This window comes from Sabethes cyaneus, chromosome 2 (genome assembly GCF_943734655.1).
Source record: "Sabethes cyaneus chromosome 2, idSabCyanKW18_F2, whole genome shotgun sequence".
Classification (NCBI taxonomy): domain Eukaryota; kingdom Metazoa; phylum Arthropoda; class Insecta; order Diptera; family Culicidae; genus Sabethes; species Sabethes cyaneus.
Genome location: NC_071354.1, coordinates 88,728,097 through 88,800,185, shown reverse-complemented (window position 1 = coordinate 88,800,185; position 72,089 = coordinate 88,728,097). Strand labels below are relative to the sequence as shown.

Sequence of the window (72,089 nt, the reverse complement as noted above, 5' to 3'; positions counted from 1 at the left end):
AAAGCATACGAACAACGGTTTATGTAGTAGAATCGATCTATGAAAAAGTCTATTGCTATGTCTATGATTGTTATACAATTTATTATTAGGCGACTGTCTTCCAGTTATCAGCTACTGCTTCTCAAATAGAATATTGTTTAACCTCACTTAGATTTCCAAAGGCATAAGTAGATAGAATGCTTGTAGATATGCAAAATACAAAATAAGAGTTATTCTTAAAATTATTGTCAATACTGGCGACACACAGTAAAACTCCGTATCTAAATTTTGCAAAAGGAAATTTGAAAATTGGCCTTTGATTTTTTCATTATTATTGAATGATAAACGATTTGTTACGCGAATGTTTCTGGCGCATTTTTTGTAAATTTTACTATTAATCTCAATTTCTTCTAACTGTTCATTATTCAATCGTCATGCCAACATCATGCCGTCGGACTGACGGAAGTCTTGAAGATGTTGCCTTTACTGCGAGGTTCTAGTTGTGTAGAAATTATTTTCTTAATTCTATTCTATTTTCACGATTTGTCTTCGTTTCATGGGGCTTAATGCTCGTGCCATTTGTTGTACGGTAACGTGAACGACTGAAACTGCACAGTTTCTGCGCTGGCGCTATTGGCAACGCGTATAGCTGATGAGAACGATTGTGACCACCTGGGCCCGGCAGGATTTTACACGCTCAATGTAGGACAAGCAAGAGTGTAAATGCGGAACGAAGCGTTCGGCGCTGTGGGATGACACTTATTTTCTACTTTGTTCTTCTGAAACAGAACGTGGAAAGATTACTACATGTATCAATATTCCGATACTAATATGCGGAAGATACAAATTCACGCACAAAATTAAATGGCCGATTTTTACCTTTATTTTGGCGATGAAAATGTGTGGCAGAAAGAATTCTGTACCGGCTTTTCTGTTCGTAAAGACAACAATACTTGCATTCAGAGACATCCTATTTAAAACGGACTGGTGGTTTCGCTGCTGAGCAAAATGGCCCCAACTTCATACCAGTGAAATGTGCGAACGATTTTGACTGACGGTTGCATTGTAGTGGATTTGACCGGGATCTTTATTGCCTTTCTTCCCGGAAATGAGTCACCGAATCTAATGAATTGTCTACTTCTACTATATTACTGACACAGTTCCATTGTCTGGTCAAATGCTTCTATTCGTTGGCAGTTGTATACATCAATGTTCTTCTTACAGTTGAAGCTTATGGATGGATCTAATCCTAGGTTGGGTTTCAGAAATGACAGTAATTAAATCAGATTTCCGTCATAGTCTGTACAATCTTCACTTAGAGATAGCAGTAATAGAGTGCTAAATAAACTCAAACGGAGGGTGAAATTGGAGACTGCTAGACGCAGCGATGTCAGCTTACATGGCACAGACGAATCACTCAAATGGATGTGTCACACCCGGGAATAACTAATAGTCAGTACCATTTGTTTCAACACTACTATTAGTTTTTAGTGTAGACTCACAATAGTGAGTCGAAGATAATATTCTAGCCATGCCTTTTAGAAGTTCAGTTGATTTTAGTTGTCTTAAACAGGTTGCAAATCCAACAGAAACAAGTATTTGGAAAGCTAGAATAACCATGACCCAGTTCTTTGTTGTGAAATCGCATTTAGCAACAGTGTTTCATCAATTCAAATGAATCGTCTGTTTCACCGAGGAACATTTGCATGGAACACTAATGCATAAACATAACGAGTTGAAATTTTGACCCGACACTGCAATCGATCGGGATTTTTCCACCTCATTTGACAGCTAACCTGCAAGCGAAGCCGTTCGCCAGTTAAACGATAACGATACTGTGATTGTGAACTATTCGACAAACTACACACCATCCAAATCCCCGCAGACAAACCAAAACAATTTCCAATTATAAATGCATTTATTCCTAGCGGGAAACAGCGTAAACCCGATCGGATTCTCTGGATTTTCCCCATTTTCCCAGCCTCCTTCCGGGCCGAGGTACCGTCGTCAGTCGATTTGAAATCTGTCTCATAGCTGTTTTGAATATTTAAATTCTGTCTCCGCTGTACAAGTTGCACTGGTTGTTGTTGTTGTCGTTGTTGTTGTTGGTTTTCGCACCTCGTCCCTCCTGGCTCAAACACCTATCCTTTTCGTCAGTGTCACTGTTGATGCGGCAGCATCCAACCAGCACTCGCCAGTGGAATATAATCTTCTCGTTTAGCATGGTTCCGTTCCGCAAGACGGGAAACCGAAGAAACGACCGCAGCACGTACAATCTGGCCATCTTAGGCCAAAGGAAAACAATGTCAAGAAATGGCGTTAAGTGATTTTTGTTTCCATTTCGTCAAGGTTGTTTATTTTGCCGCGTTTGGATGGGAAAACAATAAGATACTCAGAATGCAGAGATTCCAACGGGAAGTGAAGCAGATTGCTTTTCCCTCCGACGGGTTTGCTGTCGATGAAAAGGGTCTCGCTATAAAAAAAATATTCCCTTGATTGATGTTAGATTCTTGCTGAAAAATGCGAGAATTTGATTGACCCATATCATCATAATATTTCAATCTACATCGAAGAATTGACAAATTTGATTCGCTTTTCCATCGTATTTTCCGCCGGTTTCTCGGTCGCCTCAGACACTGAGTTCACCAACGTACTACCATACCAGTAGTAGACAATGTTTCTGTTCAGTTTACTCACGTTCTTGGCATACTCACGTTTTTGCAGCTTAGCGCATAAAATTGGAAAAGCGCTGATAATCCGAAAGCACATCGTTGCAGAGTGAAAGGAAGTGATAAAATTTAATAGTTTGCTTTTTTGCCCGTGAAACGAACTTTTCCTCCAAGTTGCAAACTTTTCCCATCGCATGCACTCCAGCAGCCGTCGATCCATCCACACCGCAACCCTCGTTGTGTCGCAAGGTCGAACACTAAGCCGGGAGCTATTCGCGAGTCACTTTACTTTTCTATGCGATGATATTGCACAATTTTATGTTTTATTTATTTCTTCCCTGAGTGGTGTGCCGTCTTCCGCCGGTGATACCCGATAAGGGAGAGAGGAACGGAGGAGTTAAAAATTACTTTTCGAGTGTTCTGTTCACTTCCGGTACGATATGACATTTGTACAGAAACCGGGAAAATGCAACGGAACGTGCAGTTTTCGTTTTTTATGATGCCATTTCCATTTGGTAATAAATGGTACTGGTTAACTTATGCCATCACTGATGGAGATGTATTCCACGTAAGAAGCATACTATGAAGATGGAAACTATTCATGCTTTGCTCTCACGGTGTTTCAAACATTAAATTATTTCCAATTTTATTTGTTTTTTATTTAAACAGCGACGCTATAGATTATACTTTCTTATGCAATACATAGCAATGAACGGCATAACTTGAAGGTTTTGCGTCCCGCTCTTATCTTTATTATCGTCGTGGTTGTCGTCACCATGAAGCCGGGATATGCCGGGATATGCGGGGTGCTGTTTCAAGCAGTCGTCTCTGTGCAGAGCCTAAATTACAGCCACAAAGAATTACCCAAGTCCTGCTTGTTAACCAACTGCAGACGACCGACTGTGCTCAGCAGTCAGGTCGTTGAACACAGTCGGAATCTAGACGATATTGATGATTGTCAATACCATGAAACACCGAATTGTTTATGCGTTTTCTCGCGGTGGTAGCGCAACGTAACTGTACCAAGATGGTGTTTTGAGCGAGACAGGTTCTGATGCTGGGATAAGCGATATTCTGTATCAGGTATTCAACCCTCACAAGTCAAAACATGATTACAAACAAAATACTATAGAAGCATATAAAGGATGTATAACTTACACGCTTCAAAACAATTTTTATTGGCGAATTTGCCATTTATTATATTTACTAGCTGATCCGGAAAACTTCGTGCTGCCACAAATTGAGCTAAATGACGTAAATTATAAATTTCGTATGTACTGAAAGTATAAGTTAAGTTTTACACTTTTTTGAGCAGTTTACACTTTGATGAAATCATTAGCTGACCACCGGATTTTCACAGAACATTTGTTACTTACAACTGTGCTGAACCGTTTGCTTAAAATTCTTTACCAATTAACCGAAGGGGAATCAAAAATCACGAACGCACAAGAGACAAAGAGCAGGTCCCTACTTAAAAATGTTGCGACAATGTATGATGAATGTTTGTCTCTATCAGTGTTGAAAAATTCATAGCAGCAAAAAACTCAATGAGATTTCAAGGACAAGAAATTTCAACCTTGATCAGAAGCGCCGAACTCACATATGAATTTCTCTGCTTCCACCTATCGGTCACCTCACGATCGTCCGTCAGAATACTGCCAGTCTTATCCCGACACATTTCGGCTCGCGGCACAAAGTCTTTGCGGAATCCGTTCAGTTTCTGGTAGAACTTTCGCGTTTCCTGAGAACGATGCAGCCGCTCCAACACTGCATATTCCTGCTCTTTCAGGAAGCGCTTTTTCTCTCCCGAAAGATTTGGTTTCGCTGCATCTTCTTCTGTTTGTGTCTTTCCACGTGTCGTGTGGCACTGCGCATCTTGGCCGCCCGCGCAGCGTTCTCCTCATCCGTCACACTCCTACATTCATCGTCAAACCAATCGTTCCGCTGATTCCGGGCCATATGCCCGATGGAGCTCTCCGCTACACTGCTGATAGCTGTTTTGATAGTGTCCCAACAGTCCTCGAGAGGGGCTTCGTCGAGCTCGTCCTCTTCCGGCAGTGCAGCTTCGAGTGAATACGCGTAATTTGCGGCGACGTCTGGCTGCTTCAGCCGCGCGAGATCTAACCGAGGCTGGCGTCGGTACCGAATGTTGTTCACAATGGAGAGTTTTGGGCGCATCTTAACTATCACTAGGTAGTGGTCCGAGTCAACGTTAGCGCTTCGATAGGATCTGGCGTCGATAATGTCTGAGAAGTGCCGACTGTCAATCACAACGTGGATCTGTGATTCTGTCTGATTTGGTGACCTCCAGGTGTACTTATGATGGATTCTGTGCTAGAAAAAAGTACTACGTACGGCCATATTCTTGGAGGCGGCAAAGTCGATAAGCCTTAGGCCCATCTCATTGGTCCGTTGGTGTGCACTGAACCTTCCAATCACCGGTTTGCATTCCTCCTCCTGGCCGACCTGAGCATTGAAATCCTCGATGACGATCTTGATATCATGTTTTGGGCAGCGGTCGTATTCACTCTCCAACTGCGCGTAGAACTCAGCCTTGTCGTCATCGGTACTTCTGAGGTGAGGGCTGTGCACGTTGATGATGCTTATATTGAAGAATCGGCCTTTGATTCTCAACCTGCACAGTCGAGGATTGATTGGTCACCACCCAATCACCCGTTTCCGCATCTCGCCCATCACTATGAAAGCTGTACCCAGCTCGTGTGTGTTGCCGCAGCTCTGGTAAATGGTATGTCCATCTCTAAACGTACGTACCGTTGAGCTCTTCCAGCACACCTCCTGCAGCGCTACGACGTCGAACTTGCGGCTCTTCAATACATCCGAGAGCACTCGAATGCTCCCTTGGAAGTTGAGAGATCGGCAGTTTCACGTCCCGAGTTTCCAATCCATAGTCCTTTTTCGTCGCGTGAGTCTATTCCGATTGTTCCAGTAAGAATTTATTTATTCTTCGTTCCGTGCTTTAGTATTTTTCGTGGTGACGGCTTGCAAAGCCTGCTACACCAACCCCCTGTTTCGCCGGAGGGCCAACGAAACTCGAAAGAGCCTTCCTTTCCTGTCAGCATACGACCTTGGCTTCCACCGAGGTTGGTTACCCGATCTCCACCAAAGTTGCTCGTATCCCGGCTGGTACCACGAGGAGGTAGGAATAGGAGTTGCTGAATAAGAGGCTATGAACCACTGTAGGGTCTATTTATGCCTGCACGTGCACAAGGCACCGACGGTACGCATTATTCAGCCGTTTACCAGCCACCGTACATCGCAACGGATACCATCAATAAGCAATTCTATCCGGACGTGCCCTTTCTGCGATCTTACGGAGGCGAAAGACTGTTTTGGCCGGATTATTAAGACTGTTACAGTGGCCTTTTAACCCAAAGCCCTTCTGACATACAAAAAATTCCATTACCTAGTAAAAGCAACTCCTACTCCACAATATCACTACAAAAACTATTTTTATGCCAACGTAAGAACCGATAACTCAATATTTAGTGAACGGGACATAACACTAATAGTTCTTACAAACGGATAGTTTACCTTTTAAACCGACCGGTTTCGGGAAATATGTTTCCCATCAACGGGGTGATGTCCAACTGATTATCTTGAAGAGATGGAGCATTTACATCCTTAACTTAGTCAAACTGAAGAGCGGCGATATTATTGGAGCATCGTCCTCGTTCATTAGCGGTTGCTCAGCTGTAGATATTTGCATAGACTCCCAGGCATTTAAGTGTGACGATTTTCTCACATTTTTTAACATTTTTGCACTGTCCCAGTGTTATGTCCCGTTCACTAAATATTGAGTACTCCACAATACTTATTAAATTTCCTTACTTGCTTAAAAAACATTTGATAAAATGTGTGCACCCAATAAATAAGCCCTTGAAATGCTTCAAAAGTCCACGGTAAACTGTTGAATTTGACCCTTTTTTCGAAATAACTTTATTAAAATTAAATGCCTTGATTTAATATGCATACATATAATTGGACATTCTAAAGGTAAAACGATAAACGTCACCAGCGGCAGTGGCAGTGGAGGGGCTAAAAGCAGCTATTAAAGCTCCTAAATAAGTGCCTTGTTCAGTGTAATATCTCTAGTGCACTTCCTCGTTCCGTGGGATGAAACCTCTTTCAAGCCGTCGTCCAAAATATCCTGTTGCAGTCGGACGGCGGCCATCAACGACCGCCAGTTAGTACAGGTAAAACGATACGATAAAAACTTATCAAAAATTCATCATTACGTAATTTACGTGACGCTCTTTCATCGGAACATCCACCTACAGCCCGACGAATGATAGCTTACACTCACTGGAAGGCCTCATAATGGCTTTATCGTTGGAAACGGTTCGCCTTTCGCAACTGCCTTTGAGAATGTTTCAGGAACTAGTCGGTTCATACATATATAATGGGAGCTATTCACGAAAGGCTTTACTTTATGAACAGCCCTTTATTGGTCTGGCATTCTATGTAATTCTACCCAAGCGGTCAAACGCAGGATGTTTCCAGATGCTCAGCTGTACGGTTACCTGTTTATCACTGTTGATGTTAATGTCGGACTCGAAGCACGATCCCATCGTTTACACAGCGTCTATTGACATGCTACCACTAGGCTTCCAACCGCTTGTCGTACTTGTTAGAAGTGCTTTTCAAACTGTAGAGAAACACCAATTAACCGTTTCCTCTTGAGCTCGACTTTTTAAATTAATCCTCTTGATCCGGATTTTTTACTTGTTCTAGTTGCTTGTACTTGTGCCTTTTTTACATCGGCTCCAATCAAACACTTAATCACGTTCGACAGATAGAGCACACACGCGACACGCTTCTAGTCGCGGTCCGGATCACATAGCAAGTCAATAAGCACTCACAGGAGATAGGCACACGCCGATAAACGGCGACCGACGACCCGTCGGTTCTGCTATCTTCCGCAGGTGTAGAAAGGAAAATCAGCACAACGTTAGAGACAGTGCCGCAGCGGATTGAAAGGAAACGATGGTCATCATCATTTTTGAACAAAACTTGGGACAATTTACATAATTTAACATGTAAAATTCTACATTTTCATAAAAAAGAAACCGTTTCGAAAAATTGCATTAAAAAACAAACTTTGAAAAACGTTTTGTCCAATGTTCATCCTCCATTTTCACAGTAGGTATATCGCCTGCACTTCATGTGTATGAATGAAGAGTACACTAGAGTGCTCCTCTCTGGCCGGTTTTGCGCAAAAAATAAGTGAAACGAAATTGCCCAACAATGAACAAGAGGCGGTAAAAAATTCTATTATGACACCCATAAATTGACACGGTATCGAGCAAAGGGCGAATCATCCGCGCTCTGGCTGCCGAGTATGTATGAATTTATGTGTAGGATGTGAGCGAGAGTGGATGCCGCGCACACACACCCTCGCACAGCACACCCAGCGGAAAAGGATTCATGGCAAGACAGGCACCACTGCTGTCGGTTTGGCACCGCACCATGTAGGCGGAGAGGAAAAGAAAGAGTGTAAGTCAGGGGAAATAATAACACCTATTATTAAACCACAATCACGGTGGCTTTTGTGGGTTTCCCACTGCCAGTCAGCAGACCGGGGTGGGTGGTATCGGTGTGAAGAAAAAATAGGTTGTATACCTAGGTACCTATGTTTGTCGGGAAAAATCGGAAACGATGCTGTTCTTGAGGCTTCCTCACTGGTTTTGAAGGATAGGGATTCTAACCAGTAAATGACTGAATTGGCTGCCATTACCAGGATAAATCTGGATGAAAATCCGCTTTTGCTTTGTAGGTACGTGAATGCAATCTAATTTGTGGGTAACGGGAATTGCATTAGGAACTGATTGCTTGTAATAACTACTTTAAAAACAAAGTCGCAACCGCTTTAAAATATTATAGCGGTGACAAATTCTCGGGTTATTTTTCAAATACACCTATGTGACAATAAGTGATCCTCTTCGTGTCTCCTCTGTTCCGCTTTTTATGGCGATACTAATGCATTTTAACACATCAGCTTTGCATGTTTCGGTTGCCGGAATCACCAGTTAGCTAACTTTTATTTATTTATTTACTATTTGATGGGGCTTTCAACCGTTGGTTTGTTCGCCCCAAAGTTAGCTAAATGTTTTGAAAATTATCTATTTTATGCATTTATGTAGCCGTGAAAAGCGGAAGAGAGGAGACGCGAAAAGAATCTCTCATTGTCACATAGGTCTTTTTTAAAAATTACCCGAGAATTGCGTTCTAAAATATGCACCTTCCAAGATGCATAATGTGTAAGTTTTTATTTGAAAGAAATCGATAACATTATTGTGTACGATAAAAGTGCTTGTAAGATGGAGCAAATAATAAAATATATTACATAAGACATTTTTTGCAATGTGTCCATCACAAAACAAATCGTTATAACAACGGTATACGACCGGTCGATAGTATGTCAGTCATCTTGGGAACGAAACAAATCTTATTGTATACCTATTTATCACTAAACGATTAGGAATTGATAACCAAAAAACTTTTATAAGCATTTCATGACGCAGAACATAGTTATTTGGAGTTTTTCCCCACCGCGGCTAATTTTGTGAAACACTTTTCAGATAATGTTTTTCTAGGATTGCCTAGAATTTTTACGATACTTGGTTCAAGAGTTCTGGTTTTTTCAATTTCAGCAGTGTTATATGCCCGAATACCGACCGGGAGATTTAGTTCTGAAGTGGTTCTGAAATTAATTTTTACTGCTCCTCCTATCTTCTCGCTACTCATTCTTCATTTCTCACTTCATAATATTAACTTTTGACTTCTCACTCGTCAGTTCTAACTTTCACTTTTCACTTCTCACCTACCATTTGTCACTTTTCACTCCTCACTATTCACTTCTCGTTGCTCGCTTGATAAGTCTTACTTCTTACTTCATACGTCTAACTTCTTACTTCTTACTTCTTACTTCTTACTTCTTACTTCTTACTTCTTACTTCTTACTTCTTACTTCTTACTTCTTACTTCTTACTTCTTACTTCTTACTTGTTACTTCTTACTTCTTACTTCTTACTTCTTACTTCTTACTTCTTACTTCTTACTTCTTACTTCTTACTTCTTACTTCTTACTTCTTACTTCTTACTTCTTACTTCTTACTTCTTACTTCTTACTTCTTACTTCTTACTTCTTACTTCTTACTTCTTACTTCTTACTTCTTACTTCTTACTTCTTACTTCTTACTTCTTACTTCTTACTTCTTACTTCTTACTTCTTACTTCTTACTTCTTACTTCTTACTTCTTACTTCTTACTTCTTACTTCTTACTTCTTACTTCTTACTTCTTACTTCTTACTTCTTACTTCTTACTTCTTACTTCTTACTTCTTACTTCTTACTTCTTACTTCTTACTTCTTACTTCTTACTTCTTATTTCTCACTTCTTATTTCTCACTTCTCATATCTCACATTACACTTCTTATTTCTTACTTTTCACTTCTTATTTCTTACTTTTCACTTCTTATTTCTTACTTTTCACTTATTTCTTACTTTTCACTTCTTATTTCTTACTTTTCACTTCTTATTTCTTACTTTTCACTTCTTATTTCTTACTTTTCACTTCTTATTTCTTACTTTTCACTTCTTATTTCTTACTTTTCACTTCTTATTTCTTACTTTTCACTTCTTATTTCTTACTTTTCACTTCTTATTTCTTACTTTTCACTTCTTATTTCTTACTTTTCACTTCTTATTTCTTACTTTTCACTTCTTATTTCTTACTTTTCACTTCTTATTTCTTACTTTTCACTTCTTATTTCTTACTTTTCACTTCTTATTTCTTACTTTTCACTTCTTATTTCTTACTTTTCACTTCTTATTTCTTACTTTTCACTTCTTATTTCTTACTTTTCACTTCTTATTTCTTACTTTTCACTTCTTATTTCTTACTTTTCACTTCTTATTTCTTACTTTTCACTTCTTATTTCTTACTTTTCACTTCTTATTTCTTACTTTTCACTTCTTATTTCTTACTTTTCACTTCTTATTTCTTACTTTTCACTTCTTATTTCTTACTTTTCACTTCTTATTTCTTACTTTTCACTTCTTATTTCTTACTTTTCACTTCTTATTTCTTACTTTTCACTTCTTATTTCTTACATTACACTTTTTATTCTCACTTGTCGCTTTTCACGTCTTACCCTTCACTTCTTACCTCTTCTCTTTCACTTCACACTACTCACAACCCACTACTCGTTATTCACTTTTGACGTAGGACTACGTCTCTTAGATAGGTAGCTGGTACAGGGGTAATTCCAAAAAATCAAAAAAATGCGAGCGTTATGAAAAAATAAAAAAATTTGAACGCTGATAGCTCTGCCAATTATGATTGGGTTTTGATGGTTTGAAAACTAGAATGTAGCAAATATGTTGTTCTCATCACAATTTTTAATTTTTATTCACAAAATAGTGAAAATTAACGAAAAAATTCAACGCCAGATTTCCCCATACATTTTCTTCGTGATTACCTCACAGGCAGGGACAACAGTTAAACACACCATCTGTTTAGTGTGGTTTCCTTTTACAAAAAAAAGTAACAAAACTCCCCCCTCCCACAGGTCGAAGATTCTTTACAACGTTTAAACCTATACCAGTTTGAAATCTGTGCTTGGGAAGAACACCAGAGTGCAAATCCACCCCTTTTCTTCAACTGATATTATCGTTTGAACATTTAACCTAATCCAGCTTGATGTCCTGACAATTTTGTTAAAATGTAAAACCACCCCTCTTCTGCAACTCTTTTTCTCTTCTTTGATATCCTGAAAGTAATACAACATCCTTTTCTTTTGCCAGATTGCATCCATATACTGCACGAATTTGTTCGGAACTGTTGTCTTGCACGGAAACAGGGTTGAAGGGTTATTTGTGCACGTGACGTGACGCAGCAATTCCCAAGCAATACTTGCTTGCAATTCCTTACAGAGTTTAAATTCTATTTCTCTCAAGTATGCAAATGGCTGTAAAGTGTCGAAAGAAACTAGTAAGATGCTGAGGACGTTACTGAAGCTTTTGGAGTGTCTTAGTAGAATAAGAAACCTGGAATTAAATAAAAAGAAAACTTATTCAATTTAATTCTACTATGTATATTTATTCTTGACAGATACGTATTTCGCCTTTCGAATTATCGAGTTCGAAAACAGACACTGAGGAAGCCTGTAAGTCGTAGGCGAAATACGTATCTGTCAAGAATAAATTGAACAGTTTGTTTGAGAAACCCCACAAACGCCATTTTTATGAAAATTCACTTTTTAGCAGTTTTTGAATCCTTGAGGATATATGCACCTTCCCTCAAAATTCCAGACAAAGTTAGTTCCACGAACCCGTTTAAATTGGGGTTGCAAATATCCGTTTGTTTGAGAAACCCCAAGTATCCACGCTTCCGATAATCACCTAGAGAGGTGCTGCGATAGGTACAAAATTATCATTCGTTGTTGTAAGCAGTGTTCGCGTCATAATTCGTGCGTGCAAAAATGTCTTCGGATTTAGAAAATTTCGATTTGGACACAGTCAAAATGCGGAAACGTGGTATTCGGCGGACAGCGGAATACAAGGCGGAAGTAATTAAAATGGCAAGAATAAAAGGAACGGCGTATAAAAATTGAAAAGGAAAGGACGTTTCAGCTGTAAAAGAAAGAGCTGATTGTACATGCAGGTAAGTTTAATAGGTTGGCCGGCAAGGATAAAACTGTTGCAATCTCATTCCGAAGACCGACAAAGAGCGGATTTTTCGAGAATTTCGGGCCTTACAGAGTAAAAACGAACAAGATTGTTACTTGCAAAACTTGAGCAACATCAAACCGGTGCAACGTCGTCGGAAGAGAGTCCTGTCGGATAATTCTGGTAAATTTTCTAAAGCAAACACTTATGAATACAATGTTTCCACATCACTCAAAAAAGTCAGTGTGTGTCGAACTGCTTTTGAAATCCTTCATGGTATTACAACTGAACGGGTTCGAAGACTGCGCTTGCTTCTAGCAAAAGGCAAACCTCCAAACGATTTGCGTGGTAAATCATGTCCTGGAAACGCCAAATCGGGGATTATAATTGACCTTGTTAAACAGCATATTTCATCATTTCCTGTAAAAATTTCTCATCACGCAACTGTCGAAAAGCGTTATTTGAGTGAGCAGCTAGACCTGATCATTATGTGCAATATGTTCCGAGAAAAATAGCCGAACATAAAAGTGAGCTACTGTTTTTTCAGAAAAATTTTCCGCGAACAATTTGATTTGTCGTTCGGACGTCCACAAGTAGATACTTGTTGCACATGTGAGATACTATCTGTTGAAATGAAGAATTCTTCGCTAAATGAAATTTCCAAACGAGCAGATAAAAGATAAAGCAGATTAAATAAAAAAAGCTGTGCATTTACGTAAAACCAAGGTATTTTCATCCCGTATGAAGGAACTTAGCGAGCAATCCGATGACGATGACAATGTTGCAGTTATTGCCATGGATTACAAGCAAAACTTGCAAGTGCCCAATATTTAGGGATGGGAAAACTATCATTAATTACTGATAGTTATCAGTAAGCAATAATATCACTAAGTATCAGTAAGGTTTCGCAGTTATTGATGCTTACTGATACAGTTACGCCGTCCCGTTAGAAAAATCAGTTAAGTTAATGATATGCAGGTAAGATATCGTCGTTGTCGTCAGCAGCCTAGAGCCGGGGTGGCTCGTGCTGTTTCAAGCAGTCGTCTCTATTTAACTCGACCTTGGGCCATTCGTCGCAAGTTTCCCAGTCGTCTCAAAAGTCACAAATCACTTTCGACTTGGTCAAGCCGTCTTGCATGTTGAGTCTTCGTGTTTCCGGTGCTGGTGGGGTTGTTGAAAAGAACTGTTGTCGTTGCTCTGTCGTTCGGCATCCTTACGACGTGCCCGGCCCACCGTAGCCTACCGACTTTCGTCAGATGTAGATGGGAGTCTCTGGGATTCTCAAGCAGTGAAAGTATATCGTGATTCATATACTTCTACCCTTGATGAAAATCGTGCCTCTCGTTTCGATACTCGCTGATCGGAACACCGCCTCAAGAGTAATGTTGAACAGCATACTGGATAACCTGTCACCTTGTCCCAACCCTCGACGAGTCTCGAAGGGACTCGAGTGTGTCCCGCGGACGTGCGAAGCACATCACTCGTTCCAATATAGCTCTGATTAGTCGGGTCAGTTTATCCGGCAAACCGGGTTCGTGCATTATGTACCATAGCTGGTCGCGACGGACTGTACCGTACGTTGCTTTGAAATCAATAAAGTTGTATTATCCCATATCAATTTTTTTTATAGAATACGTTCAGTTTCTTCAGTTCAGTTCAGTTACAATACAGTAAAATATAAGTTTGCGCAGTTTGTTAGCTGAACATTTTCAAATTATCAAGCATTGTCGAATTGTACCCGCATTCGTAGTCCTACGTATACTCCTCGTTCGTCCCCCTAGGTGCAGACCTCCATATATTTTTTGAGCTTTAGAGGCTTGGGCTAACACTTGGACTTGGACTTCGGCTTGGGTGTGGGCTTGGCCTTGAGCGTGAGCTTGAGCTTGGGCTTGGGCTTGGGCTTGGGCTTGGGCTTGGGCTTGGGCTTGGGCTTGGGCTTGGGCTTGGGCTTGGGCTTGGGCTTGGGCTTGGGCTTGGGCTTGGGCTTGGGCTTGGGCTTGGGCTTGGGCTTAGGCTTGGGCTTGGGCTTGGGCTTGGGCTTGGGCTTGGGCTTGGGCTTGGGCTTGGGCTAATTGCCGGATGTCATATTCGGCCGAAAATATCCACGGGCTGCAACCTGCACAAATGTTGCGTATATGCCGTCCTTACTCAAGGCATGGGTTCGGGCTCAAATAAGAGATAATCCCTACCAGTGAATCAGTGAACCTAGGAAAATGCATGCACCTAAATAGAAGTAGTTTTTGAATGGGGGTTTTACGATAGATAACTAGTAGACGTGAACCGAAACTTAAGTGTTCATAGTTTCCCTGAAGACTATTTATCGCTTGATGTATACTTAATGAATAAAGAAATGAAAAATACACACAATTAAACTACCGTGCCGTATCGAAATCCGTACACCTAAGAACTAGACAACTTTAAATGGTCAATATAAAATTATGATATTGTAATAAGCAATTCGTCATATTTTCTTCTGACAGTATAATGCTTATTTTAACATTATTTGGAATAACAAGAAGCTAAAATTAATCCTAGTTATAAAAAATCGAGATCAAAATGTGCAGCTCTTGATTCAAAATCCGTACATTTTTTATGCCTGAATCAAAATCCATACACCTGTGACTCAAAATCCGTACACCATGTTACAAATCAATTAAAGTCCGCATAATTTTGAATCTAAATCCATGTAAGCTTGATCGAAATGTGTTTAAAGTTTATGGCTAAGTAGCAAGGATACAGCACAGGTGTACCGATTTAGATTCAACTAGTAAAACTGAATCAAAATCCGTACTGTACTTATTATAATGAATAAATATTACTTCAATGACATAATAAATAAAATTAAGCTGTAGAACTATAAACACCTATATTTCAAATCGATTTTCGGGATTTCAAATAGGAAAATCACATCAAGTACGCTTTACACTTTATTTTATTCGAAGTTATTTTCTTAGCAAATTGCTAACAGCACAGCCAACTTAGAAGGAAATCTGATACGCATTAACGTTTTAATTTTTATTAGTTGTATTTCGTGGCCTGCTACCTATGTTTTGACATTGACGTGATGCTAATAAAGAACGGGTGTAGGCCTATTATTAATATTTTGCATTTAGACTGTTTAATACATATAATCAAACAAATTGTATTAGGTGTACGGATTTCGAAGCTGTACGGATTTCGATACCGCATGGTACATAGAAAGGAAACACGATGGTTGAAATAGACAACTTTTTTGAATCTACAATTGACCCTCCCGAAATTGCTACAAAATCCGTCCTATCTATGTGACAACATTTTAACACTCAACCAAGGATGAATAAGCACCATTAACTATCAGAGTAAACTTTCCACACATCTTTTTTTACATTACTGATTTTATCCTGTCCTGCAGCACAGATTCTTACTGCTGCAAAGGGATTGCCACAAGTTGATACTCGCTTTATTACTAAATTAACTCATATTCTGTGATTATACTGCAATCAGAAAATGACCCTCAGGATTACTCCTTAATGCTCTCCGTCGCTGAAAGTGCACCAAGAACATTACAATTGCTGAACTTTGAAAGCACCACCTTTGAAATGTATGTTCTATCATATTAAATCTGAATCTAAAATCTGAAACTAACCCAGACAGCATAGTTTCGTCCTTTCTCCAACCTATATTAAGCCTGGTACCGTTAACAAAGAACAACCTGCAGTCGCCAGTTTCAAAGCAGCACATCTCTCTTGGGGCTTTCCAGTTCCACAGATATTTCATCACTTCAATAAAGAGCAAAGAAAGCTCAGCGAAAATGAAAGCATCATCTAAATCTTTCGGCTGCAGCTTAGAATGGTCCCTACGTTCGGCTGTGATGTCGCTTGGCAAATGCAGAAAGATGTGCCGGATCCTTTGGTGGGTAGGTACATAGCTCCAGTTTGCCAACTGGATGTTGCAACTTTACCTCAGTCCAAAGATGCTACTCCTGTTACATGGTCGCAATGCTACTACCTGTTTTGTTACATTATTCATAAGTCATTGTTTATTTGGATTTTTACACAAGAATGACGTGTCTTCTAGTTTGTCCATCCAACTGCTACCGTCGTCGTTGTCGTCGTTTCTGGGGCAACTGCTGCTGCCATGTTCAAGCCATCATACCGTTATCCTTAGCTACAGTCAGTTTCTTGTCCTTAGAAGCCCATTTTACACCGAGTATCACTTGATATGGAGCGCATTTTTCATGGCAGTTTATGGGCACTTTCGGAGCGACACTGGAATGAAACACTCTCATCTGCTATTTATTCTGTTTCATTCAATATTTACAGGTGTACAAGTTGTCGAGCGCATTGTTTACACTAGGAATGGTATGCATTCCGAGAGCGTCTAACCGTTAAAACATGACATTCGTGAAAAGATAGGAAAAACAGCAGATAGCAGAAAGCAAGATTCAGAAATGTTTGTTTCAGCTAACTGAAAAGATAAATAAAATTTTCGTTTCAGGTAGGACGATTCCGAATGGTAGTGGAGCTCGTGGTTGACACAGGAAAATTGTGCCACGTTTCCACAAGAGCTCATTAGTGGGAAGAAATTTTAATTGCCGCCTAATTGTTAATTTAATTGCGAAACAATGCCAACTGCCTTCATGCAAATTATATAATTCAAGTTCCTTAAGTTAACCAATTATTTCAGTCACCATATCTAATTATGTTTTTTTGTAATGCATTTAGATACAATATAACAGTTTATACTCATCTCGTTCATCATATGAAAAATTATCATAAGTAATTACGATTCCACTAAAAGCACCCACGAGAAGTCTCTGGGCAACCAACCGCCGTAAAACAACCTCATTATAACATAAGATAGCCTACCACGAACTTACTATGCTAAAATTTAATTTCCAGCCCATAATACTACAAATCAAACAATTTAAAACATAGCTGAAATCAATTCGTTCAGTCGTGATTTTTCTTTCAATATCGCGATTTACGATAAACACGAAAAAAGAGGGAAACAATATTTACACCCTGCGGGCAAACAATTTGACATCAATTTTCTTCACTGACACTTTTCAACGACCGGAACAGGCGTGCACTGTTGACATATTATTATCACCGCTAGACGAAGTTCAACGCGGAGATGGACGTAAACTACCATCACCAGACAGACGACAGGGCAGATTACCAGCGAACATTTTCCGGCATCGCTTTTTTCTCATCTTTGCCGCTCGTTTGGCCCTTTTTGTCGCCGTGCCACCAGAAGCACATCCAACTCCAGCTCCGAGATTTTTGAACGATTTTGAGCTGTTTGCTAAAGATACCGCATATTAACTTTAATATTGCGCTGTGCCCAACTCGCGGGACAAAAAAGAAACAAGTGGCAGCGTTCTGTGCTGGCGAGTGGAAAAATCGAAGCGAGAAAACGATAAGGCGTGTTTCGCAATTTATAGTAATAGTTATACCATCGGAGCGCGGTGATCGGATTCTTCGAGCTGCTGTACAAGAGGTTGCTGTCAATTTAAGATGTTACTGCGGTGCCAGCAGTGTTATTCTTTTCTTTTTCCCGAAAGGAATCGATTTTTTTTTCGTTCGTTCGAAGATGGTATTGAAATTGAGGGAAAGCTGGATTATAATTTTTATTGAGGAAGTCCTGTGGGAAGATGTCCCTTCTGCTATATGGGTGAACAAGGGTAGCGCTGGAGAATGGGAATAAATATTAGGATATTGGAAACGTTCGACTTAAAGGAGGAAACAGTTTTGGGGAAAAGTCACGAAGCAGATGAGTTATAGCTTAGAGATTCGGCAGGACCTAAGCAAATAGAACTGCTCTGCGTTTCGTTATAAAACATAATGATGAATAGAGGCTTTAGTTTGATAAATAAGGATTCATTTCCATAAATTTAAAAATTATTGAGAACCTTCGCGAAGAAACTGATTAGTTTTCTTCTGATTTATGGGCAATTTAGAGGTTAATTTTTTATACACCGTTTTAATCATGTTCAATCAAAAGTTACTCGAAACGCTTCTGAGGAAACAAATTCTCTTTATTACCGTCTATTTCTGCCGAATAAGCACGTTGGAAAGATTGCAATTTTCCCGCGCAGGGAAAATATATCCCGCCCGATGACATCTTTGCAGTTCGTGATAACACATGTGTACAAGCGCGCTGCTAAGGGAAAAGGGAAACAAAATACATACAACAACCACCCGCCAAGAAGGTGGGAAGCGCTAAGAGCTTGATGACTTGGTGATACATCATGTAATATTCATTCCTCAATAGATATTTGACATCGTTCCGTGAGCCTCTTTCCCCCGTTACATAAGTATATGTGTTCGCTACTTCCAGTGCGGCTCATCATAGACCATGATCCTTTCGTCTGGGCGAATGGATGGGGCGGTCGACTGTCAAGGTAGGTAGGTAGGTAGGTAGTTCACGGCGAGTTACACTCAAGTGCGGTGTGGAACATGTCGACGATATTATCTGATGGGCTGGCACACAAGAGCTGGTGGTTGCTTGTTAGATGTTATGAATGGAAGCGCACTTTTCCACCCCTTGGCGATTCGCACCCTTCTTTTTCTCGAGAGGCTATGCTCTTGAGTCGACATGCTCAGCATTCGATGGCGTGCTTCTTTCTTTTCTCATGGGGTCTGGAAAAAGAATGCCGAGGATGACACGAACAGTCATTAGAGCGCTGCTTGAGATGGAAAATAATCATATGTTATTGAAACGATAACATACCTTCGTGAAGAGGCGTGTGTTCTTTATGTGATCTTATGTGAATGGGTTTTAAAATTGTTTTTAGCATAGGTATTCCAGTCGGTGTAGCAAACGTACAAGATGTGACAATGTTTGAGCTTTTGTTTCTATATTTTTTATATGAATTAAAACAGATCCTATAAGATAATGTTGATGTTATTACTGATAATATTACTGATTCCGACACACCTTGAAGAGGGGAATGTGTCCTTCAACCTGTAGTGACTTTCAAAATGCAGATTCGCAGTAAAGTTGCATCATCTAGTGGCTCATCTTTCTGCTCCCTATCCTGACCAGTGTACTTACAAGTTCTCGTTAAGCCAACAGGAAACTATCGGAATTAATACCGTATTGCACAGTAAACACAGTACGGTAGTAAAGCTCTTAAACCCTTAAGGTCTTATGGAGTCCATGGTTGGTATTCAGATCTACACGTCAAACTTGTCTCCATCGATTATAATATTATTGCCTATGCAAGTCTCTGCTTTACGTTTTAGCGTGGTGTACTGCTCAGCAATTACCTGAAACGTGCTTCCGGCAATGTCCGCATCGCCATAGAAGCAAATGAATTGACAGGATTTATTAAAGAACCTACCCCGTTTGTAAAAGTGCGCACGATTCATAATGCCGTCCTGGTCAAACTATCCATCCTAGCCTCAATCAGTTTTGTTAGCTTCCCAGGAAAGCTATTGTCATCTTTTGTTTTTAATAATTCTTCTCGGTCGATAGTGTCATTGTCATCAGCGACCTTGAATTTGATAAATAGGTAGAGGGTACTGTTAAGCTTGTTTACAACCATGTGTTTAATTCCAACGGGATACTATTTCTAGCTTTTCCATTCCCAGCTAGCACCAAATCGTACATCAATAACCGAAAGTTATCGTAAATAAGTCTTAACAAGTTCGGAATCGTAACTAAAGCTTAATAAAGTCCACCCAAGTTGATTTTCTGTCGTATATAATGATAACAGCTGACATACATACTATACTCAGCACAGAATCGTATAGCAGTACGGAGCGGATCGGGCTTAATCGGATATTGTCGTATATAATTACTTATATCGACGAAACGCATATGTTTATTCCTTATCACGTATATCGCCTTCAAAATACCACGGATCTGCCAATTTTGCGCATCCTATACGATTTATTAGCATATATATATATATGTACGTAATGCTGATTTTAACTTTTATATACATATAAAATGCTAGCTGGGTTGTCAGTAATTCGCCTTTCACGGCGGATGTGGAGGTGCCCAGAAATGGTTCAGGGCCAATAAATTGCTGACTCGATTTTTGTCTTGTTAGGTTGTCAGCAAATTTATTGCCCTCGATTCCGCAGACACCCAAAATAATAAAGCTTTGTTTTGGCGGGAGAGCTCCTTCAATGCTGTGCTACACTCCCAAACTAATTTGGACACGCATTTAGCGAACTTGAGTGCCAGTAGTGCTGCTTGGCTGTCCGTGAAGATAACGATTTTCGCATGCCTGTACAACAGGCACTGAAAAACGGCCTCTTTCCCAATGAGATAGTTTCCCTGATGCCGGGTCCGCAAACTCCGTAACTTGTGCAGGCTCCTATTATTGAACCCTCTGTAAAAAAGCAGATGGTTTCAGATGGAAGATCGTGCCCTCCATTACTCCACATTGAGCAATCTGTTTCAATCACCTCAAATGAAATGTCCATATTGGGCCTTGCTTCTATGCAGTCAGAGACTGAAGTTACTAAGGGAGTCAGATTGAACTCCCAAGGTATGCGAAGATAGCCGATTTGGTCACCTTCAAGTATAGTTTTACTCCTTTGCAACCGTAGTGCGCCGAGATCTGCTTCCTTCTTCACGCGAAGATGCAAAGGCAGTAAGCATAGCATTGCCTCCATGGCTGCAGTAAGTGTTGTACGCATGACATTGGTAACTGGTAATTGGTAACGCATAGGCCAGGCGCTGAACTTTGTTTAGTTTGGCTAGGGCTGTCCACTCGTTCACCTTTGGCCACTATACGACTGCAGCATAGGTTATCCTGGGCCGTACAATAGTAGTATATGACCAAAAGACCAGTTGAAGCTTCAATCTCCAGGTTTTGCCAAACAGTGAGCTGCATGCCAAGATAGCCGAAGTAGCTTTTTTAACAGCATAATCTCGGTGGGCAGCCCAGTTCAATTTTTTGTCGAGAATTATTCCAAGGTGTTTGATGTCATTACTGAAGCTCAGTCTGATACCATTTAGTATAGGGGAGTTATAATATGTTTCCTTCGCCTAATGTATGGCATAACGTTTTGGTGGGCTTTACATTTTGTTCCTCTTGAGCACCATAATATAGTCGTGTTTAGAGCAAGCGACTTCACAGTACTGCGTCAAACTTTCCTCTGACGATAAATACGACGTAGTTGGCGTAAGCAATGGTCTCATAACCAAGCTGTGATATCTTGTGAAGAAGTGCGTCGGCCACCAGTAACCAGAGCAAGGGGGAGAGAACTCCTCTTTGTAGACAACCGTTAATCACCGAAATCGTGACCGGCTAATCTCCCAATGACGCTCTCATTTCTCTGCTTGAAAGCATTATTTTTTTTTTTAATTCTATATTAGAGAGGTTTTCAGCCTGCGGCTGGTTCGCCTCTTTTTGAAAGCATTACTTGAATCCAGCTCGTTGTAGAATGGTCGATTCCCTTTTGACAGAGAGCCGTATTAATTGACGCGAAGGACGTGTTATCGAAAGCGCCTTCATATCAAGAAAAGCACAAAGTGCCGTCTCTTGATATTTGAGCGATTTCTCAATTAAAACCACTAAGCAGTGCAGTGCGGTTTCCGTAGATTTACCGTGTTGTTGTGCACGATGATTTCCATGCAACGGAGAGTTTTAAAAAACACATTGAGGATATAATTATCCGTTCTCCGCGATAATGACACCATCCATCCATCCGTAAGAAAATGGTTAGAATACCATGCGGACCTGGAGATTTGATTGGTTCAAAAGAGCTCAGCTGAGTGCCCATTTGATCGAAGCCTCCGTAAACAATCGGCGTGCAAGCAGAACCGAGTCATTTGGCATATTGTGCAACGACCTGCCTATGTCTTGTCTATTGGTCACTTTCGAGCCAGGAAAGTGCGTGTTCATTAGAACTTCCAGAGTTTGCCCGGTGGTAACAGCGAGACTCCCATCCTCTTATTTCAATGGCCCTAATCTAGACCATTGCCGTAGTCCTTTGACATCGCTTTTTTGACTTTGCGTAGCTCAGCGTTGTCTTTGGTGAGGAAAGCTCTGTAGTAATATTTTTTTGAAACGATGGCTCTACAATTGATGAAGGGACGGTAGGGGAAAGAAATCAAGTACCAGCGAACCACATGCCCTGGCGGGTGTTGTGGGTTCAAATCCGGTTATAATCTCAGATTATAGCTTGGTTCGACCCATGCACCTCCCAGCATTGGACAAAAGGTAGGAGTCAAAATGACTACTTGTCAAGCATAGCTACCAAAACCGCCCCCCCCCCCCCTTCCTTTTCGCTCTTCCCGTCCTTCACCAACAAATTTTCATTTCTTTCCCCTACCGTCCCTTCATCAATTGTAGAACCATCGTTTCAAAAAAATATTAATATATATGTATGACCACATTTCAAGGTCAAGACCAAAAACTTGAGATTAGTCTAAGCTCTGTAGTCTTCCCAGTTAGACGTAATTTTGGCACTATTGAACAGACGCATAGCCTTCCGGTGGATATTGCTAAGCGTCTCACTCCACGGCAAACTATTCGCGTGTTTATTGGACGGTTTGTGTTGCGCGTCCGTGACAGGAATTACGTGAGACAATCAGATGTTCCCTAATGCATGTTTTCAAAACTCATACATATTTCTTTCCGCTTGAACACATTCTGCTTCGCTTCAACTGCTACCCGGAGCTATGCACATACACATACAAATTCGTTGTTGAACAGCATATGCATTCTCTCGTGCGATACGTAACTGTGAATGAGCGTGAAATAATGAATCTCTAAATAAATCGCAAAGTTAAGTTAAAACAGACATTCAAATTACATGTTTACACTGCTGATGTTTTCTCTGGCGGTAGATCCTCTTTCGCTCTCTGGTCCGTTGTATGAAAAGCCAGCTGTTGAAGAAATAAGCAAAATGCTCACAGCTGAATTTGGTTCACATCGCATAGCAACAGAGACATCGCGAATATTAGCGACAGAAATTCATACGTGAGTTTGGCGCTTGTGATCAAGGTTGAAATTTCATGTGCTTGAAATCTCATTGAGTTATTTGCTGCTATGAATTTTTCAACACAGTGGTAGTGGCAACGACGTCGTGTTGGATGAATTCTGTAATTGGAGAAAATGTTATTTTCTTATTTAACAGAATAATGGGACTAGGCTTAGACTGTGTATTGCGATAGATCAACTTGCCATTGGCGCTGGATAGAGCAGGGATCGTGGTATCGTTGATCCATGGCTCCTGGATCAGAGCAGCACTCTGCTGCTCTTTGGTGAACCTCCAGCATAGGAACTTACAAGCGCTCTTGGCGTAGTAAAGGTATACCTGGATGCAGCAAAAGCTGCTCATTTTATGACAGGATTGCCTTTTTCGGATTGATCCAATAATGGAGCGAAACTTAGCGAACGGGTACCGGCAGCGTTTTCGCTGAGTTGAGCGACCGGGACGTCCACACCGGCAGGCTTCGGTTGCTGCAGGTGACTGGCCACAGATGTCCGACCCGCACTTAACAGCAGATTGGGCCACTGAGATTGACTGCTATTGACTGGTGGTTGCTGCGTACGCCTCTTGCGTGATTTTCGCAGGGCCCTCCCAATCTTCGCAGGATCCATTGTTTAGCTGGCAGCGGGTCACTCCCGGAGGGAAGTTCCGCACTTTTCAACCTCAACATTGCGGGATGGCATTGTCTTGGTCAACCTGTCGCTTGTGTGCTCTGCCAAACATGTAGAATAGCATAAAGCAATGCTTGGCAGTCTGGCTTGCCGACTTTAAGTCAACCTCCATCAGCAGTTCAACGGTCTTCCCAAAGAAAGCCGTCGTTCTAATTCTGAAGGAATCACAAAATTCTCTCGTCCGTAGTGCCGACATTGTCCTGAAAGTACCCTATGAATGTATAAGCCTTCAGCAGGTCCTTCGTGTCATAGGCCCGTAGTTGTGCCTCTTCCCAGTAGAGATGGTCGGGTCTCGGGTTTTCAGACCCGAAACCCGAAAAAAACCCGAACCCGTCGGGTTCGGGTCGGGTTCGGACTTGACACTTTTACCAGGTGTCGGGTTCGGGTCGGGTTCGGGTTTGGTCAGAAAAAAATATTCGGGTTCGGGTCGGGTTCGGGCTTAGCGAAAAAAATAAGTCCGGGTTTCGGGTTTGGGTAATGAGAAACCGAACCACCTCCACATTGTTCTTGTAAAAGTATTATTTTAACAAAATAAAATAAACAGTACTTTAATGATATTTAGTATGACTCAGATATCAGCTACACTGGACTGGTTGCTTATTAGACGGTTTAGTGTTTTCAGATTTAGATCGAGTTTAGACTAAAAGTTATATATTCCAGAATTCGTTAGTTAGATCCTTTTTATAACTGCGCCCAAACTAGTGATTGGGTGGACTGACAGAAGACTACAGTTGTTTGCTATCATAAATTATTGGTTTCTATTTCGATTTCCAAAAAGTTTCGTGCCTCGGAATAGTTGTAAGTTTAGCTGTCTTTAACACTAAACATATCGTCGTGAAGGGGTCATTTGACCCATTGCTTTTCCGGTCTTCTCGCGAAAAATATTTGTAGAGTGAAGTCGGTATGTTTAGTGTTAAAATCAATCCCTTTTATGTTTGCTACCTTTAAACTAAGGTGCTAGTGCTTTAGACTAAGAACTAGCTTTCAGCTATTAGATACCGGTATAATTTTTCATGTAAATTTTTCTTTTCGCTTTTTACAGATTTCATAGAAAACTTAAGAGATATTCCCGCGAAAAGTAAAAGAAACGATTCTAGTGTATACTTTAATTTTTTAGAATTTTCAATTCAGTTCCAAAAGAAAGGTGAAAAAAACCTAAAATTTTAAATAAATTTTAGAGCTCGAACGTTATAGAGAATACGAAAAGAAAATTGCCGAGATTTAAATCGAGGTGTGAGTTTTATGAAAATTAATATAAAATTCAAGTTCAGGGCGGGATCAAATTTAACATAATATAAAAATTGGGGTTCGGATCGGGTTTTGGTTTGGCCGAAAAAAAATCGGATTCGGGTCGGGTCGGGTTCGGGCTTAGCGAAAAAAATAAATCCGGGTTCGGGTCGGGTTCGGGTTTGACCAAAAATAAAATTTCGGGTTCGGGTCGGGCTCGGGTTTGATAGAAAATAAAAATTCGGGTTCGGGTCGGGTCCGGGTTCGACAGCAAAAAAATTTTCGGGCCCGGGTCGGGTTCGGGCTTGGAAAATATGAAACCCGACCATCTCTACTTCCCAGGAGACGAGAGTAGATGCCGTATGCTCCAGCCATTTGACCGCTTTCTGGTCAGAGCAAGCCAGTATCAAAGATTCGTTCTTGAATTGGCAGCTTCTGAGCATAATGTCCCCTGGCCTGTCTGGAGCTGATCCGTAGTGAGCAGGGAAACGGGATAGTCAGCCGTAGTTATGGCTATGTTGAAAGCATCCACTGTATTTCGCTGTATGTGCACCCCGAGCGTGGTTTTGGTGTCAAAGGACCCTCGCTAATTTGGTTGCGTAGTCTCTTTTTAGTGGGACGTTTGTTGCTGATATTCGGAGACGATCAGTGGATTATTACCTCTTGGTTACGACCAGGTTTCGATGTTCAGGCTGGCCGGCCGGCAGAAGGGCGAGTTCCAACGCTTCCTCCCCGCCATTGCTACGATATCACTTCTGCTGTCGCCGTTGCGCGTTGGACAGTCGCATGTTCACATCGCCGGCAGTCTCAGGTTGCCCCTTGACTTCAAGTAGCGTCACCGGATCGGAAAGGTCATCCGCGCCACTTTCCTCATTCCCTTTTGATGAATTCAGGATCAGGGATGAAGCCGAGAGTCTTCCGTCCAGCGACATGCTGTAGAGGTTAAAGTTCTCTTCCATCTCTGTGTTCATCACTCCGCCAGTAGTATCCGAGCTGATCGGATTGCGCAATTCTGATCTGCCTCCACACCTACTCCGGTGTTTAGCACCAACTTTTTGGGATTAATAGTTTCTCCATCAATTAGAGATGCGTGAGCTCATACTTTTATAGTCGCTATCAGTTGCTCCTTGGGTGCCACTGATGATAATTTTCATGATGATGGCGGAATCCCCGGCCATTCGTGATTCGGCCTTTCACGATTCGGCCTTTCGTGATTCGGCCTTCTGTGACTGTTGTTCGAATTCGGCCATTTGGATTTCGGCCATTCGTGATTCGGCCATTCGGTACCAGCCCGTCACAAACATCATGTTTCTTTTTAATGATCATTTTCATGGAGCCGCAGGGTGGGGCAGAGGGAGGAGGTTCTCATGTGGAAGCAAAATTGTTAATGTTAGTCTAAAGTGCAAAGGTGTCTAATGTTTAGAAAGCCAAAGACCGGGCTCGATGCGTCTTTCGCGTTGTCGCAAAAAAAAATATTTAAAATGGGGCAAAAATATGGTGTAGAAGATACTATGCCCCCTTAAGGGGTCATGTACAGTTAGAATTTTCGTAAAAGCGGTTTTCTGGTTTCATCATGATCGTAATATACATTTATGTAAGCAAACAGAAAATTTCATGCCAATCCGTCAAATATTAACGTAGTTATAGGCATATTTGTAACGACGTGTCAGAGCGATTGAAGAAGGAACGCGAAACTTTGAACGCATATTACTCAAAACCGAATTTTCAAAGTCAGTGAGCAAGATTTCTCGAAAACGGCTGAACCGAATCACTTCAAGTTTTGACACAAGTGTTCTATCATATACGCTAGAGATTAATCGAAGGTTTTTCCTCGCCGATTAATATTTTTCATTTTATGGACAGTTGAAGAGCAAAATTTATGTAAAAATCGATTTGTTATGTTTAAGATGCCGCTATTTCGCCTAAAATGATTATTTTGATAATTCCTTCGATCAATCTATAGATAATATATTTTATCACCGATTTCTTTTCGGTTTTTTGATTTCCGACGATTATTTTGCTAATTCCTTCGATCAATCTATAGATAATATATTTTATTACCGTTTTATTTTCGGTTTTTTGATTTCCGATCATTCAGTCCGAAGATATCGTGCTCAACGCAAGACGCATTATTCAGGAGATTAACTATAGTAACTATTTCAATAACTTGACTTATCACATTATTTTGTTAATGACCATTTTAAATTTAACTTCATAATCAACAACTGCACTATCTGCATATACGTTCGTATCGGTCAGTATCATATAGCAAGATATTTATCGTATACGATAAGTTCACAGTGATATGAGAGATCTGTTCAACAACTCTTTTTAATACTTAGCTTAAGCTTAAACTCATGAGATATACATTGCCGTGGATAATTTTATATCAGAATACTTTCTTAGCACAGCGATCATTTTAAACAAAAAACTAATCCAGTATCGATTTTCTTTTCTCTTTTTCAGCTGCCGTCACTGCAATTACTGCTGCGATCGGATTATCATTAAACCAGCTTCATAAACATAGGAAAAACGAAAGCAGCTACCGCTAAATATTACTCAATCCCTCGCCCTTCGCCCTCCATTCCAGTATGCGCAGTGTCACTTTCTGTCACCAAAGTAGAACATACGTCTCACGGATCGATTGTCACGGCAGGGCCGCCGTATTGTAGAAGATTTTAATTAAAATTTCATTTTCACTCGCGAACGGAGCGACCGCCTCAATGCCCGTCAAGATATACAAAATGACAGGATTAGTACGGCCGGCGACCAGCTGTCGGATTATCATCTACTCGACCACGTTGATATTGCTGGTGTTTCTCCGACAAGTGTATTCATTCTGCCCGTCGATATGCACGTGTGAGGTGGACCCGACTGCACGCACGTGGTGTATCGGAGCTGGCCTGGATGTGGTCCCAATTCAGCTTAATCCGGACGTACGTTACATCAATCTGACGGCAAATCACATTACCAACGTTCATTTCACGCTCAGCTTCTATCACAAGCTCGAGGTGCTAGACATTTCATTCAACCGCATCGACACGCTGGGATCCAGAAATTTCGACACCCAGGAGAATCTAAGAATTCTAAACCTCAGCGATAATGCGCTTGGCAGCATTCCGAAAGATGCATTCAAAGGTCTGAAACGGCTACAGATCTTAAAGCTGTGCAATAATCGGATAGAAACCATTCACCCCACAGCGTTCAACGACCTGCGAAACCTCATCGAGCTTGACTTCGCTAACAATGCTATAATTTCACTTGATCATGGAGTTCTTAGGCATTTGTACTCTCTAGAAAAAATATCCTTTCAAAACAATCAACTATTGGAGGTGCCGTTCGAACATAACCTCGAGCACCTTTCGCGGTTGCAGTCGCTGGACTTGTCTGTCAATCTAATAGAGTTCATTGCCAACGACAGCTTTGTGAGCCTTCGGGAATTACGAGCGCTTCGAATGGGCGGAAATGTCCTCACCGAACTGGACTATGGTGCGTTCCACGGCCTCAACGCTCTCCGAGTGCTGGACCTTGCTGACAATAACTTTACAGTAAGTATACCCTGCTGTGTGCCACAAAAACTATTATTTTCTCCACTTCCCTTTCCATCAGCTTTTGCTTGCTATTAGTTGTTCATAAGAATCTTAAACTATAACGAAAGCAGCGGCGTGACATAATTTTCCTGCAGTCAGAACGCGGTGCTCAACCATAACTTACTCCATTTAGCAACCGCACGAAACACTCATTAAATATTCAAATTCATACCATTTACATAAATCATTTTCAAATAATTACCCCGTGAATCAGAACCGGTGACAAACAGTATGCACAGGTGGGGAACCGCGGTTTCAATGTGTACATTGCAGACCTACAAATGCGCACGAAACGCAGCACGCGGAGTAACATCACGCCGAAGGACATAATTTAGCTTTTTGGACCAACCGGAGACTTCGACTACACCCGCTGCAGTCCCTACCCGTGCCACGCAGCGGGATCCATCAAAGGGCTCTTTGTAATGCGAGTTACCCAAAGTCCACGACAAGCGATTATATGTATGTGCTGCTGAAAACAGTAGTGCAACTAGCGACGGTATTTATCCACATGCGACCGAGCCTATGCGGCCTAATGAACATACCGAAGCCAAACAATATTCTCGACTCGTGCACCAGAAATCACTGTGGGTAAAGGTGATTGCTTGAAATCGAGTGGTTTAAGTGTTTAGTTTGGAAGTTGATTTATTAGTAATATTACGGATTGTAACATCGTATCTTGTCAAATAAGTAATTTTAATAAAACCTATTTCCTCGAATCACGATTACAACAATTTAGTGCTCTATACAAATTGAAATTTTTAAACATATTTGGCAAACAAATTTAGCTAAGCAAACTTTTGTGTGTAAAAGAGTTAACATGTGACAATAAAAGTATTTGCCGGTGCGGTCACACTGATTCCAGTATGGAACGGTAGCTGATTTAAAGACCGCCCGACTTTTAATCTGACAATAGCTAATGGATGTTTGACGAACCAGATCTCCGACAATCCGATTACCTATTTTGAAATTGAGAAAAAAATGACTTGTGGGCCGCATCGACCTCAGCAGTGTCTTTTGTTACCTATCATTCGCATAGTGAAGTCTAGCCTTACAAATAAACCGCAGATATATTTTACTGATGAGAATAATATACTAGAAATATTCAAAATAGATAATTGTGTAATTACCTAGCAACAAGCAGCTCAATTTAGTGTTACTTGATCACCATAAATTAAAATGTATTTGCTCCTTTGTTTCAATATTATCTATCGGCGTAAAAATGCAAATTATACAAATATGTGCATTTCATTCTAATGAGGTTGAATGTAACGAACAAAATACACTAACAAATATGCCAGCTGGATTGGATCGAATAGCACAGAGTCCATAAAATCAATAAATGAAAATGATTTATAGTTACCTACCGCAAATGAGTCAATAACAACGCAAAAGGAAACAGTTGCATTGAATTAGGGGAACTGTGGGTAAAATGAACAGGGGGGGTAAAATGAACAGGCAGCCAAATTCCCAGTAAACCGATTAAAATCTGTTCCAGATCAATAGGTATCTTCTCTTAGAAGTATTTCAAGCTGTTTGAGACAATATGTGATGATCATAAGCTTTCCAATGTGAAAAAAATGGAAAAAGTAAAAAATATTTGCAGAAATTTGACGCCGATGGTAATTTCCACTATTAGTAAATAAGCTATTTTGGCGAAACAAATTAAATTTCGACTATTGGTATCATTCAGTGTTGTTTGCTTATCACTATCCTGCGGATCTGTCGAAAATCCCAAATATTTTTATCAACTGTTTGTTTATAATAAACACTTGAAAACAATTGGTGTTTTGGGGGTAAAATGAACACCACACTATGGGGGCAAAATGAACAGTGTGTATCATGATGTTTTACTTTCCATTTATCAGCAGTTACAAAATAATTGCAATTCAAGCAACAAAAATGATCGAGTCTCGAAAAATGACCGAGTGCTGGAAAATCCTGCGAGCTAAAAGTCAAGCATTGTATGAGCGTGGCGAAAATACATTATGTTAACTTTGCGGAGTCCCATTTTAATTCCAATAGCCCTGTCGAATATCTACGGCTTATGTATAACAAGGATAATGTAAAATAATGTTTAATTTATCCAAACTGCATGTTAACTTTAGTTTTCTATGACATGTTCATTTTGCCCTCACTGCATGTTCATTTTACCCACACGAAAAAAATCAGGCTCGAATGTGACGCTTTCGAAAAACAGGAATTTTTCATGACAAATAGTCTTTTTTCAAACATCTTTATATATTGCTACGTTGAATATGAATCCATCTTTCAATTCATATAGTGCGTTCAGCATTTGGTTGGTTCCTGGGGGAGAAAATGGCGAAATTGCTTAGGGTGTTCATTTTCCCCCCAGTTCCCCTACTACATATAATCAACTATTTATTCAAAACTCTGTTTAACTGACGATCGAGTGTTTCTTTACCACGTTAAAGCGCAATAATATTAAGACAAGTCTGTTAGAGTAAAATTCAAAAGGTCTTTTATTTAGGTTGGAGAATTGGCTGTTCAGTCTTTAAATTCAGTGGACGATTTGTTTTATTTACGCCAACGTTTCGATCTTTGGTTTAGATTTCTTCAGGGCTTCTACAATATGTCTTATTAGTTATTTGTGATCTATCTTGTAATTTGTGATGTGACCTACAAAGTTTAAACCGTCTTTGTCTAGTAACATTTAGCCTATAGTGTTGTCTGTCTTTGAGTTTGGATGTATAATCAATACCATATATAAACGAATTAACACCAAAGATAACAAAACTAATTGAAAAGACTAGTGAATATACAAATATCAAAATAGCACATTATAACAACTACACAATCGACTGGCTTTACCGTACCACAAAAGGAAAACAGGATAAATTACAAAAACACAATATAATATACGGCATTAACTGCCAAGAGTGTAAAGCTATGTACGTTGGACTCACAACCAACAGACTAAGAACGAGATTATCTGGACACAAATCAGATACAAACAAATTAGACAAAATAACACAGATACAGGATCAAACCACAAGAGAAATACAACTAGCACAAGTGAAGGAAAAAACAGCGATGATTACACACTGCGTAAACACCAACCACCGATTCAATCTAAAACAAGCATCAATACTAGATCAAAGCAACAAACCAACACGACTACCCATATTGGAAGTTTGCCACATCATGACGACAGATAACATCAACAAACGCACCGACACGGAAGGAATAAATATATGTTACACAGCAATACTGAACACACTAAAACACAAAAATTATAAACCTCTCACACAGACAAACACAAATTAGCACGTACATAAATGATTAACGCTACACACAAACAGAATAAAAACAGCGAATAGGCAATACAATAGGAAAAATCAAACCACGATTTAAAATATCGTGATCAAAAACAGCTACAAATGAGTGAACTTGTGACACAATTAACATATTTTAGACATTATAGACAAACGAGTGAGTTTACATAATACCAATTACTACAATATTCATGACTATACAATATTTACCAGACCATTATACATCCAAACTCAAAGACAGACAACACTATAGGCTAAATGTTACTAGACAAAGACGGTTTAAACTTTGTAAGTCACATCACAAATTACAAGATAGATCACAAATAACTAATAAGACATATTGTAGAAGCCCTGAAGAAGATCTAAACCAAAGATCGAAACGTTGGCGTAAATAAAACAAATCGTCCACTGAATTTAAAGACTGAACAGCCAATTCTCCAACCTATTATCATCACAGTCGGAAAAACTCCCAATAATCGCAAAATGGTCTTATTTATTCAGTTGTTTAATATATATTCTCATCTGGAGGAAGAGGAAAGCCCCTTTGAGATGATCCCACATAGATTATTCTCAAATAATCCTAAAGCAGGGTCTTTGTTCAATATTATTTATATTAATATCATTAAGACACAATGTCAGATGGATCAGATAAATAAATTCAAATACAAATACAAATATGTGCGATTTTTACCACGAAAATATGGCCACCTATCAGGGGGCCTGGAGCGCCTGTTCTCCAGGTGAGGGGCGGCTCACACAGCATCTGTATCGAAACGGGCGGCTGAAAGTGAAATGCTGTATCCCACAAGCTATACCTAAGATGGCAGACCAATCAGCGGGATGTAGGTATCGCGACCCCAGTGAGGTAGTATACCGAAAACACAATTACCACGAATAACGAAGAAAAAAATTCAGGACGGAACAATCGGTATAGGACACGGCAAGGGACAAGGAAACGATTAAGGGATATTGATTGGAAACTTGGTACCTGGAATGTCCGAACTCCCCATGAACCGGCACGGGCTGGCTTGCTTGCACGAGAGCTGCATCAACTCGGAGTGAAGATCGCTGCTATTCAGGAAGTTCGGTGGCCAAATTCCGGAGATAGGGAGTTCCGCGCAGCAGACCCTATCGCAGGCACTTCTTTCAAGTATAGTGGCGGTAAAAAAGCAGAACATGGAGTCGGTTTCGTAGTGTTGGGGAAACAAAAGCAACGAGTTATCCGGTGAAGGCCCGTAGATGACCATATATGCGTGTTGAGCATTAAGGGCAAATTCTTCAACTACAGCCTAATCAACTTATATGCACCGACAAATCATAAATCCGATGATGCTAAGGACGAGTTTTACGATAGGCTTGAGAGGACCTAAGGAGAGTGCCCAAAACACGACGTGAAAATTATCATCGGAGATGCAAATGCGCAGATCGGGAGGGAGGAATTCTTTCGTTCAGTAATTGGAAGACATAGCCTTCATCTGTCGACCAATGATAACGGTCTGAGGCTCATAAATTTTGCCGCGGCCATAGGAATGACCATCTGTAGCACATACTTTCCCCGTTTGAATATTCGGAAACACACTTGGAGGCAACCAAATGGAGACTCAAGCTCTCAGATCGATCATGTCTTGATTGACGGTCGACACTTTTCGGATGTTATCGATGTACAGTGTTTTCGGGGACCAAATATCGACTCTGACCACTATCTCGTAGTGAATAAGATTCGTGCAAGGCTGTCAAACACGGCGACAACTCGCACTGAGAGGACACGGCGTTTCAACATCCAGCGGTTAACGGCAGATGGCGTAGCAGTGAAGTACGCCAGGAAGCTTTACCAACGAATCGCAGAACAGCTGGTAGAAGGAGAATATATAAATGCGCTGTGGAGGAACATCCATGGTGCCATCGAAACGGCTGCGAGAGAGTAGGTACGACGCGTGGAAGACAGCGTAACAGCTGGTTTGATGCCGAATGCCAGAGAGCGACAGATGAAAAGAACCAGGCCAGGAGTCGCATAATCACTGCGGCAACGCGTCAAAACAGAGCGAGGTACAGAGAGAATAGAACTGCGGAAAAAAGAATCCATCGTCTAAAGAAACGCGAGTACGAGGAGCACGCAATCAGTGAGCATCCGGCATTCAGTGAGCTGAAAAACGGTAAGGGTGCTGGGAAGGACGGTATCCCGGCTGAACTTCTAGAAGCGGGGAGCAAGCGGCTGTACGAAGCAATTCACCGGATCAGTGTCAGGATCTGGGAGGAAGAACAAATGCCGGAGGATTGGTTGGATGGCCTCATAAAAAGGGACATCGCCTAGAGTGTAAAAACTGTTGAGGAATTACATTGCTCAATTCTGCTTACAAGGTGTCCTTCGTCGGCGAGTACCAAGCTGGTTTTCGTGAGGATCGCTCCACGACGGATCAGATGTGTACCCTGCGTTAGTTGCTAGACAAGTTCCGGGAGTACAACTTGCAGACACACCATCTGTTTGTGGACTTTAAAGCGGCGTACGATTCAGTTAAACGAAATGAGCTGTGGCAGATATTGCTAGAACATGGTTTTCCAACGAAACTAGTTACGCTGATTCGTGTGACACTGGACGGATTCAAATCATGCGTCAAAATAGCGGGTAAGACCTCAGCTGCTTTCGTGACGTTGGATAGACTGAAGCAAGGGAATGCACTCTCTAACCTGCTATTCAACATTGCCTTGGACGGTGCATTACGAAGGGCAAACGTGGAGAGGAATGGAACTATCATAACGAAATCTCACATGTTTCTTGGTTTTGCGGCTGAGGTCTATATCATCGGAATCAACTGTAGAGCAGCGGAGGAGGCCTTCAGGCCTTATAAAAGGGAAGCGACGAGATTGGCACTTACCATTAACACCGCCAAAACGAAGTACATGGTTGCTGGTAGGGAACGTGGGAGCCCAAGTGGTGCTGGTGCCGAGGTGGAGTTAGATGGGGAACGATATGAAGTAGTGGAGGAATTTATATACCTTGGTACACTCGTGACATGTGACAACGATGTAAGCCGCGAAGTGAAACGACGAGTTGCAGCCGCGAATCGGGCTTTCTACGAATTACGTAGCCAACTGAAGTCCCGTAGTTTGAAATTCGCACAAAACTGGCGCTCAACAGAACACTAATCCTCCCGGTGGCCCTCTACGGACACGAATCACGGACGCTAAAGGAAGCTGATCGACGAGTGCTTGGGGTCTTTGAGCATAAAATTCTACGATCTATACTCGATGGCAAAATGAAAAATGGAGTGTGGCGCAGACGCATGAATCACGAGCTGTATCTAGTATACAAATATGCTGATATAGTGAAGGTTTCCCTTTTTAAACACAGGAGAGATACGGGACCTTTTCCAGCATACAGGAAATGTTTCCTGAAGAAGCGAAACTGTAGAAGTTTCGAAAGAGTAGATGCTCCCGATACGTAGACGCCGATGGTTTCAACTTAAACAAAGCAACTTCAACTTTTACGAGAGCCTAGTTATGTTATATCGTACACGTTTTCAAGAATGAACTTCAGAAACGAGCACCCTGCACGTCAGGGACTAGCGAACACTAGAGAACTGGTGAGCAAAAAGATCACAGATGTCTTCAGTGTTGTTGGCAGATTGATCACCAAATGACATTTGCGCAGGAAGTCCAGTTTTTTGCGCTTCTCGTTAACGAATGAGCGAATAACGAAACGTTTGGGATTTAGTGTAAGATCCTATTGCTTTTGCAAAACATATCTCGAATAAATATGGAGTTTTGTATCGACGATTGGCTCTAACGGATCCCGAATATGGGAGTATTTCTTCAGCGGCGATTATATTATAAACGACTAAACCTTAATTTTGACCGGAATGACTTTTGCTTCCGATTGATTTGAACTTTTCCAGAAGCAGGTTGGTTGTAATTACCGAACAGTAGTTGAAAGTCTAATGATCCTAGTTTCTGAATGAATGAAGAACCTATTCGATGCTCAACGCACATAGAGATACAGGAAAAAACAGCATAATATAGACAACATCAAGCCAGATAGTTCGGACCTCCATTTACATTAACCCAAAGGTGTTCAATCTCACGATCATCGATGATTGCTGATTTAGAATAACTGTACTGTTTAGAAACGATTCCACCTATGTAAACATTATATTTCGTTCCAAACAACTGCGGTGAATGAAACCGGCCATTGAGCCCGGTCTCGGTGAGAATCGCCACGTCAATTTCAGCGTCGCTAACTGAGATGAAGAAGTCGTCGACTTTAGTGCTGTGTCCTCTAACATTTTGATAGTATAGACGGATACAGTCAGATTTTTGAAGGATGACCGCAGTAGGCTATTACAGATATTTTATAAATTTTTTATAAAATGTTTTATATAATGTTGGATCACTGAAAGGGAAGGGGTGTGAAAAAATCCATGAAATTTTTTAAGCAATTTTATTGAAATTTAAGCATTTTTACTTAAAGTTTGACCCAGAAATCCAAATCTATTGTTCTCAAAACGATATCAGAAGTCAGAACACGCCTTTCGAACGTAGTCCTCCGACATCGACTGTCATATGCGCACTATGGCAGACTTCAGGGTCTTCACACTAGGGTGAGATATTTTCCAGTTTTGTGCTTCAATATACGCCATCATCGAATATAAACCCCTAATCCAAGGTGTGACGCGACCCGTGCCGAGGGATGAATGTTGGAGGGGGTTCTATAAATTCTCTCACCGCAGCGGAGCCTGTGGAGTACCAGGGTGCCCTCCACAGTAATTTGCCCTTGCTGCATCAAGCCGGTCACTGATGCAGTGGACGATTTCTTACCGTGCATGCTCTTCCTGCCGAAAAAACAAAACAACGAACGACCGATAGGTGGTTCCAGGGGAGATTGAGGCTGGAGACTCGAGTAGGTTTTAAATGGGTCTGGATACTCGCGCCCCATTAAGGGGATCGGGCTACCTAACCCCACTGCCTGATTTGTCTTCTCAGGTGTCTGATAGTACCGTATCTTCTAAAGTGCTCAGCAGATTTCCTTACTCGTAAAAAAAGCCATATACCTACATAGATAATCTAATTAAGGCGATTAAGACTAACTCAAAGGTCATTGGAGAACAGTTGAAAGCAATAAATAATAATTGTCTTTGAATTAGTTTTAATCGCTTCAATTAGGTTTTAATATGTATTTAGCTGTGAATTGGACAAAATGGACTATTCTTGCATTTCGCACAATATGGAATGAATGGGATTTGTTTCTTCTGATATTTTGACAACGTTTGAAAGCTATTTGAGCTCATTTTACTGTCAACAAATAAGTTTTTATACGGTTAAATTAGTTTTTATCATGATTTTTGGGGATAATTCTAATTCTTGGGATTACGAGCTCGTTTTTGCCTATTGTAGAATGGTAGGTAAAAGTAATGAAATCAAAAGTATTTTCCCGTATGGATAGGTGCATTACATGCTATCGTTACCAAAATTCTATGATCTCAAATTGTTAATGGTTGAGTTGACAAATAAGGTACCTATTTGTTGACCTACACCTATATCTATATCTTACCTATACCTATACCTATACCTATACCTATACCTATACCTATACCTATACCTATACCTATACCTATACCTATACCTATACCTATACCTATACCTATACCTATACCTATACCTATACCTATACCTATGGCTGGTGAATGGCTATAACAGTGTAACCTGACCACTTTCAGTTATAGCAACTCTTACCCCTACCTCCTCGTGGTGCCAGCTGGTAATACAACCAAGTCCCGGGAAAAACCAGAAACTCCCCTCTGGTTGGACCCGTGGTTGTAAACAGACAGGGAGAGAGGGACACCTAGACCTTAAACTTCTGGTCTACCAGGTGTCTGAACGGTCCGTTGGGACCCATTGGGGCCGATGCCAGTAAGGTTTCAACTTCGGTAAACTGGCGGCTATGTTATTGGACATGATTCGGACACGATATACAACACGACTTAGGGCTGGCATTTGCGACGAGCTCCCCTAGTAAAGTCACGTGATAGCGACTTGAAACGGCGAGGTGGCAAACGGTGCATGTGTCTCCGTCCCGTAAAACCTGGCAGGCCTTCAAGTACGTTCCAAATCTATCGACCGGCGACCACCGGGCGGGAGTAGGTTCAGATGCTTTTTCCTGATTTACGCCGATCTGGCTCTGAGGTGCAGTTGCCCATAAGGCGCTGCCCCAACCCTCGCATGGTTCTCCCTGTTCCATAGATCGCCATGGGATCATTAAAGCGACTACTTCAAATGGGTTTGGATAGCGGCTTGAAGGGGGACCCTTTAGAATCAGAATGAGTCTTCTAAACAAATTTACAGCAAGTGCGGATACGGTGGAAAACCCGTTCGCGAGGGGAGGCATCCAACGTTCTCCACCAAGGGTGGAGAAGGATGCAACCCGAAGTGCTAGTGTGGGTGGCAAGGGCAGCGGTACGCCTGCCACGCCAGACACAGCGATGAACGGCCCATCGCTAATCAAGGCGATGGGAAAGAATAGAGAGGAACTACCCAAAGTGGTAGCCGCGTCACAGCAGCTCGATTTAATCATCGAGTTCACGTCAGGTCGCGGCAATTTCTCCAAGGACCTGAAGCAGAGCTTGCTCATGCTTCGGAGAACCTTGTGTGCTGCGACCAAAGTGCATAACGACCTCGTGGCGCATGTAGGAGAGGTGAAGACCGTGAAGGCGTCGAAGTCGGTACAAACGGATGCCTGCTCGTTGACGGCGTGTCGCAACGTGGCCCTGGAAGCCACGGAGAGCGCTACCAACAGCGGTAAGGCATCTGCTAAGCGTCTGAGACAGTCCCCGGGGGATGGCACCCCTGGTGGACCAAAAAAGCGCCTGATCGGTAAAAGCCCTCAGGCTAGCGAGTTGGTGGAGCCAACCGACCAAGCAGCGGGAAACACCAAGACGGGTGGCCCGTGGATCGAGGTCACGGCCAAGCGGAAGAAAAGAAGAAGCTCCGCCAAAAAGAAAGCTTCACCTAAACCGACAGGGAAGCGAGCGAAGAAGGGCGACGCTCTTATCCTGAAAACCGACGGGTCGAAATACTCGGAGGTTCTGAAGGCCATGAGAGGAGATGCCCTACTCAAGGACCTGGGCGCGGACGTGCGGAGCATCCGCCGCTCACGCACGGGCGAAATGATCCTTGAGTTGAAGAAGGACGCCACCAAGAAGAGTTCCGCATATAAGTCGATAGCGGAAGAAGTGCTCGGGGAGGGAGTGCAGGTACGTGCTCTCACACCAGAAATGACTCTCCAGCTTAAAAACCTGGATGAGATCACCGATGTGTGTGAGGTCGTACAGGCCCTCAAAGAGCAAAGTGGAGTGGTGGTGGCAACTGAGGCGGTTCGCCTGCGTAAGGGTCCTGTCGGGACCCAGGTAGCCACCATACGACTTCCGCTGGCGGACGGAAATGAAGCCCTGAAAGCTGCTAGGCTAAAAGTGGGGTGGTCGGTATGCCCACTAAGCGTGCTGAAGCAATCGGAGGCTTGCTTCCGATGCTTCGAGCACGGGCATAAGGCCTGGAACTGCAAAGGGCCAGATAGGAGCCAATTGTGCAGAAGATGTGGCAGTGCTGGCCATAAAGCAAGGGACTGCGCGGAGCCTCCCCAGTGCTTGATCTGTACCGGTAAAAGGGACGCAAAGCACGTAACGGGAGGTCCAAGGTGCCCGGCTGGTGTGCCGGCGACCAAGCCACAATCATAGTGCAAGTGACACAACTCAACCTGAACCACTGCAGCACGGCTCAGCAGCTGTTACACCAAGCAGTTTCCGAGTCGGCAACGGACGTTGCCATCATCTCGGACCCATATCGCGTCCCTGCCGGAAACGGCAACTGGGTGTCGGATGGGTCCGGGACGGCGGCTATATGGACGACAAGCAGGTTTCCGGTTCAAGAGGTTGTGTCAACCGCAGACGAGGGATTTGCGGTTGCCAAAGTGGGTGGAGTGTTCTACTGCAGCTGTTATGCTCCGCCGAGATGGTCTATCGAGCAGTTTACGCGGATGGTAGACCGAGTATCAGTTGTGCTGACTGGTCTAAGGCCGGTGGTTGTGGCGGGAGACTTTAACGCTTGGGCGGTAGAGTGGGGAAGTCGTCGCACGAACCATAGGGGTCGGATTCTGCTTGAGGCTCTGGCAAAGCTCAATGTAGATTTGGCCAACGTCGGCACCACAAGTACCTTCAGTAGGAACGGTGCGGAGTCTATCATCGACGTGACATTTGGCAGTCCTGGTCTGATAGGAGACTGGAGGGTAGATAATGGCTACACTCACAGTGACCATCAGGCGGTCCGCTATGGTGTCGGTCAGATAACGAGGCGGCAGGTGGCGAGTAGAGCCAACACTCCAACCACCCGTGGATGGAAGACATCATACTTCGATCCCGAAGTATTTGTGGAAGCGATCCGGAGAGAGTGCGGTGATCGCGGTATGCCCGATCCGAACGCTGATCATTTGGTTGAGGTACTGTCGCGATCGTGTGACGCTACCATGCCTAGGAAAGGTCGACCTAGGTATGGCAGGTCACCGGCTTACTGGTGGACAGATGAAATTGCGGAACTCCGCGGAGCCTGCTTTCGTGCGAGGAGAATTATGCAAAGAGCTCGTTCGGACGAAGGCAGGGTTGAATGTCGAGTAGCACTTGTTGCTGCACGCGCAGCGCTTAAGAGTGGGATAAAAGCTAGTAAACGAGACTGCTTTGAAAGGTTATGTGCTAGTGCCAATGCGAACCCGTGGGGTGATGCCTACAGGGTCGTAATGGCAAAGACCAAGGGCGTGATGGCGCCCGCTGAGCAATCACCAGAGATGCTGGAGCGAATCATCGAGGGCCTCTTTCCGCGCCACGAGCCAAGGCCCTGGCCCCAGGCCGCTGAGTCGTCCCACGGCCGACGTTCCAGTATCTCAGACCATAGCGTAGGATGGTCGGCCTCCCAGCCGAACATCCAAAGTAACGTGGGCGACGGCGGTTTGGAAGTCGGGGAGGAAGTGACGGTTACGAACGAGGAACTCATCGATATCGCTAAATCCCTAAAGGTGAGCAAGGCACCGGGGCCAGACGGTATCCCGAATATGGCCATTAAAGCGGCTATTCTGGAGGCTCCCGAATTATTCGGGGCAGTAATGAATAGATGCCTGGAAGCTGGCCACTTCCCGGACAGATGGAAGCGACAGAACCTGGTCCTATTGCCGAAGCCGGGAAAACCTCCGGGTGTCCCCTCGTCATATAGGCCGATCTGTCTACTCGATACTGCCGGCAAGGTGCTGGAGAGGGTTATCCTTAACAGACTCGTACAGTACACGGAGGGTACAAACGGGCTGTCAAGGAACCAATTCGGCTTCCGAAAAGGCAAATCTACGGTGGATGCCATCTTGTCTGTCACTAAGACAGCTGAGGTGGCAATCCAGCCCAAGAGGACAGGTATTCGTTATTGCGCAGTTGTCACGCTCGACGTGAGAAATGCGTTTAATAGCGCTAGCTGGGACTCCATAGCCAGCTCGCTTCGGAGCGTCCAAGTGCCGGTGTCGCTGTACAGAATTCTGGAAAATTATTTCCAGAATCGTGTGCTATGCTACAACACGGAGGAGGGTCAGAAATGCGTTCCAATCACCTCAGGGGTTCCGCAAGGTTCCATACTGGGCCCGGTGTTGTGGAACGTCATGTATGACGAGGTGTTGAGGCTAAAGCTCCCGGTAGGGGTGGTGATTGTCGGCTTTGCGGACGATATCACCTTGGAAGTCTACGGCGAATCTATCAGAGAGGTTGAGTTGACGGCTGCCCACTCTATAAGCATTGTTGAAGATTGGATGCGATCCAGGAAACTGGACCTAGCGCATCATAAAACGGAGGTTATTGTGGTGAACAACCGCAAGTCGGTGCAGCAAGCAAATATCAGCGTCGGGGACTGCACTATTTCGTCAACGCGGTCCTTAAAACTCCTTGGAGTCATGGTCGACGACAAGCTCAAGTTCGGGAGCCACGTCGACTATGCCTGCAAGAAGGCTTCCACAGCTATTTCGGCATTGTCTCGTATGATGTCTAATAGCTCTGCGGTATATGGCAGCAAGCGAAGGCTTTTAGCCAACGTGGTCCAGTCCATACTCAGGTATGGCGGGCCGGTGTGGTCATCGGCGTTAGGTACCAAAAGCTATCTAGCCAAGCTGGAAAGCACCTATCGTCTCATGTGCTTAAGAGTGGCGAGTGCGTATCGCACAGTTTCACATGACGCAATCTGCGTCTTAGCGGGTATGATGCCTATTGGTATCATCATCAGCGAGGACGTAGAGTGCTTCAACCAACGTGGAACTAGAGGCATACGGAGTACCACGAGATCGGCCTCGATGATCACATGGCAGCGGGCATGGTCTGATTCCACAAAAGGCCGGTGGACACATCGACTTATCCCGGAACTATCCGGATGGGTCAACAGGCGCCATGGCGAAGTCAACTTCCACCTGACACAGATTCTGTCAGGGCATGGTTGTTTTAGACAGTATCTGCACAAGTTTGGGCATGCGGAGTCCCCCGAGTGTCCGGAATGCGCGGACGTCGAGGAAACTGCAGAACATGCTTTCTTCATGTGCCCTCGTTTCGCGGGCGTGAGAAGCAACATGATGGCAGTTAGCGGACAGGACACTACTCCGGATAACTTAGTCCAAAGGATGTGTTCTAGCTCGGACGTCTGGGGTGCGGTCAATGCGGCTGCTACTCAGATCGTACTTGAGCTACAAAACCGCTGGAAAGCCGATCAACGGCGAATAAACAGCCTAACTACCATAGTCCAGTAGTTATCTAAGAGGGTGCGTTAAGCACAATAGCCCCTCCCTGAAGTAATACCGATAAGGTGGTTCCAGGGGGGATTGAGGCTGGAGACTCGAGTAGGGTTTTAGTGGGTCTGGATCTTCACGATCTTCACGAGATACCAAACCCCACACCCTGAGCTGTCTTCTCAGGTGTCTGATAGCAGATTTCCCTACTCGTTAAAAAAAAAAAAAAAAAAAAAAAAAAAAAAAAATAAAAAAAAAAAATACCTATACCTATACCTATACCTATACCTATACCTATACCTATACCTATACCTATACCTATACCTATACCTATACCTATACCTATACCTATACCTATACCTATACCTATACCTATACCTATACCTATACCTATACCTATACCTATACCTATACCTATACCTATACCTATACCTATACCTATACCTATACCTATACCTATACCTATACCTATACCTATACCTTTTCCATACTACCTATACCTATACCTTTTCCATACTACCTATACCTATACCCGCAAGCGTAATAGGTAAGCAGAGTAGCGCTCATAAAAGGCCATGTTCTGGCTTTGATCGTATTATTTCAGTTTTGATCTCTAACAGTGGCAATACGTTTTTTGGAAGCTATCTCCGATACAGCAATGGGGAACGACAACAGCCGGGAAAGTGTACCGCTCAGTTATCCAAAGCAGCACGTTTCAAGGTCTTTGCGGCGATCCGGTCGTCGAAGTAAGCAGTTGAATAATTCGGCCGTGGGAGAATCTCCAGACAACGCAACTAATTTAATTGAGCTCGTCGAGGAGGACTTCATGATGGAGCGTAGACTACTGCGAAAGAATAATAATGTACCCATTGGGCGTAGTTCAAGCCCAACCCGGAGTTGGTGTCCTCATTGTGACCACGGACATGCCAGGCCGTGCTGTCTATATGTAGGTGACTGCAAAGATGACATAAATGGCTACGCCATATGGAAGAACCATCTAGAGCAAGCTGTTATTCGGGCAGGACATTTTCCCCGGATTCCCGAGGCAGTTGCCGGTGGTTGGACTCCGAATTGGTTTCCAACGCATACGCTCAAGCAGAAGGCGGATATTGACCGAAAGATAGCCGAACAAGAGAGTGTTCCATTGGTTCCTACGAAACCTTACTGTTTGCCAATTTTAACGTTCGGCAGAAGCTACCGAATGTTGAAGAACCCGACGAAAAAATTGAGTCCTTATGAACGGTATGTCCGGTATTACCGGAAAATGTTAGAAGCTATTGAGGAACCATTGAATGACAAGAGTTATTCCATTATTGAGCGGGATGAATGTTTGCCGGGAACGGTCTCTCTGCCGGTGGATAAACCAAACTGTCTGGCAGGATTTGACGACAAGCGTCCAAAATCGGCGTAAATAAGAGTCAATAATTGACTCAACTGTTGGTGACCACATTTCATAGAAGTAGCACTTTTAATCTGTATTGGGATTTGGATTAGAATTAAATGTATAAGCTATTGACGATAATGAAAATATAGATAAAATATAGACAACAAATTAAACTGTTTTAATGAGTGATCCTTCTAGTGCCACGCTTCAAATTTAGTAGGACAAGAATTCTTATAATTTAATTATTTACCGAAATAGGAAGAAACAAGCAACGGTACTTCATTTGATAATTTCTGGGGTTTGGGGGGAAATGAAACTACCTGTGGATTGGATGGAAAGTGTTATAATACCAATTGCTTTATAGGTATTGTTACTGCGACATTACGATGATCCTACTGACTTTATACAGCAGCACCTCCCAGCCGAGATTCGCCAGCATCGTACCCCCGAAGCTAACTGGGCGGGCAAGGCTACGAGGATTAGGCTAAATATCAATAATATCGTAAATTATATTGTAAAATCAACACCTGTTTCGAAGACTGTTGGCTTAAATACCACATTAACTAATGGTCGCCTTTGAGCGTCTGAGTAGAATACGAGAATTGAATAAAAGACCAGTTGAAACTTTTCCACGATAAAATTCAATGATGAAGGTTAATTTTTTTTGCGGAACTCTGGCGTGGGCCCTCAATAAAGGCAGTAGACGTTTTCCCCGGTATTGGTTCACGTAAATTTCCTGATTGATAGTTTCAACTGCAATGAAAATGACGGGTTTCAAGTCGAATAGTCTATTCTATTAATAAAACAAGATATTACTTTGCGAACTTCTGCAGTTTCATAGTTAGAAAATGTCTCCGCGGTTTCGTATGAAACTCCTGTTCAGGAAGATGTCAGAACCTATCGGGGTGGGGTATGAAATGGGGAAGGCAAATGAGGAGCGTCCAATATAGCTCTAGCTATCCCATACTAGCCCCTACCTAGTGCCTCCACGTGGCCATACCCGGTAATGCTGCTAGAGCAAGGAACGAGTTAAGCAGTGTTACCTATTTTAATCAGTTGAACATAAATGATCCGAAAATGCACTTTTTTTATTCATATTTTCAAAATCTTTTGATAGGATCATCTTCACAAATCACTTAACCATACATTTGATTCACACAAACACAATTTACTGGGTTTCCGACAAGAAATATGATGAATTAAAAATTGTTGTCCAAAAATGTACATTTTTCAGCTGCTCTTCAGCAATCGCCACCTCGCTACTAACGAATTCATCAAATTTTCAGCACTGATTACAACCACTCTGAAAGTCAAGCACTCAATTGTCACATACCATATTATTCAGTCTCTTTTTTTCTATTATCTAAGGCTTTGTCACTAGCCAAAAGTTTTATTATTTTCTAACAAAACTGAAAACAAATTCTGAATTGACGGAACCTGTTCACCACTAGCAGCAGCTGCAGCACAACTGATGAACTATCGTGTTGCCAAGACACTGTTTCGGTTCTGGAAATAAGAATTTTAAGTTTGAAATTACCTGAAACCTGCTATGGTGAAAACGTGGTTCAATACTTTCAAGAGAAATGAATGTTCATAATTAATTTTTCTTTATTATAAACAACACAAAAGACAGCTTTTTCAATAATTTTCGAAGATTTTCTCAGTGATTTAATAAAGCAACGATGTGTTTCAATGTTATTTGCTTTGACAACACTGTTCTGATCGTTTGTTCTCGGATCGTTTGTACTGCTATATGTTTACCTCTTTTGTTCTCCCACCATCCTTATGAACAGCGAGTGAGACGTCAAACTCGCAGTTTCCCATAAGAACACTAGAGAATAAAAGAGACGACGAATACCGTTTGCCGAACGGTGCGGTGAGTGTATGCCCCGATAAACAATTTAGACAGATGGCATTTTACGCATCTATGCCGATACGCTATGCCGATTACGCATCAGATGCCGATTAGTAGGTCGCGGTTAGGAACGCGAACTTACTGAATGGGGGGAAAAGTTCGAGGGATTTTTTAACGGGACGTAAAAAAATTCAGATTTCAGTATTGCTTAAAATAGCACCTTGCGAGTGAAAATGGATTCGGTGTGTTCAAAATTAGTTCCGCCGCTCCAACTTTTAAAGCGAAAAATCAAAAGTTTAGCTCAACAATAGTGTCTTCCAATGGTAACAGCTTGAAGAACTAAAGATAGCAAGAAGATTGGTATGCTGATATCCTCCACTTAGTCAACCCATCGCTTGTAATAAGGTAAAACAATCAGTGACCCGCTTAGACTGCTTAAAACTAGTTCTTTACCCTATATAAAACTTTGGCCAATACGAGTGCTAATACTGCACATGGATATTGGATACCAGAAGAAAAAATTAAATTAATTATTAGAAGCACTTATGGAAACTAAAAGGACGCAACTCTATTCCATTCGAAGGACTGCTGATGAGATTGTTCTATTTTTATCCATATATACCACATTTCATAAATAAACTAGAACGGGGAAGAGAGAGGGACCATCAGAGCACTTGTTTGAAACGGTGGGCCTAGGGAGAGTGAAACAGTCAACTTTCTAGGGTTAATCTTGGCCCGATTAACAACACATCGTGGATAATGAGCGGGCTCTTCGCCCCACCTGCTGGAGTCATTCTCCATTAAGACGGTTTATTCAACGATTGACTCAGGCGACATAGCCCTTGGAAGCTGGGAAGCATGACCAATCGCTGAATAACTTCAACTCTTTTTGACATGATAGGCTCATTGCTATGAACGGATGTTCTGCTAAGGCAGGTGGTAGTACCATATATTCAATATACGCCATCATCGAACAATCCAACAAATTAAAGTCCAGACTGCTAGGGAGCCACCAATTTTTCGGCCGAAACTACATGTTTTTCATCGGCCGATTTGACATAGCTCCATCCTGTTGTAGGATAACGTATTGACCCTCAGAGAAGTTGGCTTTCACCCAAGTAAGAACTTGGTCCTTCAAAATACTGATATATACTTCGGTATTGATTTTTACACCAGCGTCAATGAAAACAGGTGGAATTTTCAAACCGTTGACGTCACCGAACCAAACATCATGACACCAACCGGATGTTTGGGTTGGGACTCTAACTGCACTTTCCCCGGAGCATCCTCAAATTTCTTCGGTGAAATGAACCGATCTGTGCGGCTGTTGAACACAGCATCGATGCTGCTCTATGCTGCTAGTAGTAAGAAGTAAGTTCGAATGTTCAATTCTTCAACAAAGAAAGCAATCTCTTCGAATGAGTTGATGTTTCTTCAGTTGAGCTCCCTGCAAATTTCATTCTCTCCTATCAATCTACACATACAACAGAACCGAATTGAACATTCGAACTTACTTCTTACTTCTAGCAGCATAGAGCCGGGATGCCTCTTGCCGTATCAAGAATACCTAGTGCGTGCAGCTCGTGGTTCATACATCTACGCCTCTCTCCGCTTTCCGTTTGTAGACCACCAAAAATATTCCGCAATACCTTTCGTTCAAAGCTCTTCACAATATCTATCCTCCTTATGGCGCTTTTTCCTCCTCAGGATCGTGGTCATCTCATTCCGCGCTCGTCGACACTTGGACAAATTGTTCCTAGTGCAAATGCTTCGATAGTTCAAGCTCTTTTATTCTCTCCATCGCTTGTTGGCATTCCACCACAAACCAATCACTTCGTGCACACTAGGTTTCTTCACCCAGCACCGCGATTGCAGTCTTATTGATGACCGAGCATATCCTGCTTCATCCGTCGTCAAGGGTTGAAGCACCTAGTTCCACAGAGAAAGGAATTACTTCATCCAGTACGCGCGTGTAGTCCTGAACACTCATCTGTTGGTTGGTAAGGCGATCTAATTTTAGGGTACAACATTCCGCAGATTTGCATTCCGTCTTCCTGTTTCGTGTGTCAATCTTGGAACCACCATCTGACGATCAAGTTATTGAAAAGGAAAATACGTTTCTTAATTCAGCAGCCCGCACTGGCTCAGACGCTGTCGTGAACCGCTCCTAATTTGGAATGCGGTTGCTCACGATGTTCAACCTTGTGCAAAAAATACGTAATATGTTGGCGTATTTACTTATTCACTCTACTTGACTTGCTTTCATCTTCCTCACTCCCAGAAATCCCATCCCAGAAATACATGTTTTCAGGCTTTCCATTAAATCTAATGACTCGCAAGTCACCTACCATGACCAAATTCCAACAAATCACCAACTGTTCGTGTAAATCGTGATCAGAGGCACCGTACAAACGGCATTATTAATATGAAATTTATATATTACTGACCGTGACCAGTGCATTTGTGCAACGAAATTCAAACCTTACTGCTTACCAGTCGAACAATGCCACATCGCTATTCCCATTTCCCTGCTCTTGAAGTTTTCATTCACGTTATTCACTTTTGCCATCTGCTTTCCTTTTCAGGTCGTGCCAACGCTGCAATTATCAAAGCTCTGCAATCTGACATATTTATCGCTGAGTGGCAACAATTTCGACGCATTGCCGGCCGTATCGTTCCTCAATCTTTTCCAGCTCCGTCAGCTGCACTTGGATCGGCTGAATCATCTTGACAGGATAGATGTGAGGTATATATTTTATTTTTGTTATTTAAATATTCCATCACACTATGTTTCAAAAACTTTTCAATGCTAACACGTCATCACAAACAGTGCGGTTTAGATAGAACGAATCTAAGGGTAATCAAATCTTCCGAGTGTCGGACTTTTTCCGGAACAATGCTCAAACTAAATAAGGTATCCAGTTTGGTTTTCTGATTGCTGGAACCGCGAAACCAGTACCAAACCACTTTTTGCTCTTTCAGCATGAGTTCCGCATAGCTGCACGAGAAATTCCTATTGGTTTCTATGCACATTTTCCAGCGTGACAATATGTGGTAATCTAGCTGAAGAAGGAACAAAATTAACCAGGCTTCTCTTACGGTGGTGGTAGTACGAGAGTCGTGATATATCTCTATTAGTGTCATGATTCAAACCAGAAAACCGAGTGGCACTGTCAACGATAGAGAAAAACTGCAGCTGGCCACAAAACTGGAAAATGAAAATTCTCGACTCTGAATGTTAGCAGCATTCGGAAACGACTCTCATTCTTGAAACTGGAATGAAAACCCAACTTTTATCGGTACCTTGTTAGCTTCAGAATTGTTGCAGTTTGAGTAAAGGAAACTTAAAATTAAACATCTGTGATGATGCAAACAGCATTATTACTACATCATAACAATTAACTTTTCAAGGTAGAAAAGTAGGTCAAACTAATATTGCTTTCTTTTTTCCAAACTCCAACAGAGCCTTCGTCGACAACACCAACCTGCACACCTTGACGCTGGACAGCAATCCATCATTCACAAGTCTGCCGCTACGATTATTCAGTGGCAACCCGCATCTGGTAGAAATTTCCATGCGCCGTAACGCTCTTGTTCGACTGGAAGCGGTGCAGTTCCCACTGGACCGGCTGCATCGGTTGCGGTTGGCCGGAAACCCGCTGGTGTGCAACTGCTCTCTGCTCTGGCTTTGGCGACTGGTCAGCGAGGGCGATACGGATGATGAATTTCTGCTCACCTCGGCAGCGTTAACCAGTGCAGGAGCTACGATCGATGAAGAACCTTCGGGGCACCCGCTCGTAATCGATCGGGATGAGTTGGGTTGTGATCTTTTCGAAAATGGGCAGAAAATTCGTCGAACTCTGCGAACGATGACGGAATCGGATATGAATTGTCCGACACATGTAGTCACTGTGATCAGTGCCGTGTTCAGCATTCTGCTGGTGATGGCTACCGCTGCCAGTGTTCTGTACTTTTTCCGGTTGTCTAAAAGGCGAAAAAAGCTGCTGCACGATGGTAAAGTAGTAAATGATTTGATTGTGCCACAAAAAGTAGACAAACTAGAGCTAGAGCGATATTTAGCACAGCAAAGTGCAGCCAGTGAATATCGACCACTACGGGGAGGTCCTTGGGAGGTTACACCAATGCTAATAGATGAGCAGTATCACTATGGGAACACGATACAGGAGCCGAGCCACTACGAGAGCTTTGAATATTATCAGCAACGTCCGAGCCGGCAGAATCACCAGCACAAGCGGACGACCCTTGCCAGGCCGCACATTGTGTACGTATGACTCTAGACCGGCCGGAAGATCCGTAGTAGTAGCAGCAGTAGAAAATGTTTCGGCATTTGTAGCACTGGCGATAGCAAGAGCGTGCGGCCACTTCTCGTTGATAGCACCGTTTGAGGTTATGTTTTATTTTCTTTCTTCCGAGTGATGAAAGCCAAATTTCGGGCATGGATTACGGTAAGGGAAATCAAATCGCTGTAAAAATTTACATAAATATAAGCACTTCCTCGTCCCACTTTCCTCCGTTCGTATGTATTCGTTTGAAATGTGTAAATAGGGAAAAGCGAATAGAGGGACAGGATAATAAGCAGGTTGCAGACAAAATATATAGGGTAGAAGTGAGAAACATAATAAAGACATGAATATTTACAGAAGCTGAGGATAAAGTATATTTGATATTAGGCAGATAGCACAGCATATGCTAATAGAAAAGGAAATCTGTATTATTACAACACACAAGGGATAACCGGAAATGGATTGCTGGAAGCGTGGAGCTTGACTTTTGGTGAGCCTCATTCTGCCTGCCGTTCAAATAGAGAAAAAAGTAAATGAGCTTTATACTAGGGACTTCCCTTGAATTGTTTCCTGACATGACATTCTACAATTGCTATAATTGTGTAACCAAATTTTCCCGACTATGTGCCGCAATTAGCTTATAAACATTTTCAAAATGATAAAAATCTTTAAATGCAACAGGAAATGACAGAATTTAAAGCAAACGCTTACGAGAAAACTGTTGCCAACTAAATGGGTATAGCAAAGAGAAAAATCGTATCATCATACGATTAATTACTGAGTGTTAACAGATGGCCATGTTTAGTACACACTCAAAAAATTTTACTTGCGAATGAATAGGATTAACTCATAAATAAGTGAGTTTCAACTTAAAAATGAGTAAAATCCGACTCACTTTTACAAAAAGTGGAACAGCCCAAAAATTTGAGTAATTTGGTAATTTCACAATTCTGAGTAGTTGACACCGACCTCACGACTGAGTTATATTTTATCATAAATTGTGTACTACTCAGTTTCGGGTAAAATGGCACACATTTTTGAGTAAATATTGCTCATAAATGAGCTTCTGTATTGAACTCATAAAACGTAAGTAAGAGTTTCTCAAAATAGTGTGTAAAAAATACGGGTCATTCCACGGTCCACGCGAAGTGTCCGAGTCCCATGTAATCGACCTTCACGAATTTGAACCAAATTTCGCCAGATTGTTCGTTTTCGGTCAGAAAGTAAAAATCGAAAATTTGGTGCCGATCGGGCATTCCCTCGATTAATGGGAGCACTTCCATTTTTAAGGAAAATATTCTTTTTTGTCAAAACCTCTTATTTTCTTTTGCTTATATCTCCGGAAGTATAGGGTTTAGAAAGATACTATTTTCACACTTTTCGGAAACTTTTCACAGGAATTCGAAACAACCACCACCTGCTGCCAAATATTTTTAAACTCAATTTAAAATTAAATTTTTATTTTTCTCTCAATGAAGACAATTTTATCTCAAAAATTCCAACTTCATCGTATTTTGCAGATTTTTTACATAAGAATCACTTATCGCCCCGAGGTATTCTTTGCCAATCCCGAGATACAGCGTCTTAAAGCAAGCGATACCCCATTTTTATGTAAATTTATTTTTCTTTTGCTTATATCTCAGACAATATTAAGTTTAGGAAGACACTATTTTCACATTTTCAAAGGAAATCACCCAAGGAATTCGAAAAAGATATTATTTGTGAGCATCAGTGCTGCCAAGTATTTTTAAACTCAGTTTGAAAACTAAATATACATTTTTCTCTCAATGAAGACAATTTTAACTCAAGAATTTCAACTTCATCGTGTTTCGCAGATTTTTTTACATAAGAAACAATCATCGCCCCGAGGTATTCTTTGCCGATCCCGAGATCTAGCGTTTTAAATCAAGCAATACTCCATTTTTTATGTAAAATTATAAGCAAAATAACTTTTTTTAAGCAGTGATTTTCTTCGCAATGTAAAACTACTTTGCCATATCGGGAAAGCTTTAACGTGTATATAGCAAACTTTTTCCTAACAGTGTTGCCAGTTTTCCAGTTTTTCGTTTGATTTATAGTACTAGATGAAGAAATGTTACTTCAAAAAGGCGTAAAATATACGTTAGTGGTTTGATCATAGCCTTGTAAACTGGTTTTCATCACACTAATAGACATGAGCCCTTACCTTCCTTGTTTATTGCGTTTATTGTTGCTAGGAGACCCTTAATTTATGTAACTAATCATGCAGGAAACTGAAAAATTGGCTACACTGTTAAGAAAATCCCTTTAATGTACTGTATAAAATGCTAAAGTATTTTTACATTGCGTAGAGAATTACTGCTTCAAAAAAAAAGTTACTTTGCTCTTAGTTTTACATTAAAAATGCGGAATTGCTTGCTGTATCTCGGGACCGGCAAAGAATACCTCTGGGCGATGAGTGATTCTTATCACTTAAAATCTGGAAACACGATGAAGTTGAAATTTTTGAGATAAAATTGTCTTCATTGAGAGAAAAATCTAAATTTAATTTTCAAATTGAGTTAAAAAATATTTGGCAGCACTGGTGCTCAAAAATAATATCTTTTTCGAGTTCCTTGGGTGATTTCCTTTGAAAATGTGAAAATAGTGTCTTTCTAGACCCTATACTTCCGGAAATATAAGCAAAAGAAAATAAGAGGTTTTGACAAAAAAGAATATTTTCCTTAAAAATGAAAGTGCTCCCATTAATCGAGGAAATGTCCGATCGGCACCAAATTTTGGATTTTTACTTCCTGGCCGCCAACGAACAATCTGGCGAAATTTGGTTCAAATCCGTGAAGGCCGATTACACGTTTGGACTTTTTCTCGGTCACTTGGCATGGAATGACCCATACGCATGTTTTGAGCTGGTGTACTTTTTGTGAAAGTGGGTAATTTTTTTTAAGCGTGTAGCATATCGAGCAGATCATAAGCATTTCCAAATATCGTTCGTGCCATTTGTTAGAGTACAGAACAATTGTTCGGGTATTGTTACGGTCCTATGGACTCTAACAGGTCTCTCCACGAAACAGTGGGCTACTCGTTCGCCAAGGGGTCATGCAGTTTTAAAAAAGCTATTTTGAGGTAAATTTTGTATTACCTAAATTTGCTATGAAACAAATAACAAAGTGCATGGTTTTGTTATTACATGGTTCAAGGGCAAGAATAAGGTTATCAAATAAAATGAAAAAAATTGGCGGCTATCTTGGCTTGGGCGGCCATATTAGAATTTATCAGAAAATCACCCGCTCGTTGCAGTACTTAAAATTGCCAAAATTGACTGTGCATATCTGCTATTTTAGAATAAACCCCCTTAATAAATGTTTGAAACTTGAACAAAAACTGTTATAGCTCTAAAATCCATAAAATTAGAGCAACACTTCCTTCAGCACAAAGGTGTATTTTCGCAAGAGGTTACACTTTATGGAACGTCAAAACTACGTAGCAATGAAATTTACCAAATAAAGTTGGGGAAATTGATATTAAGGGGATACATTATTTTGTAGCAAAATAGCTTGCTTTTCTTTAAGAGATAGCAATATTCCTTTTTCGACATAAACTCTTTAACTATTATCTTTTCTTTTATTTATTTTCGACTTTAAAAAAAAGTTATATTATCTGTTTAGTGACCCACTCCATTAACTCTTTAACAAACAAGTACGTAAAAATTATGCAATCAGGGCACTGACTGTTTTGTTCTGATAATACATCCAGAAAAAGCTCAAGTTTTGATTTTCATGCAAAAATAATTGTCCGAAAGAGCGGCAGCTTAAGGACACCCGGTGTGAGCGTACGGTTATTGTATTGAAGTTGAAAGAAATACATATTTCAAAAGCTTACTAATGAGTTATATTTTATTATCTGAAAGTTTGAAAAGAAACTATCAACTAAGTAATTTTCTACAGCGTTTTTTCCGTGATGCAATTTGTTGTGCTCTTCAGGAAAAAATCCAACTTCCCTTTTTCGTCTTTCATATCTAAAGTAAAGTAGGCAGTATTCAACTTTGTTGAATTCTTGTTTTTGAAAGATGATAACTCTCGAACGCCTTGTCAGCAGTGTTGCGAACCCCGCACTTGTGTAGTCTAATTTTCACACACACGCTAACTCATTCTAACGAACACGCTGACATAAGCATCCCTTTCGGATTCTCGCTCGCTCTTATTAATTCATGCACTGCGACGAGTTTTTGCGAGTGTATGTTTAGCTAACAGCTACGGTCGAGGGCTCGCGCTCTCGCCCGTGAGTAGAATCGAGGGTGAAGATGAATTAGAAAGCAAAACTAATATAAAATCTCTTTTTTCTTATCAAGATTTAAATTGACTCTTTTCGGTGAATTATTGAAATAACTTAGTATTTCTTACGTTTCCGCTTACTTTATTTAGCCATCATCAGAACTAATATATTAAACAAGAAAGTACATTAAATAATCTTCTACAAATTTTAAATATAAATATTCACTCACATTTATGACAAACAACTTATAATTTAAATTCAAACTTGAACGTTTGTCGCCACTATCGTTTTACTGTTTCCTTGTCTGTAGTGATCTGATTTGATGTAAAATAATGTAAATTGATAATGTAAAATCTGTATCCCAGTGCGCTCTAAGCCCTCACGGGCAGCAGGTTGGTCACGAGTTATTTGACTCACGAGTGGGCTATGAAGAAAAACGACACGAGGTTGTGCATACGCGAGTGTGTAGGTAGCAGAATGTCTGCATACAGCAACGGCTGCTGTTTGTCTTACGCTCGCGTGAGTGGTGTAAGCGTTGAATGTTATGCTTCTCGTACGCTCTCGATCTCGCTCGATTTGCAACATTGATGGTCAGAATATTGTAATATAAATATCAAAATGTTAAGATATATGTGCGGGACTCATCTTTCATATTGAGAATTTGAAACTAATTTTGCATGTGGCTTTAAAGCTCCAAAAGCAAAGACCAACTACAGACGATTTTACCCAATAAAGGGTTAATGTAAATTACTTTGGTATAATGAAAAAGTAGTCCAAGAACCAAAAAACTTTTACGAAGAGATTAAATACGGAAAGCTTTTTAGTTTTTCTGCCAAATCGTTTTGTCATTTTGCCTTGAACTGGTTCTAACTTCAAACAGTTAGTTTTTCGGGATTTTTTCAGGTCCGTCGATGGCCTAATATTTATCGATTGGGCGAATCTCTTGCGTATTGACAGGGTCCTTGTGTTCCGTAATGGTAGAAAGCCAAGTCCAGCCACAAGAGTACGAAATAATCGTGTTACTTCAGCAAAGGTAGTAGACGTTTTTCTACGTACTGGTCCACGTTAATTCCCTGGTTGATGCTCCTGGCTCCAACGAAAATGTTTCTATTCATTTACAACTTATTAATAAGTAACTTTTCTATAGAATAAATTATTATCATAACTCACACCCATTGAAACTACATAACAATTATTCATAAATCCAAATGATGATTGTGGAAAGGACAGATGCTCAATGTCTGACATTCATTGTTGCGCGTGTCCTCAAATTCTTTCACTACTGTCAATTCCCTGTCCAGCCGACGTAAGCCCACTATTGCCGCAAAGCGGGAGTAATAAATGAAAAAATACAAATGCTTCAACGCAGAAAGTGCTCTCTGAGGAAATTTCACTAAGAAAACACAGCCTCTTTCAAATTGCGACTCCACCGATGCCCAACCCCGGTCACACCGCGTACTAGGTTTTGCAAATAATTCCTAAAAGAAAATGCGCCACAATCGCCCACTCACGCACACAACTACACACGCAGGCATCCACCGCTGAGGATTAACTTCCATTCATTCCGATTTCAATTCAGCACAAAACTTTTTGCTCTCTTTCTTCTTTTCTTAGTAGGATTTTCTACTAGCGTGCTACATACGCATTTTTTCATTTCAATTTTGCTACTCCAGCAATATCCGCCAGACATTCCACTTTTCCCCGTGGGGTGGATAGGTGTAAGGACAAAGATTAAGAATGTCGAGAGGAAAACAGCACCAAATTTCCGCTGCTACTGTGCGGATGTCGCTTTCTTTATATTTGTCGTGACATTTTGACAAGATATTCATAGGAAAAAGCCGCCAGGGCAAATAATAGACAGCTCTTCTTCACCAAGCTTGCCTGTGGGCTTCTGTTTACGCTTTATGAGCATTGACTTCAAAATTAGTTATTTTTCGTAGGACTGAAGTTTGTCTTACAATAATGTGCTATATGCTACGCCAGCTTTGGAAAAACTTCTCAATATAAAGCGCAAATATCCGCTGGAATGTTAGGCTGCATCGGATGAATTTTTAATATCAGTCCATGGGTCTTGGACTAGGTACGAACAAAATAAAATTAATAACAGCAACCAGTTGCTCCATAATATGCACCAGCATAACTGTCAAATTATATTTCCTTCTACAAATTTATGAAAAAAATCCTAACAGAAACGAAATACTTCCGCCGTTTGCGCAGGAAGTAATAAACTGGGTGCTTAAAGAAAGCAACTCTTCCAGCTCCAGATCCGTCAAACGTTATCCTCTCTGCAGGAAGGAAAAAATAAAATTATACCAACCCGACCGCATTATGGACGCAGGATAATAAACCAGATCCAACCGCAGCTGTAATGAAATGAACTGTAATTAAAATTAATGGACTCCATACTTTACTGTAGAACGGCAGCGTGTTGCTTTAATAAGGAAGGTACTTCTTTCACTCTTTGGTTTACATCAGCGAACAAACATCTATAATGACTTGTACACATTTCTGCAAAAATGTCATGTAGCATTGAAAGATTTTTTCTACTAAATTTAATCACATAATTCTAGGATAAGAAGGCAAAACACGAAAACAATAATCAAAATACAGTAATTTTACAAATGAAATACACTTCTAATCTAGGATATTCGCGACTTGCATAATACAATACTTAAAAGCTAGATTATAATGTAAATTACAAAATAAGTGAGATTATTTATGCTAACCGGATAAGGAAAACAAAAAGTAGATAAACACATCTTGAACCAGCTTAATGTTTGATGAAAGCAAGGTAGAATTGTGAAGATAAAAACGCATCTCGGAATGATACAACCAAAATAAGCAATAAAAGTTAGCGGAATTATTCAAGTAAGAGAGTTGTATATGCAAATCTAGCCTAAGCACAAAATGTAAACCAAAGCATATTGAACGGATCTACTACCATATAGAGGCGAGAGTAGCGTCTGCTGTGAGCAATGATCAATGATGGTATTGAGTCAGTGAAATTAGCGATAGAAGCCAGAAGTTTAGCTAAATGAATATTTTGATAATGAAACGAAACGTACGAAATAAAAACGTTAATAAAATGGAAAATGCTGTCTTCCTTTGTGAACGTCCTAGACCGGAAGATGATATATTCTTTTAATTTACATTTTTTTGCGTACATTCACGTTGTCTCTGAGGATTTTGAATTATTTACGACATTAATTTTTATTCGGTTTACTGGCAATAAGAAACTTAATTTTTATGAATTTCTATCAAGATCTATCTCTGTGACTGTTTTGAACAGCTTCTTTACTGAAAAATCTACTGAAAAGTTTGGAAGATTTGTCATCACTGGAGTCAGAGTAAGTAGTGACTTATTGAAAATTGGATAGCAAGCATCTCATCATAACTCAAATCATCTACATAGGAGTTTGAAACATTAAGAAAGAGCGCCCAATTCTTCTTCTTCAACTTCCGATTTTTGAATCAGACTGTGACTCTGACTCTGACTCTGACTCTAACTTGGACTCTGACTTTGACTCTGACTTTGACTCTGACTCTGACTCTGACTCTGACTCTGACTCTGACTCTGACTCTGACTCTGACTCTGACTCTGACTCTGACTCTGACTCTGACTCTGACTCTGACTCTGACTCTGACTCTGACTCTGACTCTGACTCTGACTCTGACTCTGACTCTGACTCTGACTCTGACTCTGACTCTGACTCTGACTCTGACTCTGACAAATTAGGAGATTCAACAACGCATTCAAGCTGGAAGTCCGGATTACTTTTCCCTCCGCAGGACGTTTTGATCAAGAAGCATACTCCACCGAACAAAGCTGACGAAACGCTGAACAGACTGATAGTTTGTAGTGAGACTGGTAGTTCTTTTCAGACGAGAGAGTGTACCTTTCCTTACGGAAGATATACAGACACTTACCGTATTTTAACAAAAGGTGTTGTGGACTTTTTTGGGCGGAGTTCAAACGGGAACTAGAGGGTTGGGCAGGCGTTTAACCACGAGTTGCAGGCACTACTCGAAGAGATCTTCGTCTTACATCTGGCGACCCACGAAACTCAACGATCTGCAGTTCCAATCCATTCCATATCCTTATTTCGTCGTCCATCCCGAATGTTCGATTTCGAATTTTCTTGATTGTTCGCAATTACTTTGTTTAGGTATGTTGCCTTACTAGGACCACGCTACCGAGTCTCGTGAAGGAATTGCCATCTTAGTTTTAGTGCCAAAACAACACGTTTCGCAGCCCGCTGCGGATCGGACGGTATCGTGAGCCACTCTTAACGTGGAATGCAGGAGTCCATTAGGTTAAGGAAGCGCCAAACTGCTTCTGACATGACGACAGACGTTCCTGTTTGGCAAGGCTACTCCTCATGCTGACACTTTACGCCTATTGTAAAACTATTGTTTCGCCCTTCCTTCTTTTACTTTTTTCGTAGTCCATTGCTCGAGCTTTTTCCCGTATTCGACCCATTATTATTTCACTCACTATTTTTTCACCAATTTGGTTGCGAAATTCCGTTTACCCTTAACTCCTCGACGCTTACAGCTTCTCTCTGAACGTGAATTGAAACAAGCGTTGCAAGCAGTCGACCAAAACAAAACGGATCAAGATGTCGTATCTTCAAGCACTTCCTGGCATTTCAACCCACCAGCTGCTCCTCACATGAGTGGCAGCTGGGAACGACTCGCTCAATCCGTCAAGCGAAACATGTCCGAAATGAAGCTATCCACCCGTTCAACCGATGAGGAACTATGAAGCGCTTTAACTTTTTACGGTCAACTAGAATCATTTTCCGGTTGTCGACAAAATTGTTGGCAATATTTTACTACAAAATTTTTGAATTTACGTCACGAATCATGAATGATGAATGTCACGTATCATGTCAAGTGTTTTTGGGTTTATAGGCGTATGGACTAGAACCGTTCTCAGATTGTCGAGCTGAGTCGAATGGTATATGAGACTCACCCCTAGGACCCTCGGATCAAAAGGCGGATTTTCAGGATACTGTATATACTGTATACTGGATACTGTACATATCGCCCGCTCAATCTTACATCTGGGTATCTTATCTAGTTAGAAATCATGTATAAGAAGCTCAGTTGTAAAATTCTACAACTCTTAAAAATGGTCTCAAATTCGCAAATTTTGACCGATTTGACTGAAATTTTGACCAAAGCCTTAGGATTGAATATAAAAACAGTGGTGTTGAACTGGGGAATGCGGGTCATTTTTAAGGTTACTTCAAGGACCCCTAAAGGGAGAAAATTTTTATTTTTTTTAGTTAAATTTCCTATTAATTTGCAAAAATCTCGTCTAACTTTTGCAGAACCATCGTGAATGTGTACATATCCAGAAAGCTTGTCCTATAAGCTTTCTAAAAATGCATAAAAAAGTTAAAATTACATGAAAAATTATTGAGTTATTCATGATAGTATGTGGACACCTAGCCACAAAACGCAATATTAACTTGAAAATTCGGAGGTGTTAGGAATATATCAAAAGTGTTTTTATGATGTACTAGGTGTGACTAACAACGTATACTAGGTCATTTGAAAAGTATTTTTTCCGTGTTGCACCGTTCTAATTGCTACATTCTAGTCGGTGGCCCTTTTTATAAATAGCGCATATGAGCCCTTCCAGCCAGTCAATAGTTAGTTCCGGTGACCGGACAAGAGCCATAAATACGATAGCCATACGGACTTGGCTTCCGTCCATTATGGCAAAAATACATTATGGCATTCGTCTGTATGGCTCCCGTCTATTATGGCAAACATACATTATGGCATTCGTCTGTATGGCAATCGTACGTATGGCAACCGTCCGTATGGCAAACGTATATATGGCTGATGGGGTGTCGTCAAAAGTTCGGCGGGGATACCGTCTTTTCCAGCTGCTTTGCCGTTTTTCAGCTTTCTCGCTACTTTTCTGACTTCGTCCAACGTTGGTGGATCCACAGCTTGTCCATCATCCTCAATCGCTATGCTACTTCTGCTAACCGCTCCATCTTGTTCACCATTCAACAATGCATCGAAATGTTATTTCTAACGCCTAGTCACCTCCGAACTCTCGGTTATCAGGTTCCCCTCATTGTCGTTGCACATAACAGGAGTTGGCACGGTCCGGTTCCTAATTCCGTCGATCATAATGAAGAAGCTTCTCGTATTGTGCCTTTCGAAGCAATTCTCCGCCTCCGCAAGAACTAGTAGTACTGATCGCGTCGTGGATGTGCCTCCACTGTTCGTTCAGATTCTTCAGTTATTCACCGATCCGCACATCCTCCGAGAGTACTCTGCAGCAACTCCTTCCGCTAATATCCACCGAACATTCAGTCGTATCTTCCTCGTAGGTTTCGATTTGAATATATTGGACAACCGGGCGCGCGTCTTGCTTACTACGAGATAGTGGTCCGAGTCGACGTTTGGTCCCCGGAAGGTTGCCGGTCATCAACCAGAACGTGGTCGATATGAGAGCAAGCCTCTCCATTATGATGTTTCCAGGTGTGCTTCCGATTGTAAAATCGTGCAAAATAGGGCCTACAGATAGCCATTCCTCTGGCTACAGCGAAATTGGTTAGACTCAATTTATTGTCGTTTGTGTTAGGATGGATGCTTTCTCTACTAATAATGAGACGAAAAAACTCTTCGCGTCCGACCTGCATCGGACATCGTTGGCTTCGTACCATTTCATCACCGGTTTCGCATAATGGCACGATGCCAGATCCGGCCAAAACAGAGTGTCACCTTCGTGGGACCGGAGGAAGGGCAGCGGGCCCTACTGGTGCCATTCTTCTTTATATAATTGGCCGTTGATAGTGCCGGTTATGCACGGCTTGCTGAATTTGTCGCACCCACTGATTGCCTACCATACCATGTCCTTTTGGTTTTGTCAACCTTCTTCCTCCAGAACTTCTCCGGAACATCCAGACGGTACGTACCGACGAAAAACTTCAGACCGAGGATCTGCTTGATGTCTGCTGCGATGTACGTCTCGTCACCCATTGCGTTGCATTTCTGCTGAACCAACCATTCGCGGTACAGCTTCCTGGCGCAGAAATTGATCAACGTATTCTGTTTATCGGTTAGGTTTGGCACCTTCCTTACCTTGAAGACATGAAGTCCGACCCACGTCATTATCTGCTGGAAGAACCAGACGGAAAAATCGACCTTCTTGGCCGCCTAAATCGAACGGTTCGGCGTGTGCTTGAAGTAATCCCTCACCTTCCTTACCGTGGTAGGGGTCAGTCTACATTTTCTTTTCTTCCGCTATCAGCTAGTCGCTGGGTCGTATTGGTCTCCTTAAACGGATTTACTTCAATTGTTTCGCGATCCACCAGTGAGACTGGCCTGAATTTTCCACGACCGTGCTCATAAATGTTTATCCAAGCACTTCTTACTTGGAAACCATTACATGCAAACAATACACTCTAAACTAGTTTTATCCAAAATGTCATCAATTTTTACCAATGATTGACTGAAGTTTTTGGAGCGTCTCAGTAGAATACGAAACCTCAAATGAAAGAAAATTAATGAAAATTAGAGTCCATTAGGTCATTGCAAATCATTTTCAAAGATTTTGTAACCCCACCCCCCTTGGAAATTGGCTTGAAAAATCGGGGGGCAAAAAAATAATTTGTAGGATATGAGTTAAATTTTTTTATAAAATCAATTGTCTGTGGGCTCCACAGCCTGAAAAACTCGAAAAATGAATGTACGAGTTGAGTCAACGCTTCTAGCGCGAAATAGAAATGGAAGTTCAAACAGTGGAATTTCCGAAACTCGGCCAAAAAAATTTTCTTTCGTTTTGTCTTTTTGTTCGTAGATGTTTACATGAAAAATAACAACGTATTTATTAAAAGCAAGAATAGATTTGATTTTCACATTTAAACTTTAAGTAAAAATGCCTAAAATCCATATCTTTTTTGCTCGATTAAAACATTCTCTTTGTTTTTTTTTTCGCCCATCAGTGGCCCAACACCGGAGGGACAAAAACGTTTTTAAATATTTGTAATGGCCTTATTGTTATTTTATTCACGACAGATACGTATTTCGCCTACGGCTTCATCAGTTCGAAAGAAAATTTCTTCTTTTCTTTAATTTCAAATTTTTACCCTTGCAATGAAAAGTTATATACAAAAGAAAGTGTTGCATTGTTCCTTTTACCAATACTACAATAGCGGAAGCATGAGTGAAATTTTCGTCACTAAAACCTTTTTGGTTGGCGAATAACAAAACATATTTTAAGACATTTTGTGGGTAACCTTATCCAAACAACAGTTTGTCTGGATTACCGGTAATTTTTTTTTTGTATTTCCATAAGAACTCTTTATTCTACGATACTTGGCTCCAGAGTTTTGATTTTTTCAAAAGCAATATCATACCTTTTTCAATAAGTTTATCTTCAAATCAACCGGGCATTTGGGCAAAGAAAATTTCCAGCAATCTGGAAAGTCTTACATGTTTCCGGTTTTCAAAAGCGGCGACCGACCAAAATATTAGAAATTATCGCGGCATAACCAGCCTCTCAGCGGCGTGCAAACTATTCGAAATAATAGTAAGGTCTACTATTCTTTCGCATACGAAGAGTTATATATCTGTTGACCAACTCAGATTCATGTCAGGACGATCCGTCTGCACAAATCTTCTGCACTTCACATCAACTTGCAACTCACACATTGAGCAGAAGGTCGAATCGATGTAGTGTATACCGATTTGAAGGCAGCGTTTGACTGTATAGACCACCGAATACTCTTACGAAAACTTTCCCAGCTCGGCGCTTCACAACATTTTGTTGAGTGGTTGAGATCCTACTTATGCGGTCGAACATTACGCGTACAGCTCAATTTCTGCTTTTCCTCACCATTCACAAACAAATCAGGCGTACCACAAGCCAGCAATGTGGGACCTTTGCTATTCTCGCTGTATTTTAATGGCATAGCATTACTTCTGGGTGACGGATGTAAGTTAGTGTACACAGACGATCTAAAGTTGCACTTAACTGTCCGGTCCATCGAAAACTGCCATAATCTTCAAAAACTGTTTTAAATTTTCATAAACTAATACCGCAAGAATTGATTGATCGTTAGTACAGCAAAGTGTCAGATCATGACATTCCATCGCATTGTTAACCCAATTATCTTCGAATTCAAAATTCCATTTGGCCGGCCGCCAGCACAGCTAGAGCTATATGGGAGAATACAAAATTGATGATCAAGTGCTCAAAAGGGTTGAACATGTTAACGATCTCGGAATTATTCTCGATGCCAAGCTTAATTTCAATTTGAAACGTACGAAAATCAGCTCTAAAGCAACTCGGCAGCGCGATTTTATCTCAAAAATTGAACGAGATTTTAAAGATCCATGCTGTTTAAAGGCTTTATATTGCTCATTAGTACGACCATGATTGGAAAATGCGTGTTTGATTTGAACTCCCTACCAGCTAGCCTGAAATTTGAGAATTGAACCAGCAGTGCAGAAGAGGTTCATTCGTCTAGCGTTACGTGACCTACCCTGGCGTGATCCTTTGAACCTGCCTCCATATCCTGAACGGAGTCGACTAATTGGTCTTGACACCTAAGAACGTCGTAGGAAAATTCAACAAGCTGTATTTATTGCTAAGGTGCTGAATGGTGAAATTGATTCACCGAACATTCCATCTCTGCTAAACTTTCGTGCTCCTCAACGTTCTCTCCGTTCTGCTGGATTACTACAAACGGAATTGCACCGTACTACGTTTGGATTTAACGAACCGATTGCAGCTTGTATTCGCACGTTTTCTCTAGTGGAGCACCTATTTGAATTTGGGGAACCAACGCAGAAGTTTCATCAAAAAATTTTAAATGGAAGAATTATATAAGTGACGATAATATTTTGTATGTAGCTTAATGTTTTTTTTTTTTTTTTTTATTCTATATTAGAGAGGTTTTCAGCCTGCGGCTGGTTCGCCTCTCAGCTTAATGTTATTTATTTATTTGACAATGTTAATGTTTATTTGTAATGCGATATTTTTAATTTTTAATTAAGTTTAATTGTATTTTTTGTTAAAAGATAACGGGGTTTTTACACCCACATGAGGATGGCCTCGATCGGGCTTTTCCCCATCCAGTCACTCCATGGAGACCTATATGGTCAGATGGACAGAAACAAAATAAATCAATAAATAAATTGTTTGGATTTAGCTAAAACTTGGTTAAAACTACTCAAAATGCCCTTGAAGTGGAGAAAATAGAAATTTTCGGTAAAAGTTTTATTTGAAAATAAAAGATTTTCAATTTTTAAGTATTATTTTCGTTCAATCCTCCAAATTACGAAATACAAATTCAATTCTGAGACGCTTTGGTTCAAACCCGCACGATAACTTTGAAAAATTTCCAATTTGAATTACTTTGAATTATGCAAATAAATAAATAAATAATGATGAAATATAAATGCAAATGCAAATAAATAAATAAAAAATGAAAATAATCATACTATAACTGCTCTGTGTTCATTTCAACACGCTACAGAATAGAATGAAACCAATAGTTTTGTTCCATGAATAAAAGGGTTAACAGGTTTGAGTCCTTTCCAGGTACCAAATAGTGATAGTCACAACTTGATGTAAAATAATCACAAACATAAAAATAAAAAAACAGCTTTTATACCTGTAAACCACAAATGCTCTACTTTCAGTCAAAACCAGACGATATAAATATTACAAAAGTTTTCGAAAGCTCCAACAGAAGGTAAAACGTGAATGATGTGTTATAATCACACACTAATGTTGTTTTCCGAACCCAACCTGTTTTCAAAAAAAGAAAAAAAAGAGCTTGCCTACTTCATGAAGATTTACGGCAGGACATTTTATTTCCATTTCTCTACCTCCTACCCGTGTAAAACCGGCATATTACGATTTCCGCAAAAAATATTACACACCAGAAAGCATCTAGCAATTCCCCCAGCTACCACTGCACGTACATATTTCAATACACTGGGCAGAAAGGTAAGCAATATCTCAAAAGAATAGCACTTGTTAGGAAACCATAACCGCATCGCGTGACCAAAATTGTGATGGCCGAATAGGCACAGAACTTGTCCACTACAGGCCATGGCCGTCGTTTCGTTCCGGGGTGGGAAAGTAAAAGTAAACCGGATGGTCGGTTGACATAAATTTTTAATATCGACTGGACTCCGGCGCTGACCGGTGAAAGCGAACCGAAAGTTGAAGGTGACAATAACGAGGAACCTTTCTTCACGTTTTTCTTTATGGAATTTGGGAATACTTTGGCCGCCGCCGCCCGTATGCCTTGGTTTGCTAAGCTGTTGATCCTTGAGACTCAAGTCGAAACCAGAAGGACCGGCTGTGGAAGGAAATATGGCGGTTTTTTTGTGACACAAGAGAATAAAGCCGACGTGATCAAAGACGGATAATCATTTTGATCAGAAGTTATTGCGAGGGGATTATTGTTTGCGTTCGAATGGCTTTTCACTGTTTCCTCTCAATTAGAGTGTGCTCGGCCGTTCCGGATGGATTGCGGTGTCCCACAGGGATACGTATCGAAAGTGACGATTGAAATAGATGGGAAAATGTTTTATCAAAATAAATTGGTCGAAGTGCGTTACGGAAAACATATTTCGACGGAAGGAAATCGTATAAATTACCTGGCCTGATATATTCTTATAATTTCCACCAATGATCTGCCAGTGAAACTGTAAATAACAAAAAATGATACCAACAAATTCTGATTTTTTTTTCTGAGAACTGATTTAATTTCTCAAAATACGCAAAAAGCTTCAACTAAGACGTTTGACAAGCATGAAATTTGGTTTACAACCCGATATTGATGTTTCGGTTTTAAGCTTCACCGAAATTCAATTGAATATTGTGTATCTAATAGGAATATGTATCTAGAATGTATCTAGAAGCTTGAACTCTCCATTGTCCCTAAAGTTTGCATTTGCTGCAATTATTCCACGTGCCGCAGACTACTCTACATAAACAGTGGTAACCAGTCGGTCTACCACCACCTACAAAAACATTGGAACAAATCAGCCACCAGCAGGAGAATAAAAGAATATGATCAATTTGAGCACATAACATATGTCAGTTAGAGGGGATTATAGTCCTGATTCAATTATCGTCAATTTCTCATCGCGAATCTATCGCCTAGTTTGCCAGGCTCCGAAGATTTGCGGCCGTGCTTCATATCCTATACATATCCTTGCGGGCAACATAAGGGAGAGCAAAAAGAAAGCCACGGTGGGGCCCGAATGACACTGCGAGGATTTCATTTCGACCAGAGCCAGAGCTAGAACTCGTTCCATTCGCTTTTTTTTTTCGCTGCGTTGAAATTTCCTATTTTCGCTAGATTGCTTTTTTCGGCGTTCATCCCTAATATCGAGCTCGTACAGACGCTGCAGCTGGTGGAGAGCGCTAGTCCATCAATTTCCAGTCCGGGAAAAGTGGACCCTCACGGGATGGAATGGAGCGAATAGAAGGAGAATACACTAGAAACAAAAGTGATACAAATTGAATACTGAGCAGATCAGAGGATTTCTAGGGATGTTTTTTGCTCGCTTACATATCGAAAGCGTCCTATGAGTAAAAAGTGTTCATCCTACCAGACGAACATTCGTTTGTTGATTGAAGTTGGTGGAGTTTGGCAACCCATATGATGATAGGTCGAATCCGAAGATGGATCACACGCGGAATGGCCGGGTTTTGGATAATTAGTGAAAGCCAAACTGGGCACAGGTTTTGCGGTTGTACTCTAACGAGCCAAATAGTTTTTAGGCAGCGATGGTCTGAGGGAAAGCAAATCTTAAATTAATTTTCCTGGAAACCAGATGATGCTGGAACTAGTTGGTCCGAACGAAAAATAAAAAATTGTAATAAACTATTCATTCGTTTCTTTTTTTGATGATTTTCCTACTACACAATAGTTTTGATTCTAAAAATAGATAGCAAACACATAGATGTGGAAATTCAATTTTAATGATAAAAATCTAACTATTTTAATCCTGTTTATTTAATACATTTCACAATTATGTGACTAAATTAAATGCACATATAAATTTCAATTACCGTAAATAAAACAAATTATGTGCTAGCAATCGCCAAAACGCCACAAGAAAAAGACAAAACAAGGCCAACAACCGCAACGATCACTTGGCTCCAGATGTAAAAACAGAAGTAGCACTCAAATGGTGGTTCTTCCAGCGAAATTACACAAATTAGTATCGCTCTAATTCAATATTGAATCACATCGGAAGGTGAACTTTTTTTATCTCCCTAAACGGTTGCTGTTGCTGATTTGTTACTAGAAGCTAGCCAGACAGCCTGGCCAGCCAGCCAGTCAGCATCACCCGGCTGGATTGGGTGGCTTTTGTCTAGATAGAACCAGTCTTCTGCAAGCGAGCAGTCATCTGCAGTGACGAGTCTACGAACATCATGGTTCGTGGGCCGCACTTGAAGCGACCGACCGACCGACCGACCAGCGGCTAGCCAGAATAGCACGGCAGCTGCTGATTGGTTAAACTCCCTCGGTCTGACTTTGCCGTTGGAGGGGGAACACGGAGAGCAACGTTTTTACGATGTGCCACCCTCTAATCGAACGCTCGTTAAAGGTTGTTGGCCGATTCGTTTCAGGAAATGACAATGTCGAAGTTTGAGGGAATGGGTAACTGAAGCCCTTCCAATAAAAAGGTAGACCGAGAGTCAATGTGTGGTAATCCCCCAAAGTGGTACCTATTGATATGAATACTAGCCGGTTATCCATCGGCTATAGCAAAAATTCATTTTTGATGTGATGTGTTCGAAAAATCACAATATCCGAAACTATTTATAATATTCCTTATTTAATAGGTATAGTATATTTTTCAATACATCATATTACAATGTTTACAACAGTGAAATCAAAGTCATTACCGATACGCCCCTCTTAATATTAGTGCATAATACGTCTACCATGAAATTTGTATCTGTCTAAAAAAATATGTTTTCACTAAATCTGGTAGGGTATGGCTAACCTTTTCGTCATAGCTAAACACGATCTATACTTTATTAAAAGATTTTAAAAGAAGTATATCCGCAATTACAAATAAATTTGTATCTAAATTTAAAAAAAAATACTTATTCTTTTGGCACGAGATCAATTCTCCGCTTCTTGTCTATATATGTACATGTACTGTACACTCATTTAGACAGATAAAATATTTTGGATCAGACATTTCTTGGTGAAACAATTTTTCATGTTCAAGCGGGAGTTGGTCACACAGAAATTTCACTTCGTCACATGCAAGATTTCTTTCATCTATTATGGTAATGAAATGGGGAGCGTTACCTGAAAGGAACGTCGAATCTAGTTCTGACTCCCTAAAACGCCTACCTAGCACCTCCTCGAAGATCTAAGTCAAATGATGACGATCGATGGCCATTCCTGTTCCATATACATACTGGAATAGCCAAGCCAGGAGGTGCGAGTTAAGGGGCGGGTCAAACAGTGTCTGTCTCGGAGCGAGCGGCTGAGTATGAAATGCTGTATTCCGCTAAGATGGCAGATCCATCAGCGCGATGAAGGTATCGCAACCCCGGTAATATAGTATACCGTAACTCTTATGTACCACGAACAACGAAAATGGGAATTCGGAACGGATCAATCGGTGTAGGACACGGCAAAGAACAGTGAAACGATTAACGGATAGCGATTGAAAACTTGGTAGGGTGAGCTAGGAAAGCTAGCAATCAGTTGAACACGATCCTGAGGAGTAATCCTGAGGAGGACAGAACAATTGTTTCGTGCTAATGACACCCGCAAGTTTTATGTAAAGGTGATCCAAACTCGTAAGGGCTACACATCGAAACCTGACATTTGTAGGGGCGAGGGAGGGAATCTAACCACAAACAAACTGAACTGAACAAACTAAAATTATCCTAAGAGTGCCCATCGAAGATAGGAATGTCCCAGCACCTGATCTCCAAGAAGTCAAACGAGAAATCGGGTAAAAGCCGCTGGTAAGGACGCCTACCGACAGAGCTTTATAAACATGGTCGAGAAATGCTGGCAACGGCTCTACACTGGGAAATTTCCAAGATTTCGGAGGTAGAGAAGCTAACGGAGGAATAGATGGCAGGAGTGATTTGTTCCGTCTACAAAAAGAGTGACGGCTCGACTACGACAACTATCGAAGTATAAAGCTGGTAAACGCTGCCTATAAGGTACTCTCCCAGATCCCGTTACGCTGGCTGTCACCGATAGCAGAAGGTTTCGTGGGGAATTATCAGGCCTGCTTCACGGGGACTCGCACCACTTCGGTCCAAATTTTCACCATCAGACAGATCTTGCAGAAATGTCGGAAGAACAACGTGCCCACGCATCTTTATTGATTTCAAAACAGCATACGATACAGTCGATCGAGACCAGCTATGGCAGACAATGCACGAACACAGTTTTAAGCATAGCATAAGCATAAGACACCGCCTGTGTGCTGCTACTCCGTTATCCAATAAAAATTGCAAAATGACGGCTGGTAAAAGCATACTTGGGACAGCATGCTATTCCTCATTGTGCATCCTTATCAGGTCCCTGCATGCTGATCAATACCGACGCCAGCAGCGTCCGAATGCGGGATGGGTGGGATGGGAAGGAATGTTAGTCCAATACTTGTTGCTACTAAAGACCACACGGAAAGAAATCCGATTCCGCTACCATGCATAAAATCATGAAATCATGAAGTTTGAATTGCTGTCAAATCATGATTGAACTTCCATATCAGGCAGTACAAAATCATGGTTCATGATTTTGCGTTGTGTTGTACTGCAAGAAGTTCGTGATATCATGATTATTATTTATGGTGTATTTTCATAAAACATAAGCTATAAACCTGAAATTATGAGTCATTTTGCGTATTGTCGAGATTGAATTTCTACCCGCGCAGGGAATCCTCTGCATCTTCACAAGTAATTCGGGAAAGGAATTGTTGTTAGTAGATGTGGGGAGCTAGATGGATAACGTTAGTATGTAAGCACCATTTATATGCAACCAACCTGGATTTTCGACCTGGATCTGGACTTCTTATGGAGCCGGTAATTACTAAAACTAAGATATAAAATATATCCATTTTATTATAAATCTAATATAATGGTAATGGTACTCATAAACAACCATAATTTATTACTTATATCGAAAAATACTATGCACATGTACATGCACATTTACGGATCGAAAACCGTATGACGACTTGAACTTATTATACCTGAAAACAAAAATCAGGCATAATGAAACGAGCCAATATAGTCCCTAAGTTGATAAGCATTTCCTCTTACCAACGCTAATATGCAGAGATATAGCGCCCTACACATTTAATGCACGAGCACAGTTTTCCGGATAAACTGACAGGACTGTTATGTTGCGATATGCAACGAAAAAGAAGACGATTTTCCGATTTGATAACGTGTATTTAACAGCAGCGTTAAAAAATTCCTATGGAACGAAATTATACAATTTTGTATAATATAATTGATTGGTTTTGTTAATCATATCGCTAAAATTCTTTGTAGTTTTTATGTAAATAGTATGAATGCTAGCCGTAGACATAAGAGAAACTTACGTTTAGTGTCCTTTCAGTACTTCGTTACGCAATCGGGGTGTCAATACTGTTTTCCGCGTTTTGTGCTTATTTTTAGTTAGATTTTATCATATTTTTCATCAATTTAGCTCCCGAACAGCAGCTGTAGCACAATTAACATAGTGTTAGTATCTAATTACAGTTGCATGATTCAGCAAAATGACTGCATATACAAACCTAAACGCTACGCTGGTTGACCGTACTAACTCGTTTAATAGCTTTTTTTCACCGTACTATAATTTTCAAACTTTATCACCGTAATACTATAGTTGTAAGTTCTATCACTGTGATACTAGTTATAAGTTTTATATATACTAATATTTATGGAAAATAGCCAAAAACTAAACTCGCTGATTCATTCGCGGGCACATTTCAATTTTCGATTTTGTTTATTTTTATCTCCACTGACGTTTCAACACGATCCCGACGCACACCGGCGGCACGTCATACACGTCGTGCGAACAAGAGTGGTACACAAAAGGTGCGCACTATCGCTGCAGTTGGATGTGTTTGTGCGACGCAACGAAAGGTTGCGACAACTACATTGGATCGAGTGATGTATTTTATTGGCATCTAGGGGACACTCTCGAGTCCCTTTGAAACGCGGCAAGTGTTGAGATAAGGTGACGGCTTATCGTGCATGCTGTTCAACGTCGCTCTTGTGATCCGACGAGTGGGCATCGAAACGAGAGGCACGATTTTCACCAAGGGTAACCAACTCTTGCATACCGCAGATGTCTTTGATATCATAACCAGGAACTTCGTGACGTTGGAGCCAATCTGTGCCGGACTGAAAGTCGAGTCTAGGAGGATTGGGCTAAAAATAAATGCATCGAAGACCA

General features: G+C 41.2%; 1 protein-coding gene across 1 annotated transcript; it reads left to right on the top strand.

The window, feature by feature from the left end:
* The first annotated feature begins 27,920 nt into the window (after nt 1-27,920).
* LOC128735059 (carboxypeptidase N subunit 2-like) lies at nt 27,921-50,666 on the top strand. The gene is made up of 3 exons (XM_053829533.1): nt 27,921-28,724; nt 48,667-48,827; nt 49,545-50,666. Exons 1-3 carry the CDS (start codon nt 27,921-27,923, stop codon nt 50,371-50,373), a joined length of 1,794 nt encoding a protein of 597 aa, XP_053685508.1. The 3' UTR covers nt 50,374-50,666.
* Nucleotides 50,667-72,089: the final 21,423 nt, after the last annotated feature.

What these genes read in the sequence shown, in the direction of transcription:
- LOC128735059 (XM_053829533.1), top strand. Translation starts at nt 27,921, where the DNA reads ATGACAGGATTAGTACGGCCGGCGACCAGCTGTCGGATTATCATCTAC. An exon ending in TTGCTGACAATAACTTTACA is followed by an intron (nt 28,725 to 48,666) that starts GTAAGTATACCC and finishes TTTCCTTTTCAG; the next exon opens with GTCGTGCCAACGCTGCAATT. An exon ending in CTTGACAGGATAGATGTGAG is followed by an intron (nt 48,828 to 49,544) that starts GTATATATTTTA and finishes AAACTCCAACAG; the next exon opens with AGCCTTCGTCGACAACACCA.